The sequence below is a fragment of the Vipera berus genome, assembly GCF_964194415.1.
Source record: "Vipera berus genome assembly, chromosome: Z".
Taxonomy (NCBI): Eukaryota; Metazoa; Chordata; class Lepidosauria; order Squamata; family Viperidae; genus Vipera; species Vipera berus.
The window spans coordinates 17,183,270-17,255,358 of NC_138205.1; the positions used below are offsets into that span (position 1 = coordinate 17,183,270).

General features: G+C 42.8%; 1 protein-coding gene across 1 annotated transcript; it reads left to right on the forward strand.

The window, feature by feature from the left end:
• Positions 1-19,697: 19,697 nt before the first annotated feature.
• LOC308677066 (protein FAM83E-like) lies at positions 19,698-54,488 on the forward strand (the record flags this gene model as incomplete). The annotated part of the gene is made up of 5 exons (XM_081343227.1): positions 19,698-20,156; positions 22,169-22,336; positions 24,152-24,276; positions 41,469-42,081; positions 54,249-54,488. The coding sequence occupies 5 exons, from the start codon at positions 19,698-19,700 to the stop codon at positions 54,486-54,488; spliced, it is 1,605 nt and encodes a 534-aa protein (XP_081199353.1).
• Between the last annotated feature and the right edge of the window lie 17,601 nt (positions 54,489-72,089).

The window sequence follows — 72,089 nt, forward strand, 5'->3', positions numbered from 1 at the left end:
CCTTAATTCCGGGATGCCTCTCTCCTTGATTAGTTTCCAACCATTGTCTCTTGTCCTGCCTTCTGGTGCTTTGGAATATAGGTTGACCCCCTCTTCTTTGTGGCAGCCCCTCAAATACTGGAAGGCCGCTATCATGTCACCCCTAGTCCTTCCTTTCTCAGCATATTTATATATTAAATGCTCAGATTTCATTCTCTGAGATGGTACAGGAGGAACAGTTGCAGCTTAGCCACCTCTGTTCTGCCCTTAAAGGTAAAAGGTAAAGGTTCCCCCGCACATGCGTGCTAGTCGTTTCCGACTCTAGGGGCCGGTGCTTATCTCCGTTTCAAAGTCGAAGAGCCAGCGCTTGTCCGAGGACGTCTCCGTGGTCATGTGGCCGGCATGACTAGACGCCAAAGGCGCACGGAACGCTGTTACCTTCCCACCGTAGTGGTCCCTATTTTTCTACTTGCATTTTTACATGCTTTCGAACTGCTAGGTTGGCAGAAGCTGGGACGAGTAACAGGCGCTCACTCTGTTACGTGGCACTCGGGATTCGACCCGCCTAACTGCCGACCTTCTGATTGACAAGCTCAGTGTCCTAACCCACTGAGCCACCAAGTCCCTGTTCTGCCCTTGCAGGTCTCCAAATGGGATCGTCTTTCAGCACTTTTCCCCTTCTCAAAGAATTCTATATTTTTTTTCTTTCAGCTCCTTTTTTTTGCTAGTCTTGGCATTCAGCCATCTCTCCTAGACAGGAAAGGCCCAGAATCGCATTTCATGACATTCTTCCTGCATATAAACAGCCGCCCCCACCCAGAAACAGCCACATGGCGATGCCAGGCAAGGCATTCCTGCTTTAAGGCTGCTTGTTCCTTCTACCCCTCCGCTTCAACCCCTTTCCTAAGTTTATCCGGCCCGGAGGAAGGGGGCTGGGAATTGGCAATTGGGCTCAATTAGCTGATGTTTCCCAGTGTGAGGAATATCATCCGGTTGCCATGGGGACGGGGAGTGCCGCGGTAACCAACAGGGCCCTTTTTCTTGTTCACTACCTACTTCTCTCCATGCCATGCTGGCACAAGGAGCTACGCAGGGACAAGAGTGGGAAGCGATCCCAGGCATGGTGTTGGGCATAGCTCTTTTTGCCTCTGCGGGGAATGCGAGCCCCTCCTCCTATTTCTTTTCATCACGAGAAATTTCTGCACACAGCATCAGATCCTATAGTCAGAAGTAAAGTAGGCAGGTCTTAGCAGGAAGTTTCATTGAAAGGATAATTTTCTTGCCATCAGTGGCATGTGGGCGTTGGACACCTAGGTAACGCCTGCCCTGGATTTAGTGCCAGTTCTCTCTCTGTTTCCTCTACTACTATTCCTCTTCCTCCTCCTCCTCCTCCTCCTCCTCCTCCTCCTCCTCCTCCTCCTCCTACTCCTCTTTCTCGTACTGGGGATTTTTCTGGAGGAAAATCATCCAAAAGACCAGCCTTTTCCTTGGCAACTTGTCGAGTACAGTTGTCCAGTCAATTGAAGAAAGTAACAAAAGTGAAAATGGAGGTAAATCCCATCCAACGGGGCTTCTAATCTTTTGAGGAAGGCCAATTGACTCAGCTCAATGTTTTTCAGGTTTTCAGCACAGAAACACTTCCCTGCATGCAGACAAAGGCCGATGGGAGAGCAAAGTCAGTCCTCTCCCTGTTAGGTTTAGCAAGAAGAGACGGTTCAGCAGCCAAAGGTATTTGATGACAATCCTAAAATCTTTGGACAAGCCAGTTGTTATTTTCCTAAACCTCTCCATAGTCTTGAGATCCACTGAAAATAACTTGTGCCTTTCAGGCTTACTGAATCTGTAATTACGCAGCTTCCCGACAAGCACTGTCCTAATAAAAGAGAATATTTGTAGCTCAGGGTTAAACTGTGGGGTCCTTGATGCTCTCAGCTTGCTTGTTTTCTTGCATTACCCAACTAGGTAGCACTGATGACGTTACCTAGTTGGGCAAAGAAACATCTGCAGGAAAACAACCAAGCTCAGAGAGCCCCAAGGAGCCCACAGATATTGTCCTGAGAATTCCAACTCAACAAAATTGCATTTGGGGACAAAATGGTTTCCCAGAAGTGATCTAGTCTTCGGTGCCACTTCAGATCACAGGAACTCTCTTCCAAGAGCTCTCTAAATTTCCCTCCTTCCTCCTGAAGTTCCTTGCACAGCTTCAAACACTTTTGTACTGGTGCTATTTCAGTTGCTAGGCTGTGTTTTGTTTTTACTGTGCTTCATCTATATTTTAGTTAGCCCTCCCTGCACAAGACAACAATCATTTCGGTGAAGTCAAGCTTTCATTCTCCTTAAGTAACTTGCTCCAGCATTAAAACTCAAGAGCCAGGAGAAGAGGTGAACCAAAAGCCCCCCCCCACACACACACACACGCACAATGGGGAACAAATACCCCACAAGTTCTGCAGCCGTTCCCTGTAGCAAAAAAAAAAGTCAGATAAGTTCTTTGGTGTAATTTGAGTTACACCATAGCTCAACTCCAAACACTCAAACTTGGCCAGTATGGTGGGATCATAGAGCTGTTCTGGAAGCAGTGCAGAATCCTCCTATGGAAGGGTCCATAGTCCTCACCAGTGCTTTTTTTGTAAAAGAAAAAGGTGCCAGAACTCACACATGTCATACAACCCACCTTGCCTATCCTACAAGGTTCCATCCAAAAAAGGTGCCGGAACTCCATTCTGAGCATTCTATGACAAAAAAAGCCCCGGTCCTCATCAGGAACAGATCAAGGAATAGGAATGTAACATGAGTTCTAAAGCCCTCCAGATGCAATGTGGAGTTAAATTGCTCTCCGTCTATCTTTGAAGTCAGCATGAAACCACATTGGCCTAAAATTTGAGCTCCCTCTGCTGCTTCCTGCCTGGAGCTGTTGACCTCTTTTGGCTTGCTCCTCAATTGGTGGTGCCCTGATTTCTCGTGTACAGGCCACATTAAGCAAAACCACTTGAGTGGCTTTTGCTTCCCAACCAGTCAGGAGACAGATGCAGAAATGGGACTCGGGCAGCGGCTGAGTTTTGATAGGCAGCTGACCCACCTCTTCTCCTTTTTCTCTCTGCACATCAATGCAGGAGAGGCTGCCTGCCCCAAATCTAAACCTACACTCGAAGCCCCACAGCTCCTCACAGTTTACTAAGCATCTGTTTGGCAACCTAGGAGAGCTACATGCTAAAGGGAAAGATGACTTTTTCAACACCTGGCAGCCCCATCAATGACTATCAAACACCTGTTCGTCAGGTTGTAGGGATCTGTTTCTGCCGGAAGGGGAAAGAAGAATAGCAGCAGAGAACTCCTGGGAGCTGAGGGGAGGAGAATGCCTGTGCATTGACTGGTAGGCACCAGACTCTTCTTTCACCCCATGAGTCAGTTGGTTGCACTACCAGCACAATCGTCAGCAAAGTACATTCGAGCCTTTGGCTTAAGGGGCAAAACATGTAGCTAAGGACAGTTTTAATGTAGCTAAGGACAGTTTAAGCCTGTCTCTCTCATGAGCTGAAGACGAGATGAAGGCAATGTCATGAGATGTAGCCACATAGGAGCAGGAATATATCTGCAGACTCCTGGTGCATTTGGCCAAAATGACAAAAACAGTGCTGGGTTCTTGGTTTGCAAATTCTGCCTCTTTTAGTTGAGAGATGTTACACCATGCATGCCAAAGGGGCAAGGCTTGTAATGCAACAACACTCTGCTGCTTTTATCAGACTCGACTCGTTTCACATACACGTGCACACAAACAAACACATACACAAAATCAGCTGTCTCTGTGCCAGAATATTTCATCCCAGGCTTAGATGCAATAGCGATAGCAATAGGCTTAGACTTATACACTGATTTATAGTGCTTTACAGCACTCTCTAAGCAGTTTACAATGTTAGCATATTGCCCTCAACAATCTGGATCCTCATTTTACCAACCTCAGAAGGATGGAAGGCTGAGTCAACTTTGAGCCGGTCAGGATAAAACTCCTGGCAGTGGTCAGAGTCAGCCTGCAATACCGCATTCTAACCAATGCGCCAGCATGGCAAGTAAGAAATGGCCTTAGAATATGGTACAGATAGTTCTCAACTTACAACCATTAGTTTAGTGACAACTTGAAATTATGATGGTGCTGGAAAAAGTAACTTACAACCAATCTTCACACTTACAACCATTGTAGCATTCCCCCGATCGCACGATCAACATTTGGCAACCAATTTGTATTTACAATGGTTGTAGCATCCTGGGGTCACATGACTGCTATTTGCAAACTTCCCAGCCAGCTTCTAACACAAAGTCAATGGGCAAAGTTGGATTTGTTTAATGACCATGTGATTCATTTAACAGCCATGGTGATTCACTTAACAACTGCAGCAAAAAGGTCATGAAATGTGTGTGACTCACATAATGACCAGCTTGCTTAGCCACAGAAGTGCCAATTCCAATTGTGACTAGAAGGTTGAAGACTACCTTTATTGCTATGACTTTCATCTGGCCACACCCCTTTGGTTCTGTTCTCTCAACATGTCCATGCAGCGTATCATGCTCCCAGGTTCCTGCTCCCACTGAGGTCAATAAACTACTTACCCAACTTTATAGAACAAAGTTTTTCAAACCTGGCAACTTTAAGACATATGGAGTTCAATTCCCAAAATGCTGATTCTGAAAGTTGAAGTTCACACATCTTAAAGTTGCCGTGCTTGAAAAACATTAATATAGAGCAGCATGGCAGATCCTAGACAACCTCGGTTTGGTGGGGAAATTTTGTTTTGATCACCATCCCAGTCATCTTTGTGATGCATGGAACCCAAAACCTGCTAGTTTTCTCTTTTATTTAACATTTGAGGTGGGAGGCGGGGAGGGAGAGAAAAATATGAGGTGGCCCAGAAAGGGAGGGAGCTCTTGCAATGAAGTGCCAGAAGCTGGAACTACCTGCGCCCTCTTCTAACCTGGTTTCATGCCATCATCTCTAGAGGCCTGAAGCTGGGGGAAAAAAAGACAACAGTGACAACACTTTAAGTTTAAGTTTATTATATTTGTATACCGCCCTTCTCCCAAAGGACTCAGGACTTCTCCCAAAGGACTCAGGACTTTGACAGCTTCTTCAGCCCAAGTCTATGTCCAGAGTCTTAGAGGAGAAGTTCATGAAGAATCTTTGAACTGGAATGATCTCTGAAGACATCTAGTCCAGGGGTCTCCAACCTATGAGCTGCGGCCCACTCCCGGGCCATGGGCTCTTGATCACCGGGCCATGTGAGTTGCTGGCCAGTGCACGCACGCATGTATGCATGCTCACCCCACTTGCGCTGGCGCTAGCTCAGCTGCAAGCCATGAGCCTCATGCAAGTGCTAGCCAAGGCTCGCGCTGGTGCTAGCAGCCCCATTTGCAGAGCATGCATTTTCGCAGCCCTGTTTACATGCATATGTGCGCCACCACACTATCATATGTGCACATGCATGCATTAAAGTGCCTGCCCCTTCCTTTCCCACCGGGCCGCCAACCCAGAAAGGTTGGGGACCCCTGATCTAGTCAAATCCTCTGCCCAGTTCAGAACCTTCACAGTATCACATCAACCTCTCTCCCTTCCCGCAAGTCTGGGTTCAGACAAATGCTCATCTGTGGTCTGCATGAGTGTTATCTACCAGAAATCAGTAGCTTAATCAGCGTTTCAAACTGTGACACCTCGGTGACGCCAAACCACAATATGACATCAACTGTCTTGAGAACTTAGTCTGTCTCTTCCTCATCCTTTTACACAGATACAGTTGGCCACAAAACTCTTCTAATTGCTGTGAAAAACATTTTTTTTTCTTTCTTTCTTTTTTGGAAAAAACTGCTCTAGGAAATGTTAGTAGTCTGCCCCTTTCAAGTTCCTTTTGAATTGAGCCAGTTTTGAAACACTCGCCATTCTTGAACAATTAAAGTAATGTGGTTTATATTGCATTTCTCCACAAATACAAATACAACGCACAAGCACAGTGGAGCCCAAAATTTCTGTTGCTAAGGAACACAGTTGTTGAGTGAGTTCTGCTCCATTGTATGACTTTTCTTGCCACTGTTCTTAAGTGAATCAGTGCAGGTGTTAAGTTAGTGACAGGGTTGTTAAGTAGCCTCCCCATTGACTTTGCTTGTCGGAAAGTCCCATGAGTCCTGGATGCTGTAACCGTCATAAATATGAGTCAGCCGCCAAGGGTCTGAATTTTGATCACTGACCTTGGGGAAGCTGCAATGGTCCTGTGAAATATGGTCATAACTCACTTTTTTCAGTGCCGTTGTAACTTTGAACGATCACTAAATGAATTGTTGTAAGTCGAGGACTACCCGTAATTCTATATTTACAATCACTGAGGTAAATTGCAATCCCTATTTTGTCCACTGACCACAAAATCATGCCCAGAAGAAATTTAGTCTAGATTACATGATAGACCTGTTGACATTTCAGGAATGGGAGCTGGACTAACCACCATTTCCAAAAGTCCCAATTACTGTTAGGATTGCAACAGGACTCCACAGTGGAACAACGGATGGTAAAAGTGGCAGAGTTGGCAGAGACTGTCCTGGTTAAAGATAATTTTATCTTGTTTTGCTTCCATTTTGGAAACAACTTCTGCATTTTGTACTCGAAGCTGAAAGTGCAGTTGTTAAGTTAGTGACAGTGTTGTTAAGTGAATCTGGCTTTCCCCATTGACTTTGCTTGTCAGAAGGTTGCAAAAGGGGATCACATGACCCCTGGACACTGCAACCGTCATAAATATGAACCAGTTGCCAAGCGTCCGAATGTTGATGAAGTGACCATGGGAGATGCTGCAATGGCCTTCAGTGTGAAAAATGCTCCTAAGTCAGTTTTTTCAGGGCTGTTGTAACATCATCACTAAATGAACGGCTGTAAGTCGAGAGCTGCCTGTAATTATGATACTTTTGGAGGTCAGAGAGGAAAGAAGAAATCTACAGCAGTGACCAGTCTCAAGATCACTTAGCAGCGTAGTGCCCATTAATTAAATCTTTTGTGCGAAACATTTTAGGACAGCTGAAGGATTTCTACAGAATCCACAATGCAAGATCCTTCTGTCATGTTTTCTGGGAACTAAATCCTGTTCCCAGCAAATCGTCCCAAATCATCCTCCTTGTGTCTTCTGTCTCTAATTGCATCCTGTTCAGTATTGCTACAGTGTGCGGAAGGAATGAAATTGCCCCTCCATTAGTCAATTCTTGCCGGTGGTGGAATGGTGATAGTTAATTGCTAGTTTTCTCTCATTACTGAAAGAAAACAGAAATCTAATGAGAAATAAGTAAAGTAAAGCCCACTCGTTCCCCCACAAAGAAAAAACAAAACACAACAACCCAGAAATTCAGAAGTCCTGTGATGTCTCTGAACAAAAAATAGTTATAAGGGCTTGAGTTGTATATCACAATATTCTAAGAAGTTTCATCGGTGTTTTTTTTTTGTCAAACCTCTTATAATATCAAAGGTACTTGAGTTCATTTTTTTTTGAAAAAAAAATCTAATATAGGAGTGGAGTTTTTGTTTTTTTTAAGATTGGTATTGAAATGTTGGCTTATAAGATATTTAAGGTGCTGGTACTTACCTTTAAAGCCCTACATGGCTTAGGCCCGGGATACTTGCAGGACCGTGTGCTACCGGGGACGACTTCCCATCGCCCAGTGCGCTCACACAGAGAGGGCCTCCTCAGGGTGCCCTCGGCCAGACAATGTTGGCTGGCGACCCCCAGGGGGAGGGCCTTCTCTGTGGGAGCACCAGCCCTTTGGAACCAACTCCCCCTTGAGCTTCGGATGGCCCCGGACCTCTGGTCCTTTCGCCGCGACCTCAAAACTTTTCTCTTCCATCAGGCTGACCTGGATTGATGATGGGTTTTTAAATATGTTTTAATTTTTAACTGTAGTTAATTTATTTTGGGGCTGTTATTTAATTCTTTTTTAATTTTTGTATTGTTGTCTTTTTATTGTTGTTAGCCGCCCTGAGTCCTTTGGGAGATAGGGCGGCATATAAGTCCCAAAAATAAATAAATAAATATTGGAATGCAATTGCAGCAGACAGCTGAGCCTATGGAGTGGAAGGCAGGTGATCTCAAAGTTGTTTTCCCAGAAGTCCTCTCTGTTTTCAGATCCTGCTCCTGCCTCCTCTTTTGGGCTGGCAGCTTCATAGTACTTGCAGGCCCCATGTCTTCCAGGGGGTGCCACACCCTAAGAGACAGGATTCTAATAACCTCTGCTGCTTTTCTGGAAATTAAATGTTAAAAATGCAAACAGTGAAACCATTTCAATGATGCACCTCCTCACTGATGGAACACAGATTAATCTCACCAGATATTTAAAAAAACTAAACTTTATTTTAAAAAAGAAAAGATAAATGTAATACCTAACACTTGAGATATTAACATTTAAATAGTGCTGGTAAAGATAATTTTTTTTTTTATTGAAAAGTTTTAAAATACAATTTTCCTTTAAGAAACCCCCCTTCCCACTCCCTCCTCCCCCCCTACCTCCCCCCCTGCCCCCCTCCCTCCTTCCCCCCCCTACCTCCCCCCCTCCCCCCCTCCCCCCCCTACTTCCCAGAGCTAAATACAAGGTATATATATAAAAAAAAACAAACCTAAGCAACCATATACTAACAACTATAAATTCTAAAATCCATCACTCTCTAGCTTATGTAGGATAAAACAAACCTTAGCAATATTAAATATATATAAAAAACTAAAAAATAAAAAAAGACACACTCTCTAACTTATATAGGATGAAACAAGCCTTAATAGTATTAAATATATATTAAAGACAAAAAAAAAACACCTCAACCAAATCAAAAAACTTTAAAGTTAACTCTTCTGTAATCGGCCGTTCCTCTTCCAGTACCATATCTATAGTTATTCCAAACAAACAAAAAAGAAAAAAAGAGAAAGAAAAAAAAAATAGATTGCGAACAAAACTTTAACCTCCATTTAAGAAACTTCTGTATATTCCACCAAGCTTTAATCAAAAAAAAAAAACAACTCATCCTTTCCACAAAACCACCACGTATGAAAATATCTTGCGTCTACACCTAAACCTTTTACCACCACCCATACTTGACTACTTGACTACATCGTAGAAGTTCCATAGACTTCTGCAAATCCTGCTATTTTCTCTTCTTAGATCGTTTTGCAGCAGCACGCGTCACCCTCTGTTTTATAGACTCATCCGACGAGGTTGTCTCTTGATCTCCTCCAACACCGTTGTCTTCTATCTGACCATCTTCGGCCTCTTGATGGGCTCCTTCTCCAGATCCCTTTTCAGCTTCCAAAAGTGTTAATGGCGTTGCATTTAAAACATTATTGTAGAAATCTCGCGCTTGCATCACAGTAACCAAACGGTACCTTTTACCTTCGTGCGTCACCATCAACCCCACTGGGATCTCCCATCTGAACCTTATATCTCGTTGCTTGAGCTCTTGCACAAGAAATGTAAAGTCCTTCCTTCTCCTTAAAATCTTTGGAGGAATTTCTTTTAAGACCAAAACTTCTTGGTTAGCAATCACAACTTTAGTATCATAAGCAGCTTGTATAACTTCATCTCTAGTTTCCCTTTTTGCAAAATATACCACCACATCTCTAGGCAACTTTCTCTGTCTAGCAATCCATGAATTCACACGAAACACTTTATCCATGCCTCCTTTTATTTCAAATGCTGGCTGTTTCAACACTACTTCGAAAGCCTCAGAAACAAGCTGCTTTAGATCTTCCTTAGTGTTCTCCTTTAAGCCTCTAATTCTAATGGCAAACTGCATCTGGTAATATTGAGCAAGACTCAGTTCCTTGTCCATTTTATCTTCATTCTCCAATACTTTTGCTTCTAATATAGCATTCTTTTGAGTCAAGTCCTCTAGCTTTTCCTCCAATTCTTCCACACAACGAGCCACTTTACACACTGAAGACAAGATGTCTACCTTCATCTCACTGAGCTTCTGTTCCATCCTCTCCTCCATTCTCTTCTCCAGTTTCTCCAATTTCTCCTCCATCTGTGCAAATCTATCATTAATTGATTCCAAAATTACCTGGGTGTGTTTTTCAAGAGCATCTTGCAGATCCTTTGATGTCAATACATCAGGAGGATGCAACGCCTGCAATGATGATTGTTGCACCGGAGAAGTTCCAGCACTCCGAAGAGTTTTAGGGGGTGGTTTAGCCGCCATCTTTTACCAATTGTGACGCAGTTTCACTTCAGTTTTATAGTCCAAAAAAAGTCCATCAAGCTGGAGAGTAAAATATAATAATCTTCTTCACCTTTTCCACTTGTATCGCTCTGCCTGCTCCTTTAATCCATAGTCATTCCTTCAGGCAGGGGTGGTCGCAGACGGCTGGCTCTGCTCCAAGAAGTCAGGAGCAGAGGCGCCGGCCAGCTGGGAGCAGCCCAGGCTACGGGGGAGTTCAATCCTTCAGCCGCCCAAGCCATAAGCTCAGGCGGCCCTGGAGAACTCTACCCCTACCTGGGAGCTCGCCTCCTCCTCTTCTCCCGAGGAGGGGGCTTCGAATTCACCCGAACAGCTGATCGGCGCTGTTTCGGGCGAAAAAACAACAGCTGAGCCGCGGGCAGCCCGGGAAGGCTGTCTCCATCGCCGCGGAGCCACCGGAAGTCCCCTGGTAAAGATAAATTATGCAGCTGATCAGATCAGAGTGACACAAATGTTGTATCTTATGAAAGAACATTCTGAAAGGATCTCTTTTCAAGAGGCAACTGGACTGTCTTGTTTTTCTTTGAAGCTGAAGAAGCTTCTTGGATGAGAAGCAAAACACCTTCAAAGAAAAACAAGAAAGTCCAGTTGCCTCCTGAAGAAGCACCTTTGGGACAACCAACACCTGCAGAACCTCCATAGACATTCTGAAAGAGAATGCAATACTTCATGCAGACCATAAGATGGCAGTGGTCTGCTACAAAGAAATGCTTTCTAGTAGAAGAGATGCAGCTAAAAGATTCCAAATTGTTATTTATCATAGATCACAAGTATATTCTGTATAAAAGAATACAGTATGCCTGATATATAGTGTGCACAAAAGATAGAAGTGTGAGCATTTCCTAAACTTCCACAGAAAATTAAAATCCATGGGATATTAACATAGCACAGTAAAACAAAAAGTCCTAATGCAAATTCCTTGCTGCACCTGTTACCTAGTAAATACAAAACAAAATCTTTTTTTAAACCGATGTTTCCTCTGTCTCCTTTTACCTTGACTTCACTTCATCCTGGAAATATCAAACTATAATCTGAGACTGTTAAGAGCACAATAATCTATGCTTTTCAGTCTTGGTTCAGTTTCCGTCCGAATTCTGCCCTACTTTTAATGTGATCAACGTTTTTAAATATATATGTGTTTATATCTCCACTACTGGGAGAGACTGGATAATCTAACTTTGTAAATGACCAAGAGCCATATCTTACTCAAGGGAATGTAGAGTGGAAATGCCAGCAGCCTACATGATTATTCTGTCTGAGTTCTACTGGCTGGCAAGGGAGCTACAGTTTCATTAGAACAAAACTAATCCTCCATGATCCTGCACTGTGGGGAAATTTAGCTCTAGCCTCGAGCACAAAGTTGGAGAGATAAAACAATTTATCAGTTGCAAGAAAGTAGAAGGACTGAGAAGGGAGACTCAGAATGTGGCATATTGTCCTCCCTTTGTCCTTCAAAGGGAGCAGTGAAGGTTGTTGACATCATTTAAAATGTTACCACCATCTTCTTAAATTGGATTTCTGGAATCCCAGGGGTGTCTTGTTTCCTGACCTGATCTACCACAGCCAACATGCACACCGATAGAGGCTATCAACCTAATGTTTAGTTTGCCCTTGGGTTCATATTGGCCATAATTAGTGAAATGTAGTCTACATAACGATTGGTATCTTAGACGTGCTCAAGGAACCAACTCTGGTCGCAAGAGTGAGGGGCCCTTTCCCAAAGAGCAAAGAGATATCAGAGAATCTTTGGTAAGCAGGAAAAGAGCTAAAGCAGACCTCGCTAGCAATTCACAGAGTCTGTCTAATAGCTATGCAGATAGTTGCTTTAATCTGGCAAGATTTCTGTCAATAGGTGAACACAATGAAGAAGCCACTCAGAAGTAACTCTGTGTATAGTTCTTGGTTCCTTGGGCCCACTACCACATCTAAGACAGCAATCATTTTGTGAGAGCACCCATTACTCCAGATATGCTGACTAGCCACTGGGGACTCCTGTGGTTGGAGACTCCTGGTCTATAAATTCTCTGCTTGGAGAGAATGAAGTAGGGTCTGTTGCTCAAACCCAGGGCCATCATCTCTTCTAATGGAGAGCTCCCGTTAACCTGAAAATAAAGAAGAAGAAGAAGAAGAAGAAGAAGAAGAAGAAGAAGAAGAAGAAGAAGAAGAAGAAGAAGAAGAAGAAGAAGAAGAAGAAGAAGAAGAAGAAGAAGAAGAAGAAGAAGAAGAAGAAGAAGAAGAAGAAGAAGAAGAATATGATGATATCCATTCAGGCATGTCCGATTCTTGGCGATTCTATGGGCCAGGTCTCTCCACTTCCTCTGATCTCGCACTATTGCTTTGAGTTTTGCTATGCTCTGGCTGGTGTCAGCTTTGATGGTGCCCAGCTGCCGTGTTCTTTGACAGCCCAGTTTACTTTTACTGCTAATTCTTCCAAACATAATTTCTTTCTACAGTGAATTCCCCCACACAACATGGCCAAAGTAAGTGAGACACATGATATGACACAATGACAGTGTTATCATTGTATGATTTTTCTCAACAACCTAGCTTGGATTTCACCAAATGTGCAGAGAAAATCCATTTGAACATCCACTGAAGCTACATCTGCCATTTGGTAAAAGCTCACGTTTAGCTTTTTCTAGGTTGCCAATTGAGTTTGTTATTTGTAGCACCAATAGTACAATGAACAATTATTTTCAAAGAGGGGAAAAAAGGATAAGCAAATGAGGTAGACAATTATCTACTTCCTGAAGCTCTAGATATGGGTTGCTGGGGTCAGCCCATAATTTTTTCACTATGGAGTAGTGCCAAGCGAACAGATTTTTCTCCTGAATGGGGAACAATGATTCACGCCCCAGAGTTCAAGCAGATCTTTGCAATTTGTCTGATCTCAACTGCTGTACATTTTCCACAGACATCGCAGAATTGTATCAGCAATCACACTGGATGAGCACGGCAGCCAACCAACATCAAAGAGCATGTGGTGGAGAAAGGATGGGTGGGAGGTGGGAAGAGGAGACACAAGGATATTCGGAACATAAGATTTTTTTTTTTAATCTGATTGCCAATTGTGGCCGAAAAATAAAATTGACATAGAAACCTGGCGAAGGAACTAGGGAAGCTGGGGGAGGGGGGGGAAAGAAAATTTAATCAAGTTCTCCAATACCCCATCTGCATATTACAATTTTACAGGGAGGGAAGGCATTTAGTTTGCTCTTGTTTATCGTTTAAGAAAAAAAAGCCAGATAGTTTTTGGGATGATGACTCATTTGCGGACTAATGGCCTCTAACAATATGCAGAAGACTTTCAGTTCCCAATTTCTGTTCAAGAGTTTAGGACTTTAGGAAAGAGTGCACTCTCAACGAAACTGTTCAGGCCAATATTTCTCAACTTGGGAACTTTAAAATGTTTGGACTTCAACTCCCCGAATTCCCCAGCAAGCATGCTGACTAGAGAATTTAGGGTGTTGAAATCCAGATATCTTAAAACTGTTAAGGTTGAGAAACGCTGCTTCAGCCATTAGTTTCAGATTCTGCCTTTCTTGTAAGCAGTCCAGTCAATTCACATAGCAAAGTCACCTCAAACATTGGATATCTCCATATCCATTCAGGGATGGCAGTTGGCCATTAGAATCACCTATCCCTGTTGACGGTAGTCTGGGTCACCCAAGTTCTACTTCCAACATTACAGATCATCCTTAACTTACAACCAGAAGTGGGACCAGAATCACCGTTGCTAAGCAAAGCAGTTATTAAGAGAATTGTGGCCAATTTTATAACCCTTTCTGCCATGGTTGTTAAACAAATCACTGCAGTTGTTAAGTGAATCATGCTGTTAAGTGACTCTGGCTTTCCCCACCAACTCTGCTTGTTGGAAGCCAGCTGGGAAGGTCATAAATGGTGATCACATGACTCCAGGACACTGCGACGGTCATAAAAACATGCCGGTTGCCACGGCTCAGAATTCTGATCACCTGACTGTGAGGATGCTGCGACTGTCATAAGCACAAGGACCAGTCGCAAGTAACTTTTTCCGTGCCGTTGTAATTTTGAACGATCCCTAAACAAACAGTTGTAAGTTGAGAACTGCCAGAGCAGACGATCCTACTCCCAAGTGCAATGAAATTAGTTGAGAGAATGAGATAGATTAATGAATGACATTCCAGGTATTCATCGACCCACGACCACAGTTGAGTCCAAAATTTCTGTTGCTAAGCGAGACAGTTGTTAAGAGAATTTTGCCCCCATTTTACGACCTTCCTTGCCACAGATTCAGTTACCCAAATCACCGCAGTTAAGTGAATCTGGCTTCCCCATTGAAGGTCGCAAAAGGGGATCATATGACCCCGGGACACTGCGACCGCCCTAAATATGAGTCAGTTTCCAAGCATCTGACCGCTTTTAATCACCTGACCGCAGGGACGCGGAAATGGCCGTAAGTGTGAAAAATGGTCGTAAGTCGCTTTTTTCGGAGCCGTTGTAACCTCGACTGGTCACTAAATGAACTGTTGCAAATCGCAGGACTACCTGTCCAAAGAAATAGCCAAGAGCTGCTTTGGAGAAGCGACGCCTTTTGGGCGATCACATAATCCTGTTCTCTGAGGGAAGAAACTCCTTTTTCCAATGTGTTTTGAATTTCTGGAAGATGCAGCTTCCCTTTGACCTCGAGGGGAAGACAGGAGGGCTGAACGAAGGAAATATCTACTGACATTCTGCGCCCTCAGAGAGAAGCTTGCTTAGAAAGCACAGCCTGACACAGAATTACTGCTATCAGATTTCCTTTGCCCCTCGGCATGCCTCAGAGTTAAAGAGGGAAGGACAGGGGCAGCCCTGCTCCCACCTTGTTAAAAGAAGAGGTCAAGCGCACCAGCCTCCCTTTTTCTCCCCTCCTCCCCTCAACTGCTGTGCAGTTGTCTCATTAATTACAATTCTCCGCAGGCTACATTATTTGCTCATAAGGGAGGGTGATGCCTCTAAGTTTCCTTGGCCGCCGGGCTCCCAACAGGTGCTGTGCAATTGCAGACAAGCCCTGGACTTCCTGGATCGCTGGATCGCTGCATGGACTGCGGAGTGGAGTGCCCAGTGGTAAGGCACAAAGGAAGGAGACGTTGAAGGAGCTTCTTCCCCCAGCCCACCAAAATTAATTGGGGTGGACAGAGAAACCGAGAGACCCAAACTTTCCATCCCAGCCTCTGGACCTCTCAGTTTCCTCTCCTTTGGAAACAACAGGTGAAGCGAAAGAGGATCCATACCCGGAACTCTTGAGGAGCAAGGTATGTTTGCAAAAGTACAAGTGGAGTGCGAGAGTCCTGCAGTGGGAAGGGGAAGAGTAAGCTCTCCTATAAGCTCTGAGGAAAAGGCTTCCTCTTGAACCAATAAATAAATAAAAAAATGACTTCAAAGGCAGGGCTTCAAAGTCAGGCAGGGCTTTCCGAGGCTTCCTGAACTGGGGGGGGGGAGATGAAACACACAGCACTCACTCAGCAGGGCTTGCAAAGATGAATAAGAAGCAGGCAGCAGAGCTGGTGAGAAGCTGGCCATTCCTACCTGTTTCCCCCCCACCCACCCCCCTGCCCCCCACTTTTGATAAGGGAGATGCAAACGGTACATGGGGAGTGGGGAGATGATGCGTGGAGGGCACATTTGGGTTAAAAGGGGGCTAGTTGCAAAGGAGGTGGGGCCCAGGAGGAACTTATTACAACTGACTTCCAACTAGGGACTTTACAAAGAACTTCTGCTTTTACCTGGCCACCTTAATTGAGGCTTCTATGGACCAACAGTCACAATTTTTCATTCCTCCACTTTCACTGAAAGAGCTTTTGCAGATTTAAGAGGAGGAAAGCATTCTCCAGAGAACGAGTAAGATTTCTCCATCATACCCCATTTTTTATTTATTTTCACACCCACCCACCCCTCTCCCTTTATCATTTTTATAAATATCCCAAGGCGGCAAACAGACCTAATATTTCTTCCTCCTGCTCTTTTCCCCACAATAACAACAATCCTGAGAGGTTGGCTGGGTAGAGGGAGAGTGACTACAAGTAGTCCTCAACTTGCAACAGTTCATTTAGTGACCGATCCAAGTTACAACTGCACTTTGAAAAGTGACGTATGACTGTTTTTCATACTTATGACTGTTGCAGCATCCCCGTGGTCACATGATCAAAATTCAGATGCTGGGCAACTGACTCATATTTATGACGGTTGCAATGTCCCGGGGTCATGTGATCACCTTTGGCAACTTTCTGACAAGCAAAGTCAATGGGGAAACTAGATTCACTTGACAACCATGTTACTAACTTAACAACTGCAATGATTCACTTAACAACTGTGGTGAGAAAGGTCATGAAATGAGGCAAACTCACTTAACAAATGTTTCACTTTGCAACATAAATTTTGGGCTCAAGTCAAGGAACTATCTGTAGTCCAAAGTCACCCAGACATTATTCATGCCTGAAGCAAGATTAGACCTTGCCTTTTCCTGGGTGTTTAGACTGGTGTATTCACACAAGGGAAGGCAACCTTGGCTCTTTTATGACTCATGGACTTCAACTCCCAGAATTCCTGAGCCAGCATAGCTAGCTCAGGAATTCTGGGAGTTGAAGTCCACAAGTCATAAAAGAGCCAAGGTTGCTTACCCTGTGACTAGGCCAAACTAGCTGTTTAAAGGCACAGGACATTTTAGGGGAATGAGGTGTAAGGGTATCCCTGGAAAAACATGAGGGAAATGGGGGAAAAGGTAGGCTTATAAATACAACACTTCCTAACTCTAGTAGTGTACTCCTGGCCTTATAGGAGAAACTGGGACCATGATTTCTATCTCCAAGCTTTTCTCCTTTAGTCTTGCAAAGCCTTCAAATTTAAGTCACAATAAAAGGTGAGCTGAGAACAAACAAACTAGGCCAAAATCTTACCTGCATCTGACTTGCTGCAGTTAAGGAAGAACTGAACAAAAATGACTGCTTCTCAAGATAATCACAACCTGGAAAAATAATATGTAATATTTGGCTCTCCAGATATTGAATTTCACTTCCCATTGTCTCCAGCCAGCATGGGCAGAGCAGATAATGAGAACTGTACTCTGGCAATATCTGGGGTGCCACAGTTGGTCCATCCCTCTTGCAAAGTACTATTTCGTGCACTCCCCTTAAGAATACAACAAAATGAAAAAATCTTATTGAACCATTTTTTCTTCCTGAACACCGTAGGAGCCGCGACCAGAAGAACGGATGCTTTTTCAAGCAAATGTATTTGCAGCTGTGCGAGGCTATCCTTCCACAAACTCGTGATTTTTGCTTGCTGAGGGTTTTCCCCCCCTTCTACGTCTATATAAATGAAGAAATGTGACATCTCCCCCAACCATTAGATTGGGATTATATAATAATGGAAAAAAGCATTGAAGTAGCTTTCCCGAAACCGTCTTAACATCCAAATGACATGAGAACTAACAGCTGGCTGAAGAAGAAGCTTTGATACACGAGAGTCCAGATGTTACAGGTGTGAAATCTGACTGGATAAATGGGGCCAATCCCTTGTTGCTGATCGGTTGCTAAAAGAAGGAAAGATTGTGGAATGTGGATTAACCTGTCAAGACAAATATATAGCAAATTCCCATAATCTGAAATTAGAACGCTGTTTTGCTGACTGACTGAAAAGCGGAATTTACGTCTATCATTCACTGGCCCTTCTCAGACGTTTTTCTCCAAGTGACATTTATTGGCTGGAAACTATGAGAATTTCTGAGTTTCACATGACTCAAGAAAGCAAGTTTGCTTTGGCTAAGAACTGAACATTGTTTATTGGCTTCAGGAAAGAAAATACAATACATCCAGATATATTTCTCAATTGTTCATTCAACCATACAGTATAACAAATATCCCAGCAATTAATGAGTGTAGATTATTTTGTTTGTTGATTGGTTGCAGGTAATTTTTGATTCTTACCTAGCCCCATAGAAAATGCTTTTTCACAATCAATAGTTGGGTCCAGATATTTTTTAACTGCTTTTTGATGTGTTTTTATGAATGTAAATGAGCAGCTATTTACTGCAAGGGTTGAAACATCTGAAAAGAGAAAATCGGGACTTCTTCTCAGGATAACCTATTAGGAAAAAATGTTTGGACTTTATGGAGACATATGAAAGTCTTTTTACATATGCAGAAACACAGACTAGAAGATCTGGTTAAAAAAACAGAGAAACGTTCTCATGATGTTCCTCCATGTATGTCTAAGTAAAGCAAGATATTCTGATCTGCTTTAGAATTCCATCATGAAAGCCTAATGAATTTCTGCTCCCAGATATCCTTCTCTTCACCCTCTAGATCCATTTTCTCATTCCCAAATTCTACAATTTCTTATTGCTCCTCTCAATCTAGGCCTCTGCCCCAGGTGTTGACCTCTTTCACTTTCTCTGCTTCTGCTCGTCCCAGAATCTAAACATTCTTCTTTCTATACCTGGCTCAACCAGCTCTTTCAATGTCATCATCTTATCCAAAACCTTCAGAGGTTAACTGTGTAGGAGGAGATTAGTAACTTGAGATTTGTGTAGCCAAATCCAGGATTTAAATGAATTCTTCCATCATAGCTATCAATGAGAAGGAAGAGAAGTTGCAAAAGAAAGGATTGCAGGCAGAACTCTGTGGATTTCCACAGAATTGTTTAGGAACTGCCACAGCTAAATTGTACATCTAAATTAACATGTAAGAAGATATTGTGGTTTTGTCTTTCCCTTCTCTTAAATTAAGACTGTCTTTATTACAGTATTTATTTCACATTTTAGGGCACTTGCCTCCACTATATTGGGAAATGATTGCCAGGAACACACCCAGATACTTTTATAGTTTAGATTAAAACATATTCTCTAGGTCATTATTAGAATAAGGATTTAAGCTGTTAATTCTCTCTATTGTGGTACTGGAACTGAGATTTGAGATTAAAAGAGTATACTATTTGATCCTGATGAGATAAAATAGGCCCTAAGGTGGCCAGTAAATGAACACGGTCCTCTACTCTTTGGAACTTTTTTTTCTTGTTTTGTTCCTTTACTTTTGTTTTCCACCAAATAAATCCTGTTAAGATGGAAACAGCAGCATTACTAATGCTGTTTGATTAGTAGCTAGCCAGCCTAGTCTGTATTCTTTTTTTCTTCTGGTCAGTTGGCCATCTAAAATTGTTTAAATCAAGGTGGAGGATTGGAGGATAAAGCAATAATATAATCAAGGATGTTGTTACTAATGTAAAGCAATACTAATAAGCACTTGGGGAACCTATTTCCCTCTCGGGAGTTTAGAAAAATATTGGGAACAAGGAGTTATGTTAAAGGAAATGTTTACATTAATTTTCTAAGATTTCAAAGCAGGGCCAGGAAGAGTTGCTTCTGTCCAGCATTGCAAAGGTTGGCGAAAAAGACAGTGACTTGCTAAAATAACAAGAGTATCCCGTGGGCACTTTAGAATTGCATGTTCAGTTGTCAAAGGCCATGGCTGGATCCCAGATTCGCTGCCTGGAGAGCGAAGAGCCATACATTAAAGTAACTGAATCAAATCCTGAATTTTATTATTGTGAACGTCAGCGGTTGGCCCTTGAAGCTCTACTTGCCAATGGTGAGGAAGCCTTCAATCAGTGCCTCTCCCGTGAAAAGCTGCGCCCCTTTCTGTCAGAGGGTGAACTGCAGGAATTAAAGGCTGCAGCAACTGCAGAAGAATTTCAGGCTCCCCCTTCAGGTGGAGTAGGGACGTACAGCTTTGGAACAAAGGGATCTAGTCTCAGCTATTGGCCTCAGCGTTCAGATGATCCACCCCCAGATCTGGAGCTAGGATGGCCAGACCATGGGGCTTGGAAAGGAATTACCCGAGCGGAGGTCTATACCCATCCACCAGGAGAAGGAGCGCCCCATATCAAGGAATTGGTACGCAGCTGTATCCAACAAGCCCACAAGGTATGAAGGAAAGGTAACATTGAGCATTTTCCTCCTTGAGATAAAAAAAAAGTGAGAAAATATGTGGAGAGTTTCAACAAGGCTATTCTGCAGAAAATGGGATATTCCCAGAACTGAGACATTTCCATATTATTGCCACACAAAAATCTTTACCAAATTGTCTTTCCTTTCAAAAAGGCAATGCATTGTCAATTTCCATGTGCTTTGTAAGTCAGGATATCTGTAAAAGAATAATTTAGAGACATAAAATATGTTGTTTGAAGATACTGTGGTACATCATGTCTGGTAGTACACCATGATAGTATATCACGTCTGCCAATTCCAATTTGGAAAAGTATAAATATTAGCATCTTTTAATGTACTGATCTGTTAACTGGTCTGCCTTCTGATTAATTAAAACTACATTTAATAGTTTAGTCTGGCTAGTAAAAGTCTGCAACCATAATGTACAGGTGGTCCTTGAGTTATGACTGTCATAGAGCCTATAACAGTTGTACCTTATCTAGAAAAGTCAATTAGAAAAATATCTGTTCTCAGTTATTCATGTCATAGTTGTCCCAAAGGTGTTTCTTCAAAAGGCAATTGGACTTTCTTTGTTTTCCTTGAAGACATTTTCTTTCTCATCCAAGAAGCTTCTTCAATTCGGACAGAGTCAGAATTGAAGAAGTTTCTTGGATGAGAAGTGAAATGTCTTCAAAGAAACGGAACTGCCCCCGACCTTCGTTCATTTCGCCGGGACCTAAAAACCTGGCTCTTTGAGCTATCTGGCCTGGACTGAGGGGTTTTAATGATTTTAAATTGTGATTTTAATTTTTGGGGGGTAGACTTAATTTTATTTTATTTTATTTATTTATTTATTTATTTATTTATTTATTTATTATTTGGATTTATATACTGCCCCTCTCCCAAAGGACTCAGGGCGGTGTACAGGGCAATTAAAACACTATATACAACACATAATATACAAAATTAAAATAAATTAAACCAAGTAGCCCTAATTTTATATTGTATTGTTTTTAAATTTTGCCTTGTAAACCGCCCTGAGTCCTTCGGGAGTAGGGCGGTATATAAACCGAATTAATAAATAAATAATAAAATCAAAGAAGGCCCAGTTGCCTTTGGAAAAAGCACCTTTGGGTCAATTAGAAAAAGAATATTCTTTTAGATCGAAACCAAAGTCCAAACCCAAAAATGTCCGAGCCCACACAATGAGACAGTGGCGTAGCGTGGGTTGTCAGCACCCGGGGCAATTTGCGCCCCCTAACCCGGTGACGTCATGGCACCGCCGAAAAGACGCGCCCCGCAGCGGCGTAGACTTTCCAAGAAGAGTCGCGTGCATGCGGGATGCTTCCGGGTCCCTCTCGAGGGCGGCTGGGCGGGGCTCCAACCTGCAAGAGCCGCTGCATTCAAGCTCGCACGTGAGCCCCGCTAAATAAAGCCACGCATGCGCACGAAGCTAGGCCAGCCGGCCGGCGGGTCCGTCTTCGCTCGGCCAAGCCTGCCGGGGCGCCTGCGGGGCGCTTGCGGTTGGCCTGAGCCTGGGCGGAGAGTTGGGCGCTTCTATTTATTTTATTCAGTTTATGTGGCCGCCCATCTCACCTGCCGGACTCGTTTCGCTTTGCAAGAAAGAGCAGCTCGAGAGCGGAGCCAAGCCGACTCTGTGCAGCCCTTGGGGCTCCCTGAGCAGCTCAGTGCGAGCGCGCCCCCCCAGATGTTGCACCCGGTGCGGCCCGCCCCCCCTGCACCCCCCACGCTACGCCACTGCAATGAGATATGAATCCAATAAAGTATGTGTGCCATGGATGTTGGCAAAGGGGGCTCATCAAAACAAATTAAGGTGTTGGAAGCAAAAGTATTGACTTTTTTTAAACCTTCTCTATCAATATCCTGATGTTCATATAATTTTGCAAACTGGATTCAGCTCACTTTACTGTTATTTTAAGGAGATATAATTTGGAAAGCAAGACTGCAAACCTTTTGCTGGTCTCACAAGCAAACTATTTCTTTTCTAGGTGATTGCTATAGTCATGGACCTTTTCACAGATCCTGATATTCTCTTAGATCTGTACGATGCAGCAATTAGGCGGCGGGTACCTGTTTATCTTGTGCTCAACCAGCAGCATCTTCGCTCCTTCCTCTCCATGGCTGAGAAAACTTGCCTTAATGTCCGTCACACAGAGGTGAATAGGGGAATGTTTCCATTTCTAAACCCCAAAGAGCAGGATTTTAGCACCAGCTGACTTTACTTAATTATCATTTGGTTTGCTTTTAAACACCCTCTCCCCCAATACACACACACTAATGTTGGCATTTGCTGAACATAGGATCAAGATTTTTGTCAATGGAATCTTCAGAATTAATTTTATTGAGCAAATAGATTGAAACACTGAGTGGGATTTTTGGCCAGAACAGGTGGTGGTGGGCGTTGAAAATGGGACTGTCATTATCTTCATCAAAATCCTAGCTGTAACTCCCTTTACTTTTAAATGCAAAGCACACCTGTTCACATTGGATTTGCAAAGCTTGTTAGTTGTTGGCGTTTTTCCCCCCCAAACATTGGCTAGATCAAGCAATGGTTAAGAATATCCAAAAGTACAAGTAGTTCTTGACTTACAACCACAACAGAGCCCAAAATTTCTGTTGCTAAGTGAGACATTTTACGACCATTCTTCCTACAGTTGTTAACTGAACCACTGCAGTTGTTAAATTAATATCATAATTCTTAAGTGAATCTGGCTTCCCCGTTGACTTTGTTTGTCAGAAGGTTGCAAAAGGAGATCAACATGACCTTGGGACACAACTGTCATAAATATGAGTCAATTGCCAAGCATCTGAATTTTGATCATGTGATCATGAGGATGTTGCAACGGTCGTAAGTGTGAAAAGTGGTCATGATATGAGTCACTTTTTTCAGTGCCATTGTACCTTTGAATGGTCACTCAATGAAGTTTGTAAATTGAGGACTACCCATGTTGGAGAAGACTCAGATTCCAAATCCTGGCCTAGCTACAAAACTTACTAGGTAGCCTTTGTGAAATCTACCTCACCAAGTTATGTGCTAATAAAAAGATGAAGGACCTGATCACACCAAGATTATTGAATCTGCCCACCCAGTGAGATCTAGTATGAAGAGTTTATTAAAGGTCTCACATTAGAGGGAATGACATAATTTTGTTTTACTGGTCATAAGCCAGTCAGAGTCCTTGAAAATGGCAATTATTTGGCATATAGGCCAAATAAAGTCTCGAATACCTTGGAAAAAAGGTGGGCATGCAAGTAGAATAAAACAAATCCAATTTGTACATTTTAATTGTAAATATGTGGTATATGCCATTGGGGTACCTTCTTGTATCTCAGCCAATAGAAAATATAGTTGATTTTTTTTAAAAGGTACCATATTTTTTCCCCCAGGCCAAACAATTCAAGATTATTGAGCTAAAATGCTCCACCTTTTGGGTATGTGTGCCAATATTTTTCAGTGGTGGCACTGAACTAATTTGAGATCCTTTGAAATGTGGCTTGGGGTATCAAAAGGTCCTCAGAATCTTTAATTGTGGCCTTTGTACAGTGTTTTGATACTGGGTCAATCAGTTGGAGCAGCTTTCCAAAAGGTGCTGCTGTTTTCTAGATAAGCTGAGTTGGTCAGTGACATTTCTTCTAGATCAGTGTTTTTAGATCATTGGTTAGAAATCTTATAAATGGCCTTGCTGGTTCTGGCCTGTATCCAGGGCTTTTTTCCTCATAGAACGCTCAGAACGGAGTTCCGGCACCTTTTTTGGATGGAACCTTGTAGGGTAGGCAAGGCGGGTTGTATGACACTTGTGAGTTCCGGCACCTTTTTGTTTTACAAAAAAAGCACTGCCTGTATGTATGTATGTATGTATGTATGTATGTATGTATGTATGTATGTATGTATATGTGTGTTTGCATGTGCGTGTATACATACATACATACATACATACACAGGCCTTTTTTGTTACTTTTCTCTTGCATAGAACCTGCGAGTCAGAACTCTTCATGGCTGCTCCTTCCAAAGCAGAAGCCAGAAACAGATCACAGGAGCCCTGAAGGAGAAATTTCTGCTGGTTGATGGAGAAATTGCAATCACTGGCAGCTATAGGTAAGAGCTCTTCCTTGCTTTTCTGTGCAATAAATGAAGGTGTTGTAGATCCTGGATTCCAGAAAGCAGCAAAATCAGGAATAGTTTATGGCTGCAAAGTCTGCAAACCGCCTCTCTAGGGATGTCGGGTTTTGATCAAGGAACAGCCCTGTGCCCTTAAGAGTATTTGAAATCAGCAAGTGAAGCTTTTCTCCACATGAATCCGATCACTCATTAAGCTCTGCATAATATTCTGCTCTCTTGGGAAGGTATATGACTCTCAATTAACAGGCAGCTTAATTTGGTAACTTTCCAAAGTTTCTCATTATCCAAAGTAAGTTTACCGCTTCATCGCAAGGCAAATTGAAGGGGATTCATTACAGGACAGCAGAGATGCAAATGGAGATATGTGGGATAGAAAGAAATGATAATTCAAAAGGAGCTATGCTCTCATGGGGTGTTCGTGCTGAATGGCTATATTTTCCCAAAGAGGATTCCTTGGGTTGGTTGATCCATGCAGATAACTCTGGGAATCTCCTTGCTTCCAGGCTTGGATAAGCATGAGACTATTTTAAATTCTGGTGGCTACCATGAAGATAGTTATGGCCATGAAACCAAAGGGGAAATTGATGTTCTTCATGCGATGGGAGAGTAAATTATGATATAATGGAAAATAACAGATTTGGGACAGAACACATACTATTAGCCAAAGACATAGCTAACCTCCCTCTTCAATCTCCATCACTTCTGCTCAGTCTTTGGTTATATTCTCCGCATCCTAACTCCTAGTATCAACCCAGTGAAGGGACTGTTCACATGGCACTGTGTTTGGGGTTAGATAATGTCAGAATGGTGCACCAAGGTTTATTAGAATAGGGGTAAGGAGATTGTACCTCTCTAGATGTTAGATTCCTGGAGTCATGGGAGTAAGAATTCAGCCACATCTGAAGGTGCAGAGGTTCACCAGCCTTTCTCTAAATGTCAGGACCCACCCCAATCCACATCTTAGGAAAACAAAAACTCTTGGAGTCAGTTCTAGTCCAAAAGGATTTTTTACTAGGACATGCTTGGTTGTGGAAACACAAGACAGGACTTGGTATTGTTTTACAAATTGAAACTTTATAAAGAGTTCCCAGTTCAACCCCCCTGCCCTCAACCCCATTTGGTCAGCCCCCCATCATTTTACTTCGTGTCATCCCTTTCGTGGGAAAAAGGGAACTTCAAATCTTTATGGTTATTGCCTTCTTCCTTTACAGATTCAAATGGGGACACAGGCCAGATGCCTTCTTCCCTAACCCTCCCTTGTTTCCCCAGTTCAAAAGGTTTCCCTTGGTCTTTGAAATAACCTAAGGCAGGCTGAATCCACATGCGCTCCTCCTTCCTCGGGAGATGGCAGAATCCATGGGGGGACGGATAATGTTTTAAACATACATTTATGAATGTGATATAAATGGATTCTGACACTAAAGCAGGGGTGTCAAACTGCTGGCCCCCAGGCCGGTTTCATCATACCGAAGCTGTGCCCACCCCATTCCCAGCAATGCAAAACGAGTCGCGATACGTCGTGACATGTCACGTGACGAGTTTGACACCCATGCTCTAAAGTGTTGGCTCAAATAAAAAGATACCTGTTTTCCATTCTCAGTGGAATCTTAGTTTTTTAAAAAAACATTATATAATTGGATTTACCCACATTTCTCATGTATAGATACTCTTATATAACTTTTTGTATGTTATTTCTTCTCACTATGACTTTGGGATGTTAAAGTTTTTGGAGACAGGGAGATAACATTGAGAATACCATAAAAAGGTAAAGGTAAAGGTTCCCCCGCACATGCATGCTAGTCGTTTCCGACTCTAGGGGACGGTTCTCATCTCCGTTTCAAAGCCGAAGAGCCAGCACTTGTCCGAGGACGTCTCCGTGGTCATGTGGCCGGCATGACTAGATGCCAAAGGCGCACGGAACGCTGTTACCTTCCCACTGTAGTGGTCCCTATTTTTCTACTTGCATTTTTTTACATGCTTTCGAACTGCTAGGTTGGCAGAAGCTGGGACGAGTAACAGGCACTCACTCTGTTACGCGGCACTCGGGATTCGACCTGCCAAACTGCCGACCTTCTGATCGACAAGCTCAGCGTCCTAACCCACTGAGCCACCGTGTCCCTTTCGAGAATACCATAGAAATATCTTAATACGTCACAGTGTATGAATGGGCAGAAAAGAAATATATAAAGAAATGGACCAGCCAGATGCCCATGTTAATGTGCTTTTCCCTATTCCCTGCGTCATCAGAAAAATATTCCAGCCTAAATTGCACTATCCAATGGCTGAGCCTCATCCTGCTTCAGGAACGAGAGGAGCAAGTGTGGCTGTCTTTATTTTTTTAATACAAGGCAAATTCAGACAGTATCAGTTAGATATCAATGGGCAGGTCTTCTTTGCAGAAGGCAGGTGCCCATTCCTTCTTGCAGTCCAAGCCGAAAACTCATCCAAAGCAATGCCCCTGTGACTAGGGAAAGTGTGCCCACAGTAGCTACAAGTGGCCAATAGTAGATCCCAGCTCCAATTGTGTCAACCACCAGATCGTTGATGAAATATCCTAAATTGTGTCCATGGTAAAATTAAGAAGAGAAGAGGAAAACCATTATTTTGAAACTGGAAGATGATCTTAAGGTCTCTTGGCTGAGTTCTGGGGAAGAGACCAGGGCAATATCAGGGCATCTTTGTGCCATGGCTAGGGGCTGCTGGATGACCTTGGAGAGGGTTGTGGAACATCAAGATATGTAATCAAGGATTAGTTATGGAGGAGGAGGGGGGAATTAGTGAACACTGTAAATGCTAAACAGCCCTAGGATGCTTGAAAGAAATTTTCAAACAGAAGTTTTTCACCCCATCAGCCTGGAGGGAGAAACAACCATCAGGACTGAACAGTCAAAAGATATTAAAGAAGGTACAGGAGAAAAGAGAAGGTACAAGATAATTCACGAAATTTCAGAGCTGAGGTAGCATGATTACCATGGGTTCATTAGTGGCCACCTCCCTCCTAGTGACTTTAAGCATCTTCCTAATATCGCCCAGCCATCGTTGAAGTGATTTTTAAAAAAGCTCATTACCATTATTTTGTTCGAACAGTTGAGTGTCTGTATAGATCAGGGGTCGGCAACCTCGGCTCTTTTATGACTCGTGGACTTCAACTCCCAGAATTCCTGAGCCAGCATAGCTGGCTCAGGAATTCTGGGAGTTGAAGTCCACGAGTCATAAAAGAGCCGAGGTTGCCGACCCCTGGTATAGATCAAGATTTTTCAACCTTGGCAACTTCACAATGTCTAACTATAGTTTCCAGAATTAAAGTTACCAGGGTTTAAAAAAAGGCACACTAATATAGTTGCTTGCTAGTGGAAAGGGGACCTGTAATAAATAACAGTACATTCAAATATTGGCAAGTGGGCTCCAATGTTATTTTTCGATAAGAATCGCCCAGATGGGTCAGGGGTGCGCAAGAGGATGGTTTGGTCTGTCTTTTGGTTTTGCCTCTGCCACTGAGCATGTCTTGTTCTGGAGCCTCCGAAACCTTGAATTAGGTACGCACGCACGCACACACCCCCACACCCACAGGAGTGATTATCTCTCATTCTGTTTCCACGCTGGAAGCTCTGCTACTGATCTGCCTGTTCTCCATAACTACTCACAGTGATGTCTGCCAAGTTGAGTGACAGATTATTTTGTCACTTTCCCAAAAGGCAGAATCTCTCTCTGCCTTTAATGAGATGCGTAATGGGGTAAGAAATACAGGAAGTTATGCTTTTGACAGCAGGGTATTCGAGAAAACGCGGCCTGCCTTCCATTTCAGTCTGCCTTACACACATTAGGTGCCTCTGGGTGTGCCAAAAAAAAAAGGGGGGGAGGGGGGGAAGGGGATGAGGATCCATATGTGAGCTTAAAGCTCTGCTGTTTTAATCGAAAGCCTGCCTTCACTGGGGATTCATACAAGTCCTGGAGGAAGAAAAGTTTAACTGGTTTTGATGCAACTGGAGAGGCCTTTCCTGGTTCGCTTTTCAGTTGTCCGCGGGAGAAATTAGACGATTGACGAGTGATGCGAGATCGAATTTGAGTCAGTCACCGGGATCAAAGATTTACTTTCCCGAGCTTTTGGACTCATGCTGGAGCCGATCTTCAGGGAATTTCTGTCTACTGAAACATGTTCTTTGGGCTGGTCTGTGAGTCGTGTTTATGTGGTGCCTTCCTATTGGCTGATTGGTGTGTGGATGGCTGGCAGTTGGCTGTCGTTTCCTTGTGCTGCCAAGGCCTCGTCTTCTAAGTATTTGATGAGCTGGTGGTAAATCAGCACTCCTGTTAACTGACAAGGGGCCCGTTTCCCAGGCTTCAATCTTTGTACCTACATGGCCAACGATCTTACTAGGTGTGAAATTAAATGAGTGTCCTTGTTCGTTGCAATGTGAGGCTATCAATAATTTCGGGTCTCCTCATCTGACCACTCGCTTGTGTTCTTGCAATCAGAAGAGTAAATCTCTGGTCCCGGTGACTGGCCCAAATTCGATCTCGCGTCATTATCCTGGGACACGTATATTTGCCTTCCTTTGTGATTGGTCAGTGAAGATGGGTAAAGAATTGAAGAGAACTCTCTGCTAAATAGATCATGACCTACGGAAAACCCCTTACGAGATTCAGCCAAGTAATCCTGAAGTCAGTCATTTCTTCAAGTTTCAGGAAATCCAGCTTCTCTTCCCAATTTCCCGTCCATATTCTTCTTGAGATCTCAAATACTACCAGCTCCAAGAATTCAGAAATTGTCTGTTCATTCTTCTTTTCATCCTCCACCCACCAGGAGATTTCATCCAATCTTTTGCCTATGAGAATAGTAGTATACTTTGCGCTGCTCCTTCGTTATATGATATCACATAATTTGACATCACTCCTCTGTGACGTCACCGGGTGGCCTTATTCCTGGTTCTCCAAATACGGTAGCTTTTGACACCCATTGTGATGTCATTGCTTAAGCAGTTATCACATTCTAGGAGGCTGTTGCCAGACATTCATTCTACTTTTTCAGCAGGTTAGAGTAGAAAGGCTGAAGGCTATGTAGCAAGAGGAGCAAAGAGCCAAGAGCTGGGATCCAGTTTTGTAGCTTAAAATAAGAAGTCAACTTCAAGAAAGACCAGCTGACATTAACTCTCTGGGAAGTTCCCGTAGATCAGCCAGAAATTGTCTTCTGTATCTGGTGGGTTTTATAAATCGCTACTGGAGGCTAGCCAAGGAGTGAAGTGGAAACCTACCTGAATTTCTGGAACCAGAGAGTCCATAAGTCTAATTTCTCTCCTAAGAAATAAAAACAAACACCACCCTTTGGGAAGTGCGGATCAAGGCACCCTGGTTTACCTCTAAAGCCAAACATCTTCTGTGGATTAGATGCAATTACATACTGAGCAATAGTACCAGACCTTCCAGATATAAGCAACTGAGATTCAGAATATTAGAGAAGAGATGAGTTATACTGCAGTCTCTTGTTGAAGGCCTAGGAAGAGAAGCTGTAAAAAAAAACCAGAAACATAATAAGTACCATCAACTGAATATTTTTTCCTTTGGACATTTTGATTGAAAGCTGGAAAAGTTGATCTGTTTTTGAAGTCTCTGAAGCCACAACCCTTCGAAAGCTGGTGAGGACACGCCAGCATTACAAAAAGGAGATCAGTTGGTACCTTTCTGGACCACTCTTAAAGTGAGAAAGAGTCCACACTGCAGAAGCACCACCTCCCCTGCATTGTGATGAAGTGTTCTTTGCAGCTTAGCCTGGTGTGCGTCTTGGTTTGCTTGCCGACTTCCACTTTCTCCAAAGACTGCATCTTTTGTGAAATTACTTCCTCAACAATATGTCCTGGCCTCAGGATGAGCTGCGCTGAAGACGAAGACTGCTTTGTGGGCGAAGGGGTAGCCTTGGGGGTTTCAGACATCATGAACAAGGGGTGTACCCGCTCCATCAACTGTGGCAAAGAGCAACCTGTTGCCCACATGGGTGTCACCTACAGCTTGGTCACCAACTGTTGTAAAGGGCATTTGTGCAATGGGGCTCAGTCCCTGAGACGCCTTTCCCTTTTCCTTCAGTTTGCCCTCATCAGCCTCCTGATGAGGTTCCTCTGATTTAAAAAAAAAAAGTTTCAAGCAATAAAATAATCAGGATATTTTTGGAAAGTTAAGTCCTTGCGTTTGTGGTGTGAAAAATGTGGTTACATGACCAGCTGCCATTGGAACTTTAGAACTCATAAATACCTTTTGGGGGGAGGTTTGTTGTAACTATGGTGGGTCATAAGTCAAGGACTACCTGTAATTGCATTTATGTCACAGCTTTTTTTTACAGTTGTGGGTTTAGGTAGCAATGCTATGGTCGTATGGAGGAGGAGGAGGAGGAGAAAGGAAAAACTGTGGATATCTATTGCTCTTCACTTCTAACCTGGCCTCTAACCAGTTAGTGGAAAATCCACTGGTAAAGGGTGGGTTAGGAGTTTGAAGCTGCCATTTTCCAGTCACGTGACTGCATTTTGGGCACTTGGCAGCCAGCTTGCTGTGTCCCCCAGAACCAATGGTTCTATTGTCTATATGTGTTCAAATATATACTTATAGGCCTCCAGCACCGGAATACCTCTTTATGGACCATCCAACATTGGAGCTTTCAGGAATAACAGAATAACACAGTTGGAAGAGACCTTGGAGGTCTTCTAGTCCAACCCCCTGCTCAAGCAGGAGACCGTATATCATTTCAGACAAGTGATTGTCTAATTTCTTTTTTAAAAAAACCTCCAGTGATGGAGCACCCACAACTTCTGAAGGCAAGCCACTGGTCAATTGTTTTATTACCTAAGAAGATTTAGGTTTATAGGTGGGTTTGCTGTACTGAGGCAAATGGCACATTCAAGAAACTAAAAGAAAACCCTGATGACAACACAATTCATTCAGAATATGTAGATTCCATGTTTACAGCCAGGTCCTTTGAGTCCATTAACACATCACATTTTGTTCCCTGTGGTGGTGGCAGCAGATTGCTGTGTGGAACACTGCCACCCTGCTGTCTCCCAAGTTTAGGCACAATTTCTCCTCGTTGCTTTTTGATGGCAGTGAATCATACGGACCAGCTTGCAATAATCCCAGTGCTCTGCTTCCTCAAATTTGGGGCAGGAATTTCTCCTGTGGTCACTCAGCTTGTGCATTTACTCCTCTACAGATTCAGATTAAGGGCTTGAACTTCTTCACAGGGACTCTGGCTTTGGTGAAGGTTTGGTTAAGTTGTGTGCATTTTGGCAAAAGGAAAACGTTCTATCTTAAATTAGGAATTTGGAGTAGAAACTGTGCATAATTTGAATTGCTTTAGATACAAAAGGCAGCTGCGGAATATAGGATATTTGCCTTAAATTATTTATTCTCCACTTCTAATTATTCTCAGTAGCAACAACTTCCTGTCTTTTCATTGCTGTTCCCTGAATCTTTTCATCTGGATGCACCAATAACTGAATATGGAACTATAAAATCTTTAGAATCATAGGGTGAAAAGGGATCTTGAAGGTCTTCTAGTCCAACCCCTGCTTGAGCATGTAGAACAGTGATCGCCTGTTTCCTCAATTCAGTTCTGTGCAGTGGTGGGATTCAAACTGGTTCTCTGTGTGGATGCCGCTTTTGGAAGTCCATTCTGGGCCTGGGCAACAAAAAAATTAGCTACCAGTTCTGCCAAAGTGGTGCGAACTGGCTGAATCCCACCACTGGTTCTGTGTGATCTAATTCAGGGGAAGGTTTTTTATTTTTATTTTTAAGAAGAATGAAATTATTTAATCATGATGACAGTCCATTAAAAGGAAGGGGTATTTTAATTTTATTAGGATTACCCACAGACAGGGACATCGCCATTTCAGCTTCCTTACGGATGGGAGGTACGGTAAATGAGTCCTTCGGGAGAGGGGCGGTATATAAATCCAAATAATAAAATAAATAGAATTTGCCCATATATAGATCCAGACAATATCAGAGATATATCAGAGACCTGGTTCTATAGGTGGCTTCACAGGGTTGGACAATAACCTTCAATAAGCTCCCCCACAATTACTTCACAACAACCTCCTTGATTGCACAAATCAGCCATGTTTGACTGGTTTGGAAGGCCATGAATCACCTTCTGATCTGTAAATAGTTCTGCAGCTTAGTCAATTAATTTTCAACTCAGGTCTTGCTCCAGAAGATATGCTGCAAAGCGTCGCAGTGTTTCCTCTGGAGCTACAGAGAGGTCAATTCTCAGTGCTGGGGAAATGCCCTTCCTTCCTCCCTTTTCCTAGCACCCTGCTGCCATCCTCCCATCTTGAGAGAGGCTCTGCCACATACCCCATTCATTGGCATTTTGGTTTCTTTTTTTCAATGCTGGTAAAATGGGTGTGGCAAAATTGAGAAGAGTGGGGAAGGGGGTAAAAAAAGCAGGGGCCTTCAAACCTGGCCCCTTTATGACCTGTGGACTTCAACTCCCAGAATTCCTCAATCAGGCACGCTGGCTGAGGAATTCTGGGAGTTGAAGTCCACAGGTCATAAAAGGGCCAAGTTTGAAGACCCCTGGGGTAAAGCCTTGTTGCCATTTCATAAGCCCTTCTCACGGCCACTGTCAGGCTTCAAAAACCAAGAAAGACGGGTTGAGGTTCTCAAAGCAGTTTCCTTTATTGTTCCTCACCTAAAGACACAACAAATCTTATCAAACTACAGCAGACTACTTGCACCATAAAACATAGTTTGGTCTAGTGGTTGAGGCTTCAGGCTAGAAACCAGGAGACTGTGAATTCTAGTTCCGCCTTAGGCATGAAAGCTGGCTGGGTGACTTTAGGCCGGTCACTCTATCTCAGCCCAGCTCACTGCAAAGGGTTGTTGTTGTGAGGAAAATAGGAGGAAGGCATAGATTTGTCACCTTGAGTTATTTATAAAAATAATAAAAGGATATAAATAAAATATTATGGGAACTATTAGAGAGGAGCTGTCTTCGCCCTCTTTCTCCCACACAAACTATGTAAACTGTGATGTCTCTTGCTCCTCTAGCATTCTGGGAATCCAGCTTTTTTTTTTAATCACCATCAGGCAGAGAAAACATTGTATAATACGGTTGAGACAACACCAGTGAGAATCTTTGCAGGGAGCCAAAACACTTTAAAATGATGCGGTATATCTGTGGAAATATCAAGGTTCTCCTAACAAGATCTAATCAGGAAATCAAAACCATTCTCTTCCTAGCAGAAATTTTGTTCTGAAATACAAAAGTCAGTTGGAGTAGTGAATGTGCAATTAGCCATGCCTTCCCTTGGAATTCTGTGTATACGATTGTTACTTCCTCTGAAATAAACTTTACATCGGCACATCCAGCTCATTATTTCCAGTAATTGCTGAAATAAGAATTTCTCACTAAATCTTTGCTCTGTAATGTAGGCCTTTCTAGTGGTAAAAATTCTTCCCAGCATGATTTGGGCTTTCACAACGTGAATAAAATATTATGGTGGTTTTTAAACTGCAAGCAAGTGATTCCAAAGCCTTCTTATTTTTTCTTAGAGCTTTTAAAGAGGGGAACACTATGGCAATAGACATGGGAAATCAGTACGAAAACTAGCAAAACAGGATTGCTATCTGTCTATTAATCTTGAGAAATTTCCTTTAAAAAAACACTTCCTCTAACTAAATGTATCTGTGTCAAAAGAAATGCTCAACGAACAGAAATAAAATACTCAAGAATAGGTTATGTTTAGCCTGGAGAGCTGAAGATTAAACAACAGCGGGGGACACGTCGGCTTTTTTTCAAGCATCTGAAGGACTATCCCATAAAATGAAACAAGTAGCCACGTTCACATCACACTTATCAAGTCAAAGACCTAAGATGTCATCCGGGGTGTCTACAGCGAGAGTCAAAAAAGTCAAGATGGTGCTTTGCTTATATAGGACGGGGTTTTTGCTTGTATAGTTGAGGCTGCCGTTGTGATTTTTTTTTTAAAAAAATCCTTTCTGCAGATACCCTTGAATTTCATCCAAATGTAGTAGCCCATTTGTTTCTGAGTTAAGATTGAGAGCAACCCCCTCTAAAATATGCAAGATTAATTGCTGAGTGACTCACCTAGTTCTGTCTTTGAGCCTCTGGCAGAGACAGAAGGCTAAAGTGAACCCATAAAATGAAGATTTTCCAGTTGTGGCAGCTCAATTTTTTTTTGTTTTAAAAGGTAAAGGTAAAGGTTCCCCTGCACATGCGTGCTAGTCGTTTCCAACTCTAGGGGCCGGTGCTCATCTCCGTTTCAAAGCCGAAGAGCCAGCGCTTGTCCAAGGACATCTCCGTGGTCATGTGGCTGGCATGACTAGATGCCAAAGGCGCACGGAACGCTGTTACCTTCCCACCGGAGTGGTCCCTATTTTTCTACTTGCATTTTTACGTGCTTTTGAACTGCTAGGTTGGCAGAAGCTGGGACGAGTAACAGGCGCTCACTCTGTTACGCGGCACTCGGGATTCGACCCGCCAAACTGCCGACCTTCTGATCGACAAGCTAAGCCTCCTAACCCACTGAGCCACCGTGTCCCTTTTGTTGTTTTAGGTTGTTTTTTTTAAGGGCAAAACAGACTTTCCGTTCTTTTATCCCTATTGATTCTTTCTCCATCTGCCCAATACAATATATCTGTGGGAATTTTGTCTTTTTTTCCCCTCCCTTTTCCTAAAATGTTTTGGGGGAAAAAGTGCAATCAGCTGAAAACATGATTGTGATAGTGGCCAAGATGGCTGCTCCTGATATCGCCAGGTCAACGCTTGGTTCATCTGGCACTGCAACATTGCGTCAAAAAGCCAAAGTGGGGTTTTTTGGGGTCATTGTGGAGATCAGGATTAAGAGTGTAAGAACATAGGCAGTGCCTTACTGCAGAGGTCCCCAACCTTTTGGGCACCAGGGACCAGTTCTGTGGAGAAAGGTTTTTCCATGGACTGGAAAGTGCGTGGTTCTGTGTGCTGCCTGCATCCTGCGGATGTGACTTTGCTTGTTTGTGCGGACCGGTTGCTGGCATGCTACGGACCGGTACTGGACGACGGACCGGGGGTTGTGGACCCCTGCCTTACTGGATTGGACCCTTTGCCCTCTACTCCAGCAGTCAGTTCTCACAGCAGCCAACCAGCTGCACAAAGGAGTCCAGACTAGACTCTCTCAGCAGATGGCCTTCAAGGTTAATCTCCACTGATCGTCAATGATTGAGGCTATTAGTTATAAGCAATAAACAGAAGTCAGGTAATAGATTTTGGCTGAACATTGGGAGAAATTCTTTTCATGGTGAGAGCTGGTTGACAGTGACACTGCCTCCTTTATGAGGTAGCACTTACTGGTGGAATAAGTGTTATGGTTTGGCCATATGTAGCTTAATAATATGGCTACAGAAGCTTCTTGCCTTGTGGACTTTGTCTTGTGGGAGGTGATCACTAAGTCTAAAACTCATCCGATTCTATGAATTGAATCTGACTTAATCCACCCTACAATTCAGCAGTCCCCACTGCTTTCTGCTAATGCATCAGTAAATGTTGCATACCAGACTTGATTAACTAGGCCAGTTAAAAATTTAGAGTTGCATTTGCACTGCTGTTATCCTGGGTTTTTTTTTTATCCTTTAGCTCAGGGGTATCAAACTGCCAGCCCAAGGGCCGGATGCATCATAGCGAAACCACACCCAGCCCATTGCCGGCAATGGCAAAAAAGTCGCGATAGGTTACGTCATGACACGTCACGTGATGTTGTGAGTTTGACACCCCTGCTTTAGCTTGTAGATGAGGCCAGACTATCTGGATCATCTGTAGTTCAGTTTGTTGTTACCGTACAGGGCAAACCAAGAAATGGATGGATGCATTCTTCTTCTGCATATCTTAATGGATGCATTCACACAATACACTTAAGCTTAAGTGGAGAACCTTGATTGTAAACAGATTAACAGTAAAATGATAGGTCTATATCAGGATGTTTGCTTGACCTATCCCTCTCAGAGAATGCAAGATGAACTTTGCCAGATCCTGTTTCCCACAGTGGCAAATCTGATGCTTTGTGAACATTTGCCAGCATGGCAGCACAGTAACCCTTTCGAATTGTGGTCTCCAAGCAACTGGGGTTGAAAGGTTTATTTATTTATAGTTTATTTATTAGAAGTATTTTTATACTCTTGCTTATTGCAAAGAATCTTGAAGTGGTTTATAAGTCCGTCAAATCTTAAGATTTTAAAATCAAAATTAAAAGCATTCCATTAAACGTTGCTAAGGAGAATTAACAGCCGGAGGATGCCAATTTTAAAAAGCGAGTTTTTAAAAGACTTCTAAAGCACATTAGTCTTAGGTCAGATGTATTGCAGAGGGAAGGCTACGCCAAAGGACAAGGTATACTGCCAAAGACCATGGAGGCTTCATTTAATTGTGCTTAATTTGAAAGACTATATTTAAAAGCCATCTGGGGCAGGAATGCACTAACTTGGTCCGTCGGATCTTTGTTCTGTTTTACTGGAATTCAGTGAGTGGTTGACCAGAGCCAAATGAAAAAAAGATGAGTTTATCTTGATCACAGGAATTTATTTTCAATATTAAAACTGAGGTGAGCTCTAAGCCTTTGAAGACAAAAATCCATAAATCTTAATCGAAAGTAGTGCAGCATTACTACAAATGATGGCATACATCCTACAAATGAACTAAGTCTTGCATGCACAAAATTTCTTTGTCTTGTCTTGAATCTCCTGCTTAGTCATTCCACTGAGTGCTCTGGTGTGACTAGAGAAAAGAATCTGCTTATGAGGTACCATGCATAATTTGATAAATTTCCTGTCATACTCTCTTAATCATATTTTTTTCGTGTGTGCCTTTTCCATCTCTATATTTATCTCTTTGGGCAGCAATGATTTGGATAGGGCAAAACCAATCTAGATACAGGTAGTCCTCGACTTACAACCACTTGTTTAGCAATCGGTGGAGTTACAACAGCACTAAAAAAACGGTCCTTGCACTTAAACCCGCCAGTCACGTGCAGAAAATTTGGGCATTTTGTAACTGGCATATATTTAAGACAACTGTAGCATCTTAGCATCATGCGATGGCTATTTGCAACCTTCCCAGCCAGCTTCCAACTAGCAAAGTCAAAAGGGGAAGCCAGAGTTATTTAACAACTGCTTTATTCCCTTAACAACTGCAGTGATTCATTTAACTGTGGCAAAAACAGTCATAAAAATTGGACGCGACTCACTTAACAGCCATCTCGCTAAGCCATGGAAAGCTAATGCCGCTTGGGGGTGTGTGTGAAAGCCCTAATAAGCAGGCATATACATAGAATGAAGGCTACTGCTAAGCTTGTAAGCCGCCCTGAGTCTTCGGAGAAGGGCGGGATATAAATGGAATTAAAATAAAAAAAAAATAAAAAAAAATCAGGTTCCAGTTGTGGCCATAAATCGAAGACTACCTGTACACTGGTTAAGGAGACAAGTCTTAGGGAGGGAGAGCTTGTTACTCGTCCCAGCTTCTGCCAACCTAGCAGTTTGAAAGCACGTAAAAATGCAAGTAGAAAAATAGGGACCACTACGGTGGGAGGTAACAGCGTTCCGTGCGCCTTTGGCGTCTAGTCATGCCGGCCACATGACCACGGAGATGTCCTCGGACAAGCGCTGGCTCTTCGGCTTTGAAACGGAGATGAGCACCGGCCCCTAGAGTCGGAAATGACTAGCACGCATGTGCGGGGGAACCTTTACCTTTACCTTTATCCTGGGTAACTAGTGACTTCTATTGGGTTTCAGAGAGGGTTTGGGGATTTTTCTTCTGGATATATGTGGTTGGCCAGGGTTTCTCAGCCTTAGTTACTTTAAGATGTGTGAACTTCAACTCCCAGAATTCTCCAGACAGCCATGCTGGGTTGAAGACCACACATCTTAAAGCGGCCAAGGTTGAGAAACACTGTGGTAGGCAATTTGACTAAGCCTTTGGTCTTTGCCCAAAATCCCGGTAAGTCTGTGACCAGGGCCTTGGATTCGATGACATCTCTTCTTTTTCGGTGATCAATGTGCCTATTTTTCTGAAGAACTGTAGATGATGAAAACAGCAGAAGAAAGCTATTGGAGAAAGAGGAAGAGCAAATCCAACCAAGCAGATGTGAAAACCCCAACTCAACCCTGGCAAGGCCAAGTGGCAATGAATACTCGGTTTTTCTGGTGCCAGGGATTTCCATCCCTTCAGAGATGGTGTGCAGCTGGTGGTCTTTCTGAACTCACAGCCCCTGCTCCATGAACACGTAGCAGCTGTGGACAAGTTCATCTCGTGCACCAACTGTGCTCCTTCCTGAACTGGAAATCTCTTCTCACAATCTTTCACGCTTTGGTCACTTCACATGGGGACCACTGCAAAGTTGGGGCTACATTTGAAGGTTTCTCGGAAGCTAAGCTGCTAAGCTAAGCTAAGCTAATGCAGCAATCTCGACACTTATGAGGAATTGCTTTGTTATGTGAATTGAACTGATTACCACTGAGTGCAATCTAAGGTGCTAGTTATCCCCTATAGAGTCCTTCGTGGCAAAGGGAATGGTTATTGAGGGACTGCCTATCTCCTGTCATGTCTGCCGGTCCTATAAAGGAGGGGTCCTCAACCCCTGGGCTGCAGCCTGTTGGGAACCGGGCCACCACAGCTGCGGCCGAGCGCACAAAGCTTCATTTGCACCCGCAGGGGGGATTTAGGTTGCGTGCGCAAGACTATTCCCTCCCCCCCGCTGCTGAAACCACTAAAGCCATCACCACTGCCACCGGTCCACAGAACCAAAAAGGTTGGGGACCCCTGCTATAAGGTCTAACTGAATGTTACATGGGAAAGACTTGGGAGGACTGGATCCAGAGATGCTGCCAAGGGAACTCTCAGATAAAAGACAGCATAGCCTGCAGATGACTAATGGGTAAGGCAAGAGGCTACGAAAAGACCCTAGTTTCTCTGGCTGTAAGGGAGACAGGGGAAGAATTGTACTTTCAGACTTAAGATTGTGTTAATAGTTTTAAATCAGGGGTCTTCAAACCCGGCCCTTTTATGACTTGTGGACTTCGACTCCCAGAATTCCTCAGCCAGCATGCCTGGCTGAGGAATTCTGGGAGTTGAAGTCCACAAGTCATAAAAGGGCCAAGTTTGAAGACTCCTGATTTAAATAATAAAGTAGAATTTGCTCATCTAGTTGTGATTTCTGTCTGGCTTACCCTGCAAGGCTGACATCAATCTTGCTGAGAGTACAACTCTTGCCCTCACCTCATCTCCTATACAACCTGAGAAACTCTTTGAGCCTTTTGCCTTGCCCACTGCAGGTAGTCTTTAACTTACAATAACAACTGAGCCCAAAACTTCAGTTGCTAAGCAAGACAGTTCTTAAGTGTACTGTGCCACATTTTTTTTATTTTTTTTTTAAATTTTAATTCCATTTATATCCCGCCCTTCTCCGAAGACTCAGGGCGGCTTACAAGCTTAGCAGTAGCCTTCATTCTATGTATATGCCTGCTTATTAGGGCTTTCACACACACCCCAAGCGGCATTATTACAAAGTCAGCTTAATTGCCCCCAACAATCTGGGTCCTCATTTTACCTACCTCGGAAGGATGGAAGGCTGAGTCAACCTTGAGCCTGGTGGGACTCTGTAGTTATCCTAGACTCCCAAAGACCTTTTTGCCTCCTCCATTTACAATTGTAAAGTTCTGCATTCCTGTCTCTAGTGATAAACCTCTGCCTCCTCCATTTACAATTGTAAAGTTCTGCATTCCTGTCTCTAGTGATAAACCTCTGCCTCCTCCATTTACAATTGTAAAGTTCTGCATTCCTGTCTCTAGTGATAAACCTCTGCCTCCTCCATTTACAATTGTAAAGTTCTGCATTCCTGTCTCTAGTGATAAACCTCTGCCTCCTCCATTTACAATTGTATACAACAAATACCTCTGCCTCCTCCATTTACAATTGTATATAACAAGACTTGTCTCCTGTAATTGCCCTCGCCTCAAGATATGGCTTCCTGTCTCCTGTAATTGTCCTTGCCTCAAGTTATGCCTTCCTGTGATAACCCTTGTCTTCTCTGTTAGCATTTGTATACGATAAGTTATGCTTTATTGTTTCCTGTGATGACCTTTGCCCTCTTCATTAGCAGTTGTATGCAATGAGCTGTTTTCCTATGACCTTCCATATGTTACTTCCTCATGTGTGTACTTCCCCCTCCCTGGTGAAACTGCTCAATAAAAGAGTGCTGTGCAAAGCTATTCGGGGGGCAACACCATCCACCCCGGGCACTCTGTGCTCTCTCACCTTGAACAAACTTGTGTTGGTGCCTCAGTTTGTCCTAGGATTCTGTTCCTGCGCTATCGCAGTTCCCAAGTGTGACCGTCGGAACGCCCGGCACACTGGGTCGGTGGCAAAGGGCAAAATCCTTCCATATTCAAGGTGTTCACCCTTGCGAGGGTCCCTCTAAATTCTCACCCCTGTTACGGGGCTCTAAGAGTTGAGGCCGGAACCCTGATCGGTCGCTCGACGCGACAGGACTCGAACCTGCACTAATTGCAGGCAGCTGGTGTAGACCCTTTGGCCATCGTTAAACTGTAGTTGCTAAGTGAACCATGTGGTCATTCAGTGAATCTGGCTCCCCACCTCCACCCCCACTGACTTTGCTTTGTCAGAAGCAGGCCGGGAAGGTTACAAATGGTGATCTCATGACTCTGGGACAGGGCAACTGCCGTAAATGCATGCCCATTGCCAAGATCCCAAATTTTTATTGCGTGACTGTAGGGATGATGCAACGGTTGTAACTGCGAGGATTGATCATAAGTCATTTTTTTCAGTGCTATTGTAACTTCAAGCAGTCAGTCAACAAATGGTTATAAGTCAGGGATTTCCTGTACAGACATGAGCGAAAAGGCTTCAATCAATGGTATATTCAAAGTTCTGCCCATTTTTCTCTGGCTCACAGATAAAGAGGAGATGGGACTTTGATGGCATCGTCACGGCTGCCATCTTAACTTTTTTGACCACTCTGTAGAAACACGTTTTCCAAGAATGGGCTTCTGGGCAGGGCCAGACAATGACTGAGAAGCATTCATGGCAAATAAAATTAAGCTTTTCTTGTATTTCCACGAGAAAGTTCAGAATCTGAAGTGACTAAGATGCACAGCCAAAATTCTTTTTTTTCCCCCAACAGCTTCACCTGGACTGATGCTCGTTTGAACCGCCACCTGGTCACTCGCCTTACGGGAGAAGTGACTGAGGCATTTGACCAGGAATTTCGCACATTGTATGCGGCTTCCTGCCCCCTGCCAGCCCTAGAGATGCCCCCTCACCTCCAGCTTGCTTCTGTGGCCCCGCTACCTAGCACCAATGGGCCAGATGTGACCCCGTACAAAAGTGTGTTGGATGGGGTGCAGCTGTCCCACAGAATTGCAGAACGACGCTCGGTGGCCCCTCAACCCGTGGCCAAGAGCCGGGCAGGTGAGTGGGAACTTGTGTTAGCTTCGCCGGCTACTGCTGAAGAGCCCATGTTGCCTGCCTCTCCTCCCAAAGCATCTCTCCGAAATCAACTTGCAGCATGGCGGGGTGTGGACCATTCTGGAGGGGGCCAACAGGGATCTCCTGATGGGCCCAGCGCTCTTAGCGATATCTACAGGAACGTCCAACGAAACCGACTCTCCACTGCCAAGACTACTGGGGCCCGCCCCAGCAAGTCCTTATGGGACCTCAGCCGCTTGAGCCAGCTGTCTGGGTCCAGCACAACAGGCTGGGGACGAAATGGCATAGACTCTGCTGAGGAAGCTAAAGTAAGTAATGCCTATTTCCCACCCACCCACCCCAAGGCTACAAATATGTTCACCAAATACTCTAGCCTGCAAGGAAGCAACTGCATTCAACCCTGTGCGCTTGCTCTGTCAGCTAAGTTTGTCATTCAAAGTCTCTCAACCTTAGCAAATTTAATATGGGTGGACTTCAACTCCCCTAATTCTGGGAGTTGATGTCCACCCATATATTAAAGTTGCCAAGGTTGCAAAATACGGCTGTACTCGGCTTAAACCAGTATTTCTCAAACTTGAAAGCAAAGACATTGTGGACCTCAGTTCTGGGAGCTGAAGTCCAACAGGTCTCAAAATTGCTAAATTTGAGAAAAGCTTGGGTAGCATAAGCTCTGGTTAGACTAAGTGTTACGTAAAGGAATGGCGGCTTGACAGCTCCCCTTGAGGGGTGAAGCCAGCAGGGGTGAAATGGATAGAATCCCGTTTCTTTCCACCTTTTCAGAGTGCAAACTGCCACCCGCTTCTGTTTTTATTCTTTCCCTCTTGGGTGAAATCAGGGTGAGCCGTTGATACTGTCATTGTTTTTGAATCAGCAGAAGTGACAACTTGTCTTCCAACCGCTTTGGTGAGAATTGGGAAGTGGGAATGGAATGCCAGGGGACAACTGGGCTTAGTTGCCACATTGTGTCCCAAAGGCGCTTTTTCAAAAGGCAGCTGGTCTTTTTTTGGAGGGGTTTTTTTCCTTGAAAACATTTCACTTCTCATCCAAGTATCTTCTTCAGTTCTGAGTGAGAACTGTGGAAGCTTTTTGGAGGAGAAGCAAACTGTTTTCAGGGGGGGGAAAAACCCCAAGAAAGTCCAGTTGTTTTCGAAAAGCACCTTTGGGACAACCATGATCTGGATGATTCAGAATCTCCATAGACAATTATAAATACTGTGGAAACCTATCCTTTGCAGACCGGAAATCGTGGCTTTAACATGTTATATACACAGTGAATTATGATTTATAACCATACCTTAGTGAATACAGCGACGGTCTTAACTTCTTTTCACAAGCCAATGTAGTGAAATGGTGGGGGGGGGAATAATGCAAATGCTTTGATCAATCCTGGGTTGCAATCCCAGAATACAGTCCTAGGCTGCATTAACAGAGGGATAGAATAAAGATCACGTAAAGTATTAGTACCGCTTTATAAAGCCTTAGTAAGGCCACACCTGGAGTACTGGATCCAGTTTTGGTCACCACATGATAAAAAAAGATGTTGAGACTCTGGAAAGAGTGCAGAGAAGTACAACAAAGGTGATTAGGGGACTGGAGGTTAAAACTATGAAGAATGTTTGTAGGAATTGGGTATGGCTAGTCTACTCTAGAGAAAAGGAGTAGGGTGACCTGATAGCAGTATTCTAGTATTTGAGGAGTGCCCAGAGAAGATGGGGTCAATCTATTCTCCAAAGCACCTGAAGGCAGAACAAGGAGCAATAGATGGAAACTAATCAAGGAGAGAACTGACCTAGGAGCTAAGGAGAAATTTCCTAACAGTGAGAACAATTAACCAGTGGAACAGCTTGTTTTCAGAAGTTGTGGGTCCTCCATCACTGGAGGTTTTAAGAAGAGATTGGACAGCCATTTGTCCACAGATCCACATTCTTCAAGTTACTTGGCAAATGTGATTGTTGTGTTGTTATCATATTGTTCACAAAATGATGCATGAATCAGAGAGAATTTCCAGAGAGAAATATGGTTTACGCCACCCTCCCCCATTCTTCTTTCCATAAAGCACATTTGATTTTCGGCATATTCCCTTCTCCTTCGCAGCTTAAACTCTCAACTCCCCAGGAATCCAAATATCTCTTGTAATTTAGGTTTCCATAGAAACCAATAATTTCAGTACTGTCTAATCCTGGTTTGTTCAGAAGGTCAAATGGAAGACCCTGAAACGAGCAGTAATTATATTTTCTGGTTTTGCTTTCCCCATGAATTCTGGATGTGTATAGAAGAAAAAGCTTGGCTGTTTGTAAATTCCATCTGTGGTCTCACCAACATTCATTCGGTGCTTCTTGAGGCATTCCAGCTGCTGCAAAAACCAAATCTGGGGATGTTGTGTTGTCAGGAGTTTTGATTATTGTGAAAACCAAATTATCACTCTTCACTTCCCTCCCAAATCTTCGATACATAACAGGACCATATTTCCCCATTTTAATTACATGAATTAAAACTGCCAAATATGATTGGTGAATTTTAAATAGTATTATTACCTTAAAACACACAGAAAGAAAGCAACAGGAATGTTACTTTCTCAGTGATTATGTTTGCACCATATGCTAAGCCATGATCTCCATAATCATTATTTAATAAACTGGCTGGGTGTAGACAGTAGCTGAGCCAACCACATTTTAGCCTTGTACGTTGTGTGAACTACGCCAATCTGAGATATTTTCATGCAGCTAAACCACCTCTACAAACTACCTCCCCCTCCCCATTTTTGTTCCTACCTCCTAATCAAGCTAAGCTAATTATTTAAAACTGGCAAGTGATTAGGTATTCTGATTTTAGAAGCACAGAATTTGGCATCTTTCCTGTAAGCACAGGGCTCAGATGAGAATAAATATTTAGCATCAATGGATCATTTTTCACGTATTCAACGTCCGTCTGATACCTACATATTATGTTGTTGTAGCTGAATATTACCCCTCTATAGAGGGGTATTTCTCAAACAATGAATAGTTTTCTAGGCCAGGGATTTTCGAACTGTATTACAAAAGGAAGGGAAGGGAAAGGGAGAAGAGGAGAGACAATTTTGGATCACTAGACCTTTGCCTTGACTGGAGTTTTGGGAAATTTTTAACAGGCTTTTACATATTGAAAAAGTTTGAAATGCTCTGCTAAAGGCTGCCTGGGGAGACAAAATTGGACCTTTTCCAGCTCCTAGCCAAACTATAATCCAGCAGGAATAACAGTGTTTGACAGTGCCTTGAACAGCTAGCTAATATATAATAAAGTTATGATAATAATAAAGGTTAGCCCACTCTACAGATCTATAGGTCATTACTAACATTGTCTGCTCTTTGCCATTATTTTTTTTTTTTTTTTAAATTTTTTATTAAATTTATTATTTAAAAACATTGGACACAGTACCAGCGAGCTGACAAACCTTTTTGTCTACAATGTTTAAATATATATATATACATGTATATATGTACATCAAAAATACACTTAAATACACTTAGATTACAAATCGGTGAAATACCACAATATTTAAAACAGTGAGCTAGTCTGTAAAACCTAATAGAGACCTTTCTTTTTATCCATCCAAAGATACAATTTGTTCCAAATTCTATAATAGTCTGATTGATCTTTATTCTTTAATTCCAAAGTTAATTTGTCCATTTCAGCGCAATCCCAAATTTTCCTAATAACCTCTTTTTGTCCTGGGATCTCATTCTTTTTCCATTTTTGCGCAAATGATATTCTAGCTGCTGTGATAATATGGATCGTTAAGTATAGCACATCTTTAGGATATTTCTCTTTCGTGATTCCCAACAAGAAAAGTTCTGGACTAAACTCCAGATCTTGTTTCAATATTTCTTTCAGCCAAATCCAAATCATTCTCCAAAATTTTTGTGTTTTACTGCAAGACCACCACGTGTGGAAGTATGTGCCTATCTCTTCAGAACACTTCCAACATTTGGGAGATGCTGTTGTGTACATTTTTGCTAAGCGGGCTGGGGGAAGATGCCATCGGTAAAACATTTTAAATAAATTTTCTTTATACGATGAGGCCAGTGTTATCCTTTTATTCCTATCCCAAATTGTTTGCCAAGTATCTAGGTCGATGTTATGTCCTAAATTGTTAGCCCAGGTCAACATGGGGTCTTTCACTTGCTCTTCAAACAGCTTATATCCCAAAAGTAATTTATAAAAATTCCTTATTTGTTTAGAGTCCGGTCCCAATAATATTTTGTCCAATGCTGTTTCAGAGGTATATATCCCCCATTCATTTTTATCCTTCCTAAATCTCGATTGGATTTGTAAGTAGGCCCACCAATCGAGTTTTATACCTTGTAATTCTAGTTCATTCCTAAGTTTCAATTCCCCCTCCTCATTCAGAATATCCTTGTATGAGATTATGTTACCCAAATCAAACAGATTTGGGTAAACTATCGCTTCAAGGGTGGATAGCCAGACCGGTATTTTGGTGTAATTGTGAGATCTAATTTTTTTCCAAGTATTAAGTAGCGCTTGCCTGATCCGGTGTCTTTGAAAATGCGAGAAAAGACCTTGTTTCTCCGTCCATAGGAAAGCATGCCAGCCATATTGCAAATCGTGACCCTCTAAAGTTAATAGTCTTCTATTTCTCAAGATTACCCATTCTCTAATCCAGCTCAGGGCCGCGGCGTGGTAATATAATTCCCAGTCTGGCAATCCAAAACCCCCATTTTCCTTCGTGTCTTGTAAATATTTCAATTTAATTCTTGGTTTTTTCCCCTGCCAAATAAAATTTAGTGATAATTTATCCAAATTTCGAAAAAATTTAGAGTCGAGTTGAATTGGGATATTCTGAAACAGAAACAGGATTTTAGGCAGAATATTCATCTTAATGACAGCGATTCTTCCCAATAATGAGAGTTTTAGGTTTCCCCATCTTTCCAGATCACCTTTTATTTGGTTCACTACATTATCATAATTATCCTTTTTGAGTGAAGTGCATCTAGCCGTAATGTTAATCCCTAGATATTTTATTTTCTTGACTATTTCTATATCCATGATTTCGGCCAGATTACCTTTTTGTTTATTGGTCATATTTTTAACAATCATCTTGGTCTTATTTCTATTTATTCGCAGTCCGGCAACCTCACCATATTTAGATAATTCTTCCAATAGCTTTGGTCCCGTCTGACATGGATCCTCCATAATAAAAACCAGATCGTCCGCGAAAGCTTGCAATTTAAAGGTTTCCTTTTTAATGGTTAATCCTTTTATCTTTGGGTCGTTTCTTATAGTTCTCGTTAATACTTCAAGAGTCAATATAAACAGCAATGGTGATAAGGGGCAGCCTTGCCGTGTTCCCTTTTGAATTTGAAACTTGCTAGATGCTTCCCCATTAATAATTATTTTTGCTTCCTGATTGTCATAAATTGCCCTAATTATATTTATAAATTTTTCACCCATATTCATAAAGCTAAGCTGTTGGCACAAAAAAGACCATTTAACATTGTCAAATGCCTTTTGGGCGTCTAAGAAAAGTAATGCCATCTGTTGTTCGCTATGTAATTCATAGTACTCCAATGTATCTAATATTATTCTAATGTTGTGCTTAGTGTGTCTCTTAGCGAGAAAACCATTTTGATCTGCGTGTATGAAATCATTCAGAAATCGTTTCAATCGTTCCGCTATAATTGATGTAAATATCTTGTAGTCCGAGTTAAGAAGTGATATGGGTCTGTAATTTTGGATTAATGTATGGTCTGTGTTATCTTTCGGAATAAGGGTTATGTTTGCCTCTAGCCAAGATTTAGGCGTCCTTGCGCCTTCTAATACTGCGTTAAATACCTCCACTAGGGGTTGAGCTAGGATATTTTGTAATTCTTTATAAATTTCTGATGGAAGACCGTCGGGTCCCGATGCTTTATTATTCTTTTGTGCATTAATAGCTTTTATCACCTCAGATAGTCGAATTTCCTCGTTTAACATATTTCTGGTATCTTCTGTGACCTTAGGTAGTTTGGCTCTTTGAAAATATTCCTCCATTTTCTCCACACTTGCCTGACTATCTTCTTTGTATAAACGTTCGTAAAATTCCTGGGCTATAATTTTTTTTTTTTCCTCCTGGTGGAATATTCTCCCTTCCTCATCTCGTAGTTCGTGAATCCAGTTTTTCCCCTTTTGTTTTCCCAATTTATATGCGAGCCACCGGCCCGGTTTATTTGCATTTTCAAAAAAATTTTGTTTCGTGTTTCTCAATTGTTGTGCTAATTTCTCTTTGTCTAGAATGTTAAGTTTGTGTTTAATCAGATCCATAGATTGCTTGATATTCTCTTTTTGTGGATCTTGTTGGAGTGTAACTTCTAAGCTCTTATATTCCTCTTCTAATCTTTCCCGTTGTTGTCTTTTCCCCTTATTTTTATATACCATATATGCCCTCGCTACCCCTCTCATCATTGCCTTAGCTGTATCCCAATTGTTTTGTACTGAGGTGTCTATAGCTTTATTTTCCTTAAAGAAAAAACTTAGTTCTCTCTCCATCTTAGATTTGAATTCGTCTTCTTTTAAAATTGCTCTTTGAAGCGTCCATCTGGGTATTTTTTTGGAACCTTTCCAGATAAGTTTAATAGGATTGTGATCTGCCCAAGTACCTGTCGCTATATGTACCTCGTCTATTTCTGAACTAATTTCTTTCGTCATCCATACCATGTCTATTCTAGACCATGAGTTATGTCGGTTGGAGTAATATGTATATTGTCTAGCCTTACGATTTCTTTCCCTCCAGACATCTTGGATATTTAGTTCCTCAGCCAAGTTAAGAAAAGATCTCGGTAGAGTTCTTCTCTTCTTTTTCCTAAGCGTCTTTCCCATATAATCCAAATTTATATCTAGGATAGCATTAAAATCTCCTATTAAACAAATCTCCTCATAATCAATGCTACATATCTTATTGTGAAGTGTTTTGAAAAATTGTTCTTGGTTATGGTTTGGGGCATATATCTCTACCATCATGACCTTCCTGTGATTTATTATAACCTCGACTATCAGTATTCTACCCTCTTTATCGTTATAAATTTGTTTTGCAGTCAATTTTGGGTTTACATATAGTGCCACTCCTCTCTTTTTCTTGTGTCGGTCTAAGGAAACGAATAGGTTCCCTATTCTTGGTTGTACTAACAAATATTTTTGTTGTTCCTTTATATGGACTTCTTGTATTGCCACGATATCCAATTGTTGGTGAATAAGCCTATTAAAAAATTTCCGCCTTTTCACTGGCGAATTCAATCCATTAATATTCACAGACATAATACTACACTCACCTCCCTTCATCTTACTTATTTCTGGTTTTTGTGGATCTCGTGATTCGGGGCTCTCTCTCTTCCTTGTCTCTAGTTCCATGTTTCTCTGTTAACTCACCGGATTTGTTCCTTCTATCCTCTGTAGCTAAGATCTTCCCATCCATTGCCACACGTATTGTATCTCTTTCTCTTACCTCCCTTCCATCTTGATCTTCTAAATCTACTTCCTCTTGGCTATGGAAGTGGCGTTTGTAAAAATCTTCTGCCTTCTCTATCGTGTCCAGTCTATGCCTTCTATCCTGCCACGTAACTAGAATACCCTCTGGAGTTAGCCATCTAAAGTTTACATTTTCTCTTATTAGTTTGGATGTTAAGAATTGATAGCCGCGTCTCAGATCCCTCATCCTTTTAGGTATCTGTTTAAGGATGGTGATTGGTTGGCCCCGAAATTCTAATGGTTCCTCTCTAGATCTATGCAGAAGCTCATCCCGAATTGATTTTTTAACTAACCTTACATGTACTTCTTTTGGGAGGTTGTGCCTTCTCGCATAATTAGTTTGGACCCTGTATGTTTCATCAATTTCCGCCAGCATTTCCTCCTTCCCTACACCGAGTGCCTTTGCCATCAGTTCTGCCATCATGACCAACAGATCTTCCCCTCTTTTTTCTTGAACGTTCTGGAAGCGTAGATAATGAGCAGCCTTTTCTGCTTCCAGAAAAATGACTGTTGTTTCTAATTCCTTATTAGCCTGAAGGAGTGTTTCATTTAAATCATCTACTCTCTTTTCCTCTTTTTCCATTCTAGCTTCCATATCTTGAAGTCTTTGTTCATTTTTGACTAATTGCTGTTGAATCCCTTCAAATTTATCATCTATCGCTTGGATTTTCCCCTTTAATTCACCAGTGTCGTTTCTTATTTGGCCTATTTCTCTCTTCATCTCCTCGTGGTTTTTGGCCATTGCCTCGTGTAGGTTTTGCAAAAGGGCATGTAAATCTTTAAAGGAATTCGAGTTAGATCTTTCCCTTTGCAGCATATCCTCTATAGATTTCTGATTGGAGGGACTTGAGGCCATCCCCTGTCCCTGTGCTGCCGCCTTTTTGCCAGCGCTAGGCTTAGTTGCTCCCGAGATACTTGTCATGTTTCCCCAATTATAACAGCGTTTTATCAATGTATAATACCCTGAGTCTTATATAAACCTTTTAACTCTATGACAAAAGATATATAAAACAGTTACCACCAGATACTTATTACCAACTAAGCAATTTATATAATAGAATTCTATAGTATGAATATAATCAAAGTCACGTTCTTCTTCTTTTTCCCCCCCCCCCCCCGTTTCCGGCGCAGAAATTGGCACCTTTTCCGTCTTCCTCTGCTGTCAAAGACCAGTAGGTGTCCCACTAAACAAACCTCCAGTTACTAAATTGCTATATCAAATGGCCGCCCGTGACAAGTAGAGTAGAATTTCAAAAGTTTCAAAAGTTCACAAATTCAAAATTTACCAGGATAGACCAGACTAGACCAAGCTGATCGCTTTCCACGCCCGACAATCCAGAGTTCAGTCTCTAAGGCTCCAAAGCTCAGACTTTGACCTGTTGTAGCTTTTCTCCAGCTAGAATACAGTCATATAGTCTTCGGCTTTCTTTCCCTTGCTGTTTTTGCCAAACGCCTCCCTCAAGACTTCTATCGCCGCTTATTCCCTCTCCGTGAGGCTCCCACTTCGAACCAGTACCTCTTTCACAAGCGCTTCCTATTTAATATTCGGATACACTCTCCGTCAGCTCCGCTCTACCGTTGTCCCGCTGCTTACGTGCTAGCTCCGTCCCTCTGTCAGATCTTCATGTCGGCCATTACTGGCCTCCTTCTCCCCGGTTCGCTCGCATCAGACTTTCTCCGGATCTTCAACACGAACCGCCGCTCATGAAGGTTCTCCGGGCTGCCTGCAACTTCGGATGTCCCTACAGGACCTCCTGAAGCTCCGAAAAGCCCCCGCGAACACTGGGTGAGAGGTTGTGCGTGGAGAGAGCTCCGTTCACACAGCCGCCCGCTCTGACAGTTGGCTCCGCCCCCCCTGCTCTTTGCCATTATTTGTGGGGCAGAGCAATTAACTCATGGGCGGGTTTGGGCGATGTTAAAACATAGAAAACAATGTTGCTGTATTATATGCTTAAGTTAGACATAATCTAGAAATGCAGAATGGGACAACACGTCATGGCCATCTTGCCACCGCCAACTCACCAAGGCGAAACTCACTGCAGCCATTTTGCCACAGCCAATCCACCATGGCCATCTCACAGCGGCCATATTGCTGTGGGACAACTCGCTGTGGGACAATCCCATGCGGGATTGCTCAATGCAATAAATGTTATCTGCCTCTGTTTCTTTGACATTATTTCCATTTAGTGGGGGATAATATTATCTGTCCAAGGCGAGTTGTTCTATGGCGAGTTGGCTATGGCAAGATGGCCACAGCAAGATGGTTACAGCAGGTTGGCCACAGCAAAATGTCCATGGCGAGATGGCCGTAGTGAGTTGTCCTAAATCAGGGGTCTTCAAACTCGGCCCTTTTCTGACTTGTGGACTTCAACAGCGTGCCTGGCTGAGGAATTCTGGGAGTTGAAGTTCACAAGTCAGAAAAGGGCCAAGTTTGAAGATCCCTGTCCTAGACCCTGCAGAAGTGGAGATTTAATTTACCATAATTCTTCAGCCACCATGGCCACAGAAAGAATTCTGGGAATTGTGGTCCACATATTTGGAGGATACCCAGGGTTGTGGGGATATTGTCCTATATATCCTTTATACAGAACCCTAACTGGGTTGATGTATGGTCTTACAACAAGATGGCATCTTTGTTTTCACCTTAGGTGTTGTGTGAACTGCTACAGTTGACTACAATTAGTCCTCAACTTACGACCACAATTCCTGTTATTAAGCAAGGCAGTTAATAATTTTACGACCTTTTTTGTCATGGTTTTTTTACGACCTTTTTTGCCAGGGTTGTTAAGTGAATGGCTGCCATTCTTAATGTAATCATGCGGGTCGTTAAGCAAATCCAGCTTCTCCCATTGACTTTGCTTGTCATAAGCCAGCTAGGAAAGTCACAAACAGCAATCCCCACAACCCTAGCTGCTTCCACTGTCATAAATAACATGCAAGATGCCCAGGGCTTGTGTGTGTGCGGATGTTGTAATGGTCGTAAGTATGAAGACTGGTTGTAAGTCACTTTTTTCAGTACTGTTGCAACTTCAAATTGTCCCTAAATGAATGGTTGCAAATCGAGGACTACTATATGACACTAAACTATTAGCCTAGCACACTGTGTAAAGCAAGCCACTGAAAGGGAAGGAAACAGCATAGGGATTAATTAGCCAGTATATGGAAACAACATGTGGATGTTATGTCTTTAGTACAGTGCTTCTCAACCACATCAACTTTTAAGATGGGTGGACTTCAACTCCCATAATACCCCAGCCAATTCTGGGAGTTGAAGTCCACTCACCTTAAAGTTGCTGAGGTAGAAGAACTTTGCCCTAGTAACTACTACAATGAGCCCAATGGTGGTATTCAAAACTCCACAACTGAGTGCCTGTGTTAATTAAGGTAACTAATTGCTTCGGCAACCACTCTGAGGGCCCAATTCTGAGAAGTGCCTACAGGGAAAAAAAAGATATCTGAGTAATATTTCCTTTCTCCAGCCTCCACCTTCAACCAATAGATATAGGCAGCACAGCACCTTTGGTCAATATTGATCAAGGTGACACCCAGACCGAACCAGGAAAACCACAGAATGACAAAACTGAAGAGTTGTCAATTGCCCATGTTTTTTTGAAGGTTGTGGGGTAGGCAGCCTTCACCTGGTGAGGATTTTTTTTAATCCCTTTGTGCCACAATGCAGCAATAATGAGCAAAGACGGGAAAGATCCTCCCCACCCCAACCCTAACACACACCCCACACCCCCACTGATCTGAAAGCCCAGCTCTGTAAACCCACCAGATCTGTAAAAGCAAGTTGCTAAGATATACTTTGCACATGTTCAGGAGCTGTTCTCTCAGCTATTATTGACATTTGATAACAATGCTGGGTTGCACCTGTGGTCAATGGGCTGCTGAGAATTTATCAGAATAACAAATCTATTATTAATAATCTATGGGAATAATCAATAGATAAACATTAGAATCTAATGGTTGATAAATTATGTTTTTAGTGGCAATAGTTAGGGGGAAGAACACAGAAGCATCCATGCTATTTTTCACTGCCATGCTTCTGACAATAGTGAGAATTTGAATTTGAATATTTGTCTAAATTCGTTTCACATTTACTCAGTGAAGGTAGCCAGTTAGTTTAAGGTTTAGTCCAGGGGTCTTCAAACTTGGTCCTTCACACTTATGACCATTGCTGCATCTTCATGGTCACACGCTCAGAATTTGGGCACTTGGCATGTATTTATGATGGTTGCAGCATCATGAGGTCACGTGACCGCCATTTGCAACCTTCCCATCAGGCTTTTGACAAGCAAAGTCAGTGGGGGAATCCAGACTCAACGACTGCACGATTCACTTAACAATTGCAGTGACATGCTTAACAACCATGGCCAAAAGTCATAAAATCAGGTACAACAGTCACCTTGCTTAGAAACAGACATTTTGATCCCACTTGTGGTCATAGATTGTGTTGTGTAGTGGGTTCTGGACAGCAGGAAGGACGCCCAGACGATGAGTACAGCATAGCAGCTCTTTATTTGGTGAAGGGACTGTACTGGGGAATAGGGGCTACCTGCACTCTTAAATATACTTGGCCAGGTACTCAACCAACCAATCGGTTTGAACCTCTGTTTCCCGCCGAAATGCTTCCCGCCAAAACAGTTACAGTTCAACACCTCCTGGTGATGACTCTTATACACAGCTTTAGGTGTTGCAATAAAGCTTAATACATAACAGATTGAGGACTACCTGTATGTCACTTCAGCACAATTTACGCAATCATGCAATAGTGTGTTATGAAAACCCAAAGAGAAGCCTATGGGTCACTGTTCCTCAACGCTGGCAACTTTAAGATGTGTAGATTTCTGGCTGGGGAATTCTGAGAGCTGAAATCCACACGTCTTAAAGTTGCCAAGGTTGAGAAACACAGCTATAAACATACATGTTGGTTTTAAGTCTGATAATGTTGTTTCTTTTCCTCACTTTTTCACAGAAATGGGGCTATCAAGATACGCCAGCAAAGGAGTTGATGAAACACCGAGGCTCTGGCCAAGTCCCAGAAGAACCGAGAATGCCTTTTCACATGGCCCATGGGCGCATGATTCCGGCCCCTGCTTACATACCACTAGGAAGACTACAAGGACAACTATACCATAAGCCTCCCAATATAGGTCTTCCCAGGACTTGGGGACATCTGCCAAGGCCTCAGTATGGGCATCAGCCACGGTTCTGAATTATCTTTGAAGTTCTGAGACAATGAGGGGGGGAGGGGGGGAAGAGACATATCTGAGGTTAACGCAGATCCAGCTGGAAGTATTAGAGACAGACAGGGCTTTTTTTCTCATAGAACGCTCAGAATGGAGTTCCGGCACCTTTTTTGGACGGAACCTTGTAGGGTAGGCACAGTATGACATGTGAGAGTTCCGGCACCATTTTCTTTTACAAAAAAAGCACTAGAGACAGATATGATTACTTCAACTGCAAGGAAGAATGAAAGCTGATTAGAGGCTGGAACTCCTAACATATTCTGCTATAGACTTTTTTTAAAAAAAAACAACTAATGACCTTTCCCATGGTACCTTTGCAAAATTAGGCCCTGGACTTCCTGTTTATACGGTGACAAATGTTTGTGAATCAAGCAAGCTGATTATTTTTTTTAACGGGGCGGGATGAATTAGAAACCAGCATGCATCTCAGAAGCCTTGTCATGAGCTGTTCAACCATTCTGGGGTGAAGCTGCTGAAACACCCAGAATCAACATTAAGCATCTGGCCACCTTTCCCCCAGTACATGTTGATAAAAATGGAAGTTACACATGCATTCCTCTGTTTGGAATTAAAAGGGGGAAGTTGCTCTATCTATATCAGATTGTATTTTAGACTCCCTTCTCCTGTCAAAGTATGATACTGAACTGAAGGCAGGCAGAAAGAATGAGATTTAAGGGATCAGAGTCAGTATATTGAACTTCACTGGTTTCAGAGGAAATACATTTAGAGAGTGATGGAGTGAGTGTTTATAAATCTCTGAACACAAACAGAAAAAGGAGGGGGGAAAAACAGTGATTCTGGGAAGCCAGTAAATAGGAGAAAAATGTGTCTTCCATAAACATTTTGTGGAAGATGGAAGAGAAAGGCCATCTAGTCCTCTTGCAATCCATTTTAAAGTCCATCACTGAACACTATATTATAAATACAGGGAGCAAAGCAGGATTTTCCTGATCTAGAGTATGGTCAACAAAGTCAAGATGGCAGTCACAACATAACATGGGCAGAGTTTTGATAATAATAATAATAATAATAATAATAATAAATAATAATAATAAATAATAATAATAATAAAATAAAAATAAAAATAATAAAGCTGGAAGGGACCTTGGAGGTCATCTACTCCAACCCCCTGCTCAGGCAGGAAACCCTATTCCATTTCAGACAAATTGCTGTCCAATCTCTTCTTAAAGATGGAGTCCACCATCTTGACTTTGCAGATCCCCCTGGATCAAAGCTTTCAGGTTCTCTGAAACTCTTTGGCCCCACTCCCAAATCCCAACCTTTGAGCATCTCACGGAGATGAATTCCATCATACCATAATTTTCTGTCTTCTCTTGATGTGTTTGCAGGGGGAACTTAATTGTGCTACAGTCCAACGTCTTATGGGAGTGGCATGACCTTCCATTTGGAAACCTCAGCTGATGTTATCATTTTAAATTCTAGCCAAAAAAAAATTGCTAGGGAAAGACAATACAATAACTACAAAGATAGCTCTAGGAAGCATCAGACTGAGATACCTGAATACATTTAGCTTTGAGAAGAGATGATTGTGACTGAGGAGGGATGTGATAATGTCTGAAGACACACACAATCTGTTCTCTGCCTCTTCAAAGTGTGGGATGTGTAACCGATGGTCTTTAGTTACAAGAACGCAAATTCCAATTTAATTGCCAGGAAAACACCCTAGCAGGAGGTGCAATACAACAACGAACCCATATTCAAGGAGAACCTTGATAACCTCTGTCAGGAATGTCTTATCCGGATTTTTGCCCTGAGCAAAGAATTGCTGCTTGGTTGTCTTTAATGGACTCTCTATGATCCTGAGTTAAAAAATACAGTTCTAGTGACAAGATTCAGTTTGTTTTTAACCTCATCCCTGCTTTGCACAAGACTGGAACACTTGAATTCAAATGTATGTTCATCATTTTGCAACATCTGACTGGCCCTAGTGCAGGGTTTATCTCAGTTAAGATATTTTAGATGCTTTTCTTTATGGATCAATAAAACTTCCTTTGCTATTTTGTTCATTGACTCAGTGAAGGTGGAAAACAGATTCACACATATTTGAATCCAGCTAAAAAGAGAATGAGGGAGAAAAAAAGAACTACTAGATAATTAAATTGGAAGTTTGATACAGACCTGTGATATTTTACATTCTGTTCAGAAGGCTCCAGTGTTCCTGATTGACTAGTTTTTTTTAAAATAACTGGAAAATACACAATGGAGCTTCTGAGAGCAAAGAAACAGAACATGTGATTGTATCACACAGCAATTTTTCAGCATGATCAAAGGAAATAGATTTATGCTTACTAAGACCCATCCCAGGAGTCGGTACTCCTTGCAGAGAAAGTCCAACAAAGGGGCCATTTTCTTGTCGGTATTTCTACAACACAGGCCCCAAACTTCAAGCCACTTGTCTTTCTGCTTAAACCCTGTCTGCCAAGTGCAAAATTATAGGCAATATACTTCTCTAACTGCGTGTGTCTTATGCACATAGTTGTAACAGAGAGAATCAACCATCTTTTAGATGAAGGAAGTGGCTGTGTGTGCACGTTCGGGTCAGGAGTTTTTATGAATACAAGAATTAGGTTTGTAGTGTTTTTCACACATACACCAGACACTTTCACTTTAGTACCCTAGAATGGAATGGATATTAAGCCACTTGGCCACCTACTGAAGATCACTCGGCAAGCTCTCACGACATTCTAATTTGCCTTCTATCGGTCCCTGAAAGAAAAGCTGCAATGAATGTAAATGCTCTGCTTTCCATAAGTTTTAAAGCTGGAGACATCAATATTCTTACGGACACTGTCCTTGGCACCACCAATCACCTCGTCTTACCTGCCCATATCCACTGATTGATTGGTTTACCCACGTGCAGAAATTTTTTAAAAAGATGCTGTGTAACGCAAAAGAAAAATACCATTTCCTCTACTCTTTTCTAAGAACCCTGTAGGTGAACCACATGCCAGGTCCCCCTTCTTAAGTAGCACAAAAGAAATGCTAATATTATAAAGGTTTGAATAATTCATGATATCTTCTATGCCTCATTCTAATCAAATAGACATTTAGCCTGCTCCGGTCTGAGGAACTAATTTCCGAAGCTCCTTTTAATACAATCTCATTTAGTTATTAACACCAAGCATCCGAATGTTAGGTTAACATTGCTTTTTTTTAAAGGCCTTACAAAAATAGGGATATTGTGCCCTCTATAGGCTGGATTCCATTTTCAGAAGTAACTTCACCTTGAGATTAAATCAGTTTCACCTTGGGATTAAATCTGAGATCTGAGCGCGAGATTCTGTTCCTGCTTTTTATGACGAACACTCTCAGCGATCTTGCAATACCAGTTTCTTTCTGGATGTGTCTGCTACGGTGAGATAATCAGTGTGAAACTTTGCCACCAGCTACAAAAGAGGCAAGGGGGATAAATAATTAGATATTCAAAGGCTCCAGACTAGGAATCCTGTTTTCCTGCCTCACTAGATCTGGTTGGATCATTCATACATTTAATGAAGAACTGACAGGAGTTCCCCAGCCTTAGACTCTTTACATCAGAGGTCCCCAACTTTTTGGGCACCAGGGACCAATTCCACGGACCGGAGGGTGCGTGGTTTTGTGTGCTGCCTGCATCCCGTGGATGGGGCTTTGCTTGTTTGTGCAGACCGGTTGCTGGCATGCTGTGGCCCAGTACTGGTCCATGGACCAGGGGTTGGGACTCCTGCTTTACGTCATAACCTCTGACCTGCAGTTTAGTATACCAACCATGTTCCTTCCTTTGCCATGGTGGTCCCTTTGCCATGATGTGGAACACTGCTACCTAAAATTGGGGAGTTTGGAAGGGGACAGATTGGCAAAAGCTAACCGAAAGCCAGTAAAATGACTTCGACATCTAATTGTGATGTTATCTGAACATCTAACTGGGATCCCATTTGAGATGGGAATACCAATCTCAAATGAGACATAAAAGTCTCGAATAAAGATCCCAAAGATCCCAGCTAAATATAGAGATTTACCTGTATCCAGCTGCACAAGGCACCGGAAAGGCCTCTTGTGCTGGAATTTGAGGATGATCCCAGGCACTGCTTGTAAGAACTGAAGGCTGTCCCTGTAACCTTGCTCCAGGCTTAGTTTAAGCAGATGGATCTTATGTTTACTCCACACCATGGCCTCTAGCTTGTTCAATCGCAGACCCAACGGGAATGGGCTCAGAATACTTCTCAGCAGTGAAATTACATCTGCACTACCTAAGACACAAAAAAAAATGGCATTGGCAAGAGGGAAAAACAGCTTTAACGACTACTTGAAATAGGTCCCTCTGCCATTCATCACCAAGTCAATGTCTGTGATAAAGACAAACTTCTGATTAGGATTAAGATTAAGATAACTTTGTCATTTTTATACTGTGGGCACAACGGCACACATCAAAAATGAAATTTAGTTGCCCGCGCTCAAAGTGGAACACATACATGACACACACCTAACCATACTATATACACATATGTATAGACCCACACCCCTACGTATACATAACAAATTTGGAGGGGCTTTCACGTTACAGCAACACAACCACATCCAGCCTGAAGGACCAGAGTTTTGGGTACAGCACATGTGCATGTGGCAAGCAATCTATGTTTGGTCTCTGACATTTCCACTTAAAACACATCAGGCAGATCATGGGAAATTGTTCAGAAACACCTTGGAGAATTATTCCTGCAATTAGAGCAGGGAACACACTGCCATCTGAACCATAGAATAAAGGTCTAGCACCATTGATGTTCTTCCATTCATTGGTTATTTATACTTCTATTCAAAGCTACTAGACATACATCTTCAATCTTCAAACAACTCTGAGATCACACAACCCAGTTAGGCCAGTTTGATCTAGGGGTTAAGGCACCGGGCTAGAAAGCCAGAGACCATGAGTTCTAGTCCTGCCTTGGGCATGAAAGTCAGCTGGGTGACTTTGGGCCAGACACACTCTCTCAGCCCAACTCACCTCACAGGTTGTTGTTGTGAGGAAAACGGGAGGAGGAAGGTGTACTGGATATGTTGGATATGTTTGTTACCTGGAGTTATTTGGGACATTAATAAAACAAAAGCATAAACTATACCTTTGTTAATCTTTGGCATGATGTGTGAATCCAGGCAGGGTGGTTTATCAGCTAGGGTTTATGTTTCAGTGTGTTTTGAGAATGCAGATGGCTGTAATAACCCAGTACACCCTGATGCAACAAACCAGATATCTAACTTCTTTCAAACAGTGATTAGGTTAACATATTGCTTTAAACCATTTATTAGCCATCGTTTATTGAAAAAGCTACAATTTCTTTGAAATATTTATAAAGCCATCTCTCACAATTTGTGATTGGGCAGGGTACAAAAAAGAGAATTTTCTTTTAAAAAAAAGAGTATGCCAATCCTCAAACTCAAACAAGCCTGGATACGCTCACAGGATACGCTCATCCTGGTCCCAATACAGAGGAGAAAAGTCTCTCTCTGTGGCTCTGTGAAAGATTAACAGGGTTGGGGCTGTCTGAACTAAAGAGAAGGAAACTTTCCTCAAAGGCAGGTAGAGCAAAAGTGAAGACACCTTTCCTAAATCCAGTCAGGTGACCTGCCTCCAAGATCATGCTAGACTAGGGCATATCTATCTTGTGCAACCTAGTGGGACCTGTGGAAACAACCTGAAATAGATCATTCTACAAATAACCCAACATTGTTATAGGTGATAGCCAACTTGGGTTGCACCCAGAAGCCCACTGGAAGTCAAGTGTAACTCCCCAAGATGTGGCATGATATGGGCATAGCAAAACACACCCTTTCCTCTTCTATTCAGCTTTTGGGCTAGACCTGTGGTATATCATTAAGCATCCCACAAGGGCAGGAGGAGAAGGATGGGAAATTTTAAATGAGGGTTGGCAAGAGAGAAAAGAAAATCCAGGATTTCTTGATCTCAATGGCTTTGCATCTAGTTCCTCCTGGCAAATAAGACTCAACAGACTTACCTGTGAAGGTAGGTCGGCTATGACCAATTCCTTCCTCTTATCTTTATTCATTGTGCCATGCATTTTCTAAGGTAAGTTAGCATCGTGATTTTTTTCTCTTCTAACTTGAAAGAACAGGAATGGCCATAGCTTGTGTCAAGAAGTCAAGATGGAAGCTGTAAGGTGGCAGCAGGGGGCAGGGGGGGAATGCTAACAGAATGCCCTTTTTTTCTAAAATGCATGTACGCATGCATGTATTTATCTGTGTGTATATATGATATATGTATATATGATATATATATATTATATATATATTATTTGTTTTCTGAGGTTTTCGCGGGTGTTTGTATGTGGATCTTTGGTTATTCGGGTTTTTCCACCTTTAGTTCTACGCGGGGAAAAACCCGAATAACCAAAGATCCATATATATATATATATATATATATATATATATATATATATATATATATATATATATATATATATATATATATATATATATATATATATATATATATATATATATATATATTTGTGTGTGTGTGTGTGTAAATTTTTTGGATTGCTAACAGAGAATTAAATTTACACAAATAATGAGTTGTCACAGTTGCGACTACAGCTTGTGGATGGCCTTAGGTTAGGCTGATACAGGCAATAAGGTTTGGCCGGTATTTGGGCCTGGCAAGGTATTCTAAAATACTTAACAAATACTTTATATATATAAAGTATATATATATATACTTTCTTTTCTTTTGATTGTAAGATTTAGCAAAAAAGATGTTAAAAATGTTTCAACAGATTTTTACATTAGATCTTTTTTTAGCAAGAAATATTTAACAAATGACCTCACTGAACTTATAATTTTGGAAAAGCAGTGAAATCAAATGCTTTATTTAAACACATTGTTCCTTATGGAAAGAAGTGAATACAGTACAGGCAGCCACTGAGACTTAATATTTTCAGATGTTTACAATCTTTTGATGTTTATGTCTATCCTCTTAGAGCTGACATCTGGACAAAAAAAGGAAATGGATTTTCTGAACCTTACTTGTCACCTAAAGATTTAACATTCAGCACTGGAAAGACAAACATTTGGCTCAAATTATTCACTCATCTGAAGAATATAGAATAGCTGTAGATGACTGCAGCAAATTATGGCTTTTGTTTATAGATATGTCTATAAATATAAGCTTTGTACATGTTTGTTTCTTTAGCTTTTTCCCTTTTTCTTTTAAATATTTATTAAATTTATATGCCACCCATCTCACTGATAAAGCAACTTTGGGTGGCTTAATTTTGTGCCTTTTTTGTTTTAATATTTTTTTAAAAAATGAAAAAGATAGTGATCATAACAATCAAGCATTGGGGCTACCATCTTAACCTTTTTAATCGCGTCTCAAAATCCCTATGAAGAGGTATAGTCTATTTTCATTCATTTTATTTCTATAGCTGCCCATCTCAACCAACTGAGCAGCTTACAATTCTGAAATTTAGCAACAATTAAAACAATAACAAGCCTATGAAACAATACAAATATTGTCAGTATCCTGCCTTTTGTCACCTAATCCACACAAATCCAATCTTGAACACCCCAATTTCCTTGTTCTACCCTTTTCCCATCTTAATGCAACATAAATCCTTGAAGCTCTGGGCCACTGATCATTCCTCTTTCCTTGGTTTCTTGACACAACTTACATTTTCCAGCTGACGAAGAGTTTCTTAGCCATTCATAGGCAGGATTCAGCTCATCAGAAGTAAAATCAAAGGGATCATAAACTCTCCAGTCAGAATCCTCCTTGGGTTGGTATGTGTGGGATGGCTGTGCTGTGGGGCAGCTCTGCCTGGAAGTAACAGGCATATCTATGGGGATAAAATACAGAAGTCAAGATTAATGAGAAGGATTGTGCTTTTCGGGCATATTCCCAAACCGCTTAGAATCTTGCTCTGCAAATTCTATGCTCCCAAGCCACCAAATTACAGTCCCATTTCCAATTACCACAAATACTCCCAAACTGCCAAAATGGCATCTGTGGGCAACACTACGCCTAGCAGCGCCCTCCTCAATATTTGCCAGCCTCCCTGCCTCAAAAAGAAAAAACCACAGACACTTATCTGAATTCAAGTGTTTTAAAAATTAAAGTGGGGGTGGGGGGTGGGGGGTTGCCACCTTGGCAACTTTAAGACCTGTGGATTTCAGCTCCCAGAAACTCATGGTTGGCTGAGGAATTCTGGGAGTTGAAGTCCACGAGTCTTAAAGTCACCAAAGTTGAATGCGCCTAGCCCTAGATTAAAGTACCGGTACATGTGAATCCAGAAATGTTCCTTTTGGGACTAATGGACATGCAACTAGAATAAAGTTGTGGAAGTTTATTTTTGTAGATGACAACCTCAGCGGGATTATTCTATGTTCAAAAATGGAAAAAATTGACACAGTTCCTCCACAGTGAAGGAATTATTGCTGCACAGGATGGAACATGCAAATATGGCTAAATTAATTTCTTTGATCAGAGAAAAAAAATATTAACTTACGTTTATAGCTGATTGGAAACCTTATAGATTTTTTGCGTGAAATGAGGAAAGAATTCATTTATTTGTGGTTTTTATGATTAGAAAAAAAATATTGAATGTAAAAAAGATAATTTTGTAATGTACTTATACTAGTGCAAAGGAAATTGGAAGCTTCTATTTCTTTTTATTCTTTCTTTCTACACTTTTGCTTTTTTCTTTCTTTCCTTGCTTCTTTAACTCTTCGTTAGCTTGTGTTAACTTTTATGTCATTTGTAAAACTTTCAATATTCTAAAAGTTTAAAAAGCACCTTTTTATTCTTCAAAGCAAGAGGTCAGTTTCTCACTTTTTGTTTTAACTGCCAAGAATGCACCTGAGCCTTCAAGTTATTTGTTGAAAATAAAAATGTCAAGTAATTAACTACACTTGTGTGCTATTTGGAATTTGTGCCCACCTATGGGTGGGGGGAGATACAGGTAAATTGGAGTGCAAGGAAACAGGACAAGGGGGAGGCTGGAAATCACCATGCCCATCTCGCTTTTAATAAAATGGTTATTTGGGGATTGGTAGCCCTTTTAGGAATGGGTAAAACTCTTTCATCAGCACCATTCATCTCCCTATCAGGCTCAGCATATTCTCCGACTCCCTCAGGGGTGCATCCCCTGCCCCCCTGGAACTCACCACCCACCTCTAAACAAATATTGCAGTTACATCATATTCCTTCCTCCTATTTACCCCACAACAACACTGTGAGATGGCCTGAGTGAGGGCAACTGGCCCAAAGGCACAGCCAGCTTTCACGCCTAAGGCAGGATTAGAACTCGCTGTTTCCTGGTTTCTAGGCCAGCACCTTAAGCACTAAAGCAAATTGGTTAATGCAAACTAATACATATACTAGCAGACAAGAGTCCTTGCTTTGCTGAAGGCTTTCCACCTGCTCAGTAGAGCCGATTCTTTTAAAAAACAAACAAACAAACAAACAAACAAACAAACAAACAAACAAACAACTAAGCTTCCCATGGTATTCTCTCCTCACCGGTGCTGCATCTACTGCTTTCTGGTGGTAGAGAAGCCTCCCCCTCCATGGGGCAAACCAACGAATTTGTCCGGGGTCTCTTGTAAACAGGCTGGCTTTCTTCCCAGATTTCTGCTGGGCGCTTGCAAGAAGGCCTTGTTTTGCTGGAGACAATCACCACTTCCCGGTGCTGCTTTTGCATGGTAGCGTTTGTGTGGGGCCCAGTCGAAGGTGCCTCCTTCCCTTGTCCCCACCCCCTGCACTTTCTGCACCCCCAATTTCTTTTCCAGGAAATGCAGGGACCCTAACAAATCAGTTTACCCAGGAGGGGGAAAGCTATCCACACTCTGTGGGATCTAATTTCCAAGTTGTGCAAAACGCAAATATTTTCTGTGGGAAGGCCCCAAAACAAACACCATCTACCAAAGTCAAGCTAGAGAAAGGAACAAAGTAAAAAAAAGAGCTCCTGATTGCCCTTTTATACATTAACATACATGCAGGTGTGGTGTAAGGGTGGAACTTAAAATAAAGCAAATTGTTTCTCTGTTGGATTGTCTCTTAATGTTTACATCACACCCCTGCCTCATTTGGTGGTACGGCTCTATATTGTAATGGAGTTTGTTTAAATTCAGCTTAATGCATAACGCAGGCTAGGAAGTTAGCCATTGGTATTAATCAACTGTGTTTTAAGAAATAACCCATGGTTTGTGCAACAAACCATAAAACACACAGCACAAGGAATAGTTTACAAGCCCCCCAGAATATACTATGGTGAAGCCCAACAAATCTCTTTCTGATTTAGTATTCCATGGAACCAAGCAATTATGAATTGTTCAACAAACTATAGTTAAAGAAAACCATTATTTGTTCTAATATATGAATCCAATTCTCAAAACCTATTTGCACAGAAAATTTAATGGTTAAAAGATTGCTTTGTCTTATCTTGGATTCCAGAGATTTGGGTCTATATTCTCTTCATAATTTGAATTATTACTACATGTTTCCTATTAACTGCTCATTCTCTGTAATCTTGACCCCCAGACTGTTTAGGAATTAGATGTGAATGCTAAGTTTGCTAAGTGCTGAAGTGCTGCTGTTTTCTCTTTGCCATAAAATGCTGATTATAAAGGAAGAAATGCAGATCTTTCCAGGCAACATTTGTTAAAAAATGGAATCACTTTTTAATTAGGTTTATATACATCTTTCATTCAGTACGACATGCCCGTGTCATACTGAAGAGGCTCCAGGTGCTTGCAGAGAGAGTCTATCCAGAATCACAGTGCGGATTCTGAGCCAACAGGTCCACCACTGACATGGTATTTTCCCTTAGACCAGGGCTTTTCAACCAGTGGTACCGGTACCACCTGTGGTACATTGGCACCTGGCAGGTAGTACGTGACCATCCTAGAAAAGTGGTAGCAGGGGAGGGGAATGAGCTGAACTGGTGGCAGCACCGCACAAGCCTGAGCGAGAGACGGCTGGAGCTGCAGGGCTGTCGGGGCTCAGCAGAAGCACCAGGATCAGTGCCAGGCTCCAGCTGGAGCTCAGCACTGATCCTGGCGCTTCTGCTGAGCCCAGAAGAAGCACCGATCAGCTGGAATGTTGCAGCATATCCAGGGTCTTGTGATTTCCATTCAGATGCTTGGCAACATTCATATTTATGATGGTCACAGTGTCCCAGGGTCATGTGAAGCGACCAAAACCTGCTGTAACCACCCAGCAGATGGAGGGAATAAAAACCAAACACCCCCCCACCCCCACTGCCAATCCTCAACAGAAATGCTCACAACAATGAAAACCTCAGACAGGTGGAAGAGGGCCGCCGGGCGGGCAGGCAGGTGTCTTGCTCGGCTGTGGCTTGGGGGGGCACTTTTTCAGTGCCATTGTAACTTCGAACAGTCACTAAGTGAATTGTTGTAAGTCGAGGACTACCTGTACTTCATCACTTTTTTCCTTTTTTTTTTTGATCATCACGTTTTTGACACTTTGCTAGGCGACTGGTGGTTGCCATATCCTAAAAGTGGTACAATGAGTGAAAAAGTTGAAAAGCCCTGCCTTAGACGGTTACAAGAAAAATGCAGGGAACAAAGACAGCCACTTTTCATAGCCTTCATAGATCTTACAAAGGCTTTTGACTTGGATAGTTGTTGTTGTTGTTAGTTGCAAAGTCGTGTCCGACCCATCGCAACCCTATGGACAATGTTTCTCCAGGCCTTCCTGTCCTCTACCATCTTCTGGAGTCCATTTAAGCTCACACCTACTGCTTCAGTGACTCCATCCAGCCACCTCATTCTCTGTCGTCCCCTTCTTCTATTGCCCTCAATCTTTCCCAGCATTAGGCTCTTCTCCAGTGAATCCTTCCTTCTCATTAGGTGGCCAAAGTATTTGAGTTTTAGCTTCAGGATCTGGCCTTCTAAAGAGCAGTCAGGGTTGATCTCCTCTAGGACTGACCGGTTTGATCGCCTTGCAGTCCAAGGGACTCGCAGGAGTCTTCTCCAGCACCATAGTTCAAAGGCTTCAATTCTTTGGCGCTCGGCCTTTCTTATGGTCCAGCATTCACTGCCATACATTGCAACTGGGAAGACCATCGCCTTGACTATACACACTTTTGTTGACAGGGTGATGTCTCTGCTTTTTAGTGTGCTGTCTAGATTTGACATGGCTTTCCTCCCAAGGAGCAAGCGTCTTTTAATTTCTTGGCTACAGTCCCCATCTGCAGTGATCTTGGAGCCCAGGAAAATAAAATCTGTCACTACCTCCATTTCTTCCCCATCTATTTGCCAGGAATTGAGAGGGCCGGATGCCATGATCTTGGTTTTCTTAATGTTTAGTTTCAACCCAAGTTTTGCACTCTCCTTCTTCACTCGCAACAAGAGGCTCTTTAGTTCATCTTCACTTTCTGCCATTAGAGTGGTATCATCTGCATATCTTAGGTTGTTGATGTTTCTTCCGGCAATCTTAATTCCAACTTTTGATTCATCTAGCCCTGCCTTTCTCATGTTGTGCTCTGCATATAAGTTAAATAGGCAAGGCGACAGTATACAGCCTTGCCGGACACCTTTCCCAATTTGGAACCAATCAGTGGTTCCGTGTCCAGTTCTCACTGTTGCTTTTTGGCCCGCATATAGGTTTCTCAAGAGACAAATAAGATGTTCTGGTACTCCCATCTCTTTAAGAACTTGCCACAGTTTGTTATGATCCACACAATCAAAGGCTTTAGCATAGTCAATGAAGCAGAAGTAGATGTTTTTCTGGAACTCTCTAGCTTTCTCCATGATCCAGCGTATGTTGGCTATTTGATCTCTAGTTCCTCTGCCTCTTCGAAATCCTTCCTGTACTTCTGGTAGTTCTCGATCCACATACTGCTGGAGTCTAGCTTGTAGGATTTTAAGCATAACTTTACTAGCATGAGAAATGAGTGCAATGGTGCGATAGTTTGAACATTCTTTGGCACTGCCTTTCTTTGGAATTGGAATGTAAACTGATCTTTTCCAATCCTGTGGCCACTGTTGAGTTTTCCAAATTTGCTGGCAAATTGAGTGTAGCACTTTTACTGCATCGTCTTTTAAGATTTTGAATAGCTCAGCTGGAATACTGTCACCTCCACTAGCTTTGTTGTTGCTCAGCTTTTCTAAGGCCCACTTCACTTCACATTCTAGGATGTCTGGCTCGAGGTCAGTGACCACCTCATTGTGATTATCAGGGACGTTAAGCTCATTTTTGTATAGTTCTTCTGTGTAATTTTTCCACCTCTTCTTAATCTCTTCTGCCTCTGTTAGGTCCCTGCCATTTTGGTCCTTTATCATGCCCATTTTTGCATTAAGCGTTCCTTTCATCTCTCCAATTTTCTTGAAAAGATCTCTGGTCCTCCCTATTCTATTGTTTTCTTCTATTTCTTTGCATTGTTCATTTAAGAAGACATTCTTATCTCTTCTAGCTATTCTTTGGAATTCTGCATTTAATTGGGCATATCTTTCTTTTTCTCCCTTGCCTTTCGCTTCCCTCCTTTCCTCAGCTATTTGCAAAGCTTCCTCAGACAGCCATTTTGCTTTCTTGCATTTCTTTTTCTTTGGGATGGTTTTGGTTGCTACCTCTTGTACAATGTTGCGAACCTCTGTCCATAGTTCTTCAGGCACTCTGTCTATCAGATCTAATTCCTTAAATCTATTTGTCACCTCTACTGCGCCTAATGGACCCGGAACGGTTCCAGAGGGCGCTTGGGCCTATACCCATCACCCTTACCCACAGCCCAGTCGATGCTCTGGTGGATGCCTGGGAAACGGCGGCCGCCAGGGCACTTGACTGCGTTGTACCCTTGCGACCTCTGACCCGGCGCAGATCCCGTTGGGCCCCATGGTTCTCTGTGGAGCTCCGGGAGATGAAGCGTCGGAGACGAGGTCTAGAGAGCGGTTGGAGGTCCAGCTGATCCGAATCTGACCGATTGCAGTTAAGAACCTTTATAAGGTCTTATCTTGCGGCGATAAGGACGGCGAAGTCTAACTACTTTGCTGCCCTTATCGCGTCCGCAGATAATCACCCAGCCGCCCTGTTTAGGGTAACTCGCTCCCTCCTTAACCAGGAGGTAAGAGAGGATCCCTTGCGGGGACGAGCCGAGGAGTTTAGTCATCATCTGGCGGACAAAATCGCTCAGATCTGGACCGGTCTGGACTCTGACTGGGCAGAGTCTGATGTGGAGGAATCGGGCGGTCTTGAGCATGTTATCTGGACTGAGTTCGACCCTGTTTCCCCTGATGATGTGGACAGGATCATGGGGAGACTGAGCACCACCACCTGTTTGTTGGATCCGTGCCCCTCCTGGCTAGCTTATGCGGCCCGGGAGGGGACACGAGGCTGGTTCCATGCAGTAATAACTGCTTCTTTGAAGTAGGGTGTCTTCCCTGCCGCCTTGAAGGAGGCGGTGGTGAGACCCCTCCTCAAGAAGCCTGCTTTGGACCCGGCTGTTTTAAATAACTATCGTCCAGTCTCCAACCTTCGCTTTTTGGCGAAGGTTGTTGAGAGTGTGGTGGCGCATCAGCTTCCTCTGTTCCTGGAGGAAACTGATTATCTGGACCCGTACCAATCGGGTTTCAGACCCGGACACAGCACGGAGACGGCATTGGTCGCGCTGGTGAATGATCTCTGGAGGGCTAGGGACAGGGGTTGCTCCTCTGTCCTGGTCCTATTAGATCTCTCAGCGGCTTTCGATACCATCGACCATGGTATCCTGCTGCGGCGTCTCAGGGGGTTGGGAGTGGGAGGCACCGTTTTACGGTGGTTCTCCTCCTATCTCCTGGGCCGCTCGCAGTCGGTGTTGACGGGAGGGCAGAGATCCGCCCCGAGGCCTCTCATTTGTGGAGTTCCTCAGGGGTCAGTTCTCTCGCCTCTCCTGTTCAACATCTATATGAAGCCGCTGGGCGAGATCATTCGTGGTTTCGTGGTGGGGTATCATCAGTACGCTGATGATACCCAACTTTTTCTTTCCACCCCGAACCAACCCAGTGATGCCCTCGCCGTGATGTCCCGGTGCCTGGAGGCGGTCCAGGTCTGGATGGGGAGAAACAGGCTTCGTCTCAATCCCGCCAAGACTGAGTGGCTGTGCATATCGGCATCTCGGGTTAACCAGACTATTCCACCTCTAACGATGGGGGGTGAGGTGTTACCCCCCGTTGATAGGGCTTGCAACTTGGGCGTCCTCCTGGATTCATGACTCAATTTTGAAGACCACATAGGAGCCGTGACCAGGGGGGCTTTTGCACAGGTTCACCTGGTGCGCCAGTTGCGCCCCTATCTGGACCGAGATGCCCTACGCACAGTTACTCATGCGCTCGTGACCTCCCGTTTGGACTACTGTAACGCTCTCTACATGGGGCTGCCCTTGAGGACCACTCGGAGGCTTCAACTGGTGCAGAATGCGGCCGCGCGAGTTGTAATGGGGGTCTCCCGATACTCCCACGTAACACCTCTACTCCGCGAGCTGCATTGGCTTCCGGTTGCCCTCCGGGTGAAATTCAAGGAGCTGGTTATTACCTATAAAGCCCTACATGGCTTGGGTCCGGGGTATTTGAGGGAACACCTGCTGCCGGCATCAAATGCCCTTCGTCCAGTGCGCTCCCACAGGGAGGGTCTGCTCAGGGTCCCACCGGTAAGAGATTGCAGGCGGGTGACACCCAGGGATAGGGCCTTCTCAGTGGGGGCGCCTGCCCTCTAGAACCAGCTGCCAGTGGAGCTGAGGACTGCCCCCGACCTCCGTTCATTCCGCCGGGGCCTGAAGACCTGGCTCTTCGAGCTCTCAGGCTCAGGCTGAGGAGTAATTTATTTTAATCGGGGTTTTAATTGCACAGGGTTAAGTTTAATCTTTTTTAAATTGGCTTTAACTTTTGTATTGTTGGTTTTTAATTTCCTGTAAACCGCCCTGAGTCCTCAGGGAAAGGGCGGTATATAAATGTAATAAAATAAATAAAATAAAATAAATATATTCAACAGGGATATGATTTAATTCATACCTGACTGGCCTAGCGCTTTTCCCTACTTTCTTTAATTTAAGCCTAAACTTTGCAACAAGAAGCTCATGGTCTGAGCCACAGTCAGCTCCTGGTCTTGTTTTTACTGACTGTATAGAGCTTCTCCATCTTGTCATCTCTTGTTTGACCACGTCCAGCTTTCCTTGATTCATGGATCTTACATTCCAGGTTCCTATGGAGAAAAAGTCTTTACAGCATCGGACTTTCCTTTCACCACCAGACATATCCACAGCTGAGCATCCTTTCAGCTTTGGCCCAGTCGCTTCATTCTTTCTGGCGCTACTAGTACTAACCCTCTGCTCTTCCCCAGTAGCATATTGGACGCCTTCCGACCTGAGGGGCTCATCTTCCAGCGTCATATCGTTTTGCCTTTTGGTACTGTCCATAGGGTTTTCATGGCAAAGATACTGGAGTGGTTTGCCATTTCCTTCTCCAGTGGATCACGTTTTGTCAGAACTCTCTGCTATGACCTTTCCGTCTTGGGTGGCCCTGCACGGCATAGCTCATAGCTTCATTGAATTACGCAAGCCCCTTCGCCACGACAAGGCAGTAATCCATGAAGGGGACTTGGATAGTAGGGACGGCCTATATAAAATTCTCCCCAAGATTGGATGTCTACCTCAGCTCCTCAACATCATCAGGTCCTTTCATGAGGAAATGAAGGGCACTGCTGTTTTTGATGGCTTAACATCAGATTCCTTTGACATTCGAAGCAGAGAGAAGCAGGGCTGCGTCCTCGTGCCAACTTTATTCGAGATCTTTTTTGCCATCATGCTGAAATACGCTTTTGGAACTGCAGCAGAGGGTATCTATCTCTGGATCAGATCAGATGGAAAACTCTTTAATCTCTCTAGATTGAGAGCAAAGTCTAAAGTCTAGCTGAAATGCCTACAGGAAATCCTCTTCGCTGACGATGCTGCCGTTACTGTTCCCTCTGCCAAAGACCTTCAACAACTTATGGACTGCTTTAGCAAGGCCTGCCAAGACTTTGGACTAATAATCAGCCTGAAAAAAACACAAGTCATGGGTCAGTACATGGATTCACCTACCTACATTACAATCTCTGCACAAGAACTGGAGGTCATCCATGACTTTGTGTACCTCGGCTCAACTATCTCCGACACTCTCCCTTTAGATACTGAGCTGAATAAACATATTGGTAAAGCGATCACTACATTTTCCAGACTTACAAAGAGAGTTTGGCTTAATAAGAAGCTGACAGAACATACAAAGATCCAGGTCTATAGAGCCTGCATCTTGAGCACACTCTTGTACTGTAGTGAGTCTTGGACCCTTTACGCACGGCAGGAGAGAAAGCTGAACACCTTCCATATGTGCTGTCTGCAACCTATTCTCGGCATCACCTGGCATGACAAAGTTCCAAATTGAGCAGTCCTGGAACGTGCTGGAATTTCTAGCATGTATACACTATTGAAACAGTGACGTCTATGCTGGCTTGGCCATGTCATGAGAATGGCTGATGGTTGGATTCCGAAAGATCTCCTGTGTGGAGAACTAGTGCAGGGAAAGTGCCCCAG